Source organism: Chenopodium quinoa, unplaced genomic scaffold, assembly GCF_001683475.1.
Source record: "Chenopodium quinoa cultivar QQ74 unplaced genomic scaffold, ASM168347v1, whole genome shotgun sequence".
Lineage (NCBI taxonomy): Eukaryota > Viridiplantae > Streptophyta > Magnoliopsida > Caryophyllales > Amaranthaceae > Chenopodium > Chenopodium quinoa.
Genome location: NW_018745540.1, coordinates 2,442,016 through 2,514,104, shown reverse-complemented (window position 1 = coordinate 2,514,104; position 72,089 = coordinate 2,442,016). Strand labels below are relative to the sequence as shown.

The 72,089-nt window shown below is 40.9% G+C and overlaps 1 protein-coding gene across 1 annotated transcript; it reads left to right on the top strand.

Annotated features, from left to right (window-relative positions):
* Positions 1-39,147: 39,147 nt before the first annotated feature.
* On the top strand, positions 39,148-51,092 carry LOC110716002 (probable E3 ubiquitin-protein ligase LUL3). The gene is made up of 3 exons (XM_021894626.1): positions 39,148-40,109; positions 41,863-42,373; positions 50,560-51,092. Exons 1-3 carry the CDS (start codon positions 39,514-39,516, stop codon positions 50,674-50,676), a joined length of 1,224 nt encoding a protein of 407 aa, XP_021750318.1. The 5' UTR covers positions 39,148-39,513; the 3' UTR covers positions 50,677-51,092.
* Positions 51,093-72,089: the final 20,997 nt, after the last annotated feature.

The window sequence follows — 72,089 nt, the reverse complement described above, 5'->3', positions numbered from 1 at the left end:
GGAACACTTCCTCGAAAAAGCAGTCGGCCAAAAAGAAACAACAGGCCGACAGCTCCGATACAGATGATGCAGTCGTCTACACCATTGCAGGCGGCTTCTCAGGAGGCGGCCCCACTATTAGGGGCAACAAAGACAACATCACACGGTTAGATGTAAATTCCGTTCACCAAGAACGGCCCTCCAAATATTCATTTCCTGAGATTGTCATCACTGAAGAAGATCTAGGAGGGGTAAGAGGGCCGCATGACGACCCTATTGTCATTGAATGTAAAGTGGCCAACCAGAGAGTTGGCCGAATTCTCATAGATACCGGAAGCTCCTCAGATCTCATCAGTAGCAAATGTCTGTCGAACCTAAAATATCAGACTAATTGCATACATCCGGCATCCCACCCTTTAGTAGGGTTTGGAGGAGGAGTCGTCCACCCACTGGGCGAGTGGATTTACCCATCCGCCTGGGCGAAAAAGGGGAAGGACGACACATGGTAGTCCGGTTCCTGGTAGTAGAAGAACTCTCGGCCTACAACATGATTCTGGGACGACCAACCCTGAATAATTCCAAGGCTGTTATAATCCCATCTCTTATGTTGCTCAAGTTTGAGAGGGATAATGGAACAGTCGGCTCCCTAAGGGGAGATCAGAGGATGGCCCGAGAGTGCTATCTCTCGGATGTCAAGCCCACTGTTATGGCCATTGGGTCAAGTGGTGAAAAAACAGACCTTGACAATGTCAAGGAGAGTGCGCCTGTTCAAGAAGCAGGCGACAAGAAGAGAAAGGCATCCCAGACAGGGGCCGCAAGAAAAGACAAAAAATAGCAATCATTGGAAGAGGAGCGGTCGGATGAATTCCGCCCTCAGCCGGCTGGTGAGCATGCGGACTTGATCTTAGACGACTCACGTCCTGAGCGAACAGTCAAAGTTGGGACGACTGCTCTGAGAGACCTTGGTGACGACTTTCACAAACTAATGAAAGAATACAAGGACATCTTTGCATTCAAAGTCCATGAAATGCCAGGCATTAGTCCTGATCTGGCGGTACATAAACTGGCCGTGGATCCGAAAAAGAAGCCGGTACGGCAGAAGAAGCGGAACCATGGCGAAGAAAGAAGTCAGGCGGCAGCCGCCGAAGTTAAAAAATTACTTGATGCAGGGTTCATTCGGCAATGTTACTTCCCAGACTGGGTTGCAAATGTGGTGCTTGTTAAAAAGCCGAATGGCACCTGGCGAATGTGTGTAGACTACACAGACTTAAACAAGGCGTGCCCCAAAGACAGTTACCCTCTGCCTAAAAATTGATAACCTGGCCGACTCAACAGCCGGCCATGCTTTGATGAGCTTTATGGACGCCTACTCTGGTTTCCATCAAATTCCTTTATGGAAGAAAGATCAGGAGAAGACGGCCTTCGTCACTGATCAGGGGTTATACTGTTACACGGTCATGCCGTTTGGTCTTAAGAATGCCCCGGCTACCTTCCAGCGAATGATAAACACAGTGTTCTTTGATCAAATTGGGAGAAACGTCGAGGCATACATTGATGATATGATTGTCAAGACTAAACTTCAGAAAGATCATCTGTCGGACCTCCGAGAAACTTTCGCCACACTCAGGCGGCACCATGTCATGCTCAATCCCAAGAAATGTGTCTTTGGAGTTGAGTCTGGGAAATTTCTCGGATTCCTTATCAATCAGAGAGGAATAGAGGCGAACCCTGAGAAGGTGCAGGCGGTCATTGACATGCAGTCGCCTCGTACCATCCGAGAGGTTCAGAAGTTAACAGGTTGTCTGGCGGCCTTGGGAAGATTTCTAAGCCGATCAGGCGACAAATGCCTATACTTTTTCCAGGCAATTAAGAAAAAGGCAAGGTTTGAATGGGGGCCAGATGCTGAGGCCGCCTTCTAGAAATTGAAAGTTCACTTGCATTCCTTGCCGAGGCTGGTCAGCCCTTTGCCCAAAGAAGTACTCTACATGTACCTGGCCGTCTCTGATCATGCGTTAAGCGCTGTTCTCCTTGCTGAAAGAGACAACTGTCAGCTCCCGGTCTACTTTGTCAGTCATGTACTGAAAAGTGCCGAGTTGAGGTATCCCCTAGTGGAGAAATTTGGTCTGGCACTCTTCATGGCTGTTAAAAAATTAAAGCCCTACTTTTTGGCACATGTAGTCGTCGTGTATACAGACCAACCTATCAAGCGGCCACTGACCATCATGGAGTCGTCAGGCCGAATGATCAAATGGGCCATAGAAATTCAGAGCCTCGAAGTTACTTTCCAGCCTAGAAAAGCAGTGAAGGGGCAAGCCTTTGCTGACTTTATTGTTGAGATGACTCGTCCCCCCTGACTCTCAAGTTCCAGACCAAGTCTGGAAGGTATATGTGGACGGAAGCTCTACTTCAAATGGCTGTGGAGCAGGCGTCATATGTCAGTCGCTGGAGGGCGATAGGTACGAGTATGCTCTACGCTTCAGTTTTCAGGCCTCAAACAATGAGGCAGAATATGAAGCTTTACTAGCCGGAATCCGCATGTGCAAGGCGGCAGGGGCAAGAAAAATAGACGCCTGTTCCGATTCACAATTGATAGTGAGTCAGTACACTGGCGAATATGAAGCAACCCATCCGGCCATGATCAAGTATTTACAGGTGGTCCGACAAGCAGTCGGCTCCCATGAGGATTTCCATCTGATCCAAGTGCCGAGATCAGAAAACAACCAGGCGGATGCACTGTCAAATCTAGCATCATCCGCCTCCTCTGATACTCCTCGAACTGTTTTTTGGGAAGTAATGGAGAAGAGAAGCATCGAGGAAGACCCTATTGGAATCCTAGACAGAAGCTCAACCTGGATGGATCCAATCAGGGCATATCTGGCAAATGGTACCCTGCCGGATGATCATCAACAGGCGGCACCACTGAAAAAACGAGCAACCAGTTTTGAAATAATAAAGGGAGAACTTCACAAAAGGGGGTACCTTCAACCCTTCTTAAAGTGTGTTACTCCAGAAAAGGGACGAGAGATACTAGACGATCTTCACTCTGGTTACTGTGCTTCCCATATAGGCGGTAGGACGCTTGCTCAACGGGCAAGGCGGCAGGGCTACTTTTTGCCTACCTTAGAAGCAGATGCGATGGTGATGGTGAAAAAGTGTGACAAGTGCCAAAGGTTTGGCAAACTAATTCACCGTCCGGCTACTGACCTCACTACCATTCATAGCCCACTACCGTTTGCTAAGTGGGGCATGGACATTCTGGGTCCATATACGCCTGCTACAGGCGGAAGGAGGTACATACTTGTTGCCGTCGACTACTTCACTAAATGGGTAGAGGCGGAGGCTGTAAAGGGAATCAAGACGAAGAATGTAATTTCATTCATTTGGAAAAATGTCATCACTCGGTTCGGGGTTCCCATGTCTATGGTTTTTGATAATGGTCCCCAATTTGAGACGCCTATTCTCAAAAGCTGGTTGGGTGACCAAGGAATTGCACACTACTTTGCATCTGTCGGCCGTCCACAAGCAAACGACCAGGTAGAAGCCTTTAATAAAATCATCTCAGACGGTCTCAAGAAAAAGATTGAACGAGCAGGCGGCCTATGGGCGGATGAATTACCACATGTTCTCTGGGCCATTAGGACGACTGAAAAAGGGGCGACTGGAGAAACTCCATTCCTCCTAAATTATGGTGCGGAAGCTGTTCTTCCAATAGAACACTACGAGCCGACTCTTCGAGTTATGCTATATGACGAAGAGGCAAACTGGGAAGCCATGCGCCTGACATTAGACTCACTTCCTGAAAGGAGGGGCAATGCTGTCTTGCGCCATGAACTTTACCGCCTGAGAATGACTAGATCATACAACAAAAAAGTACACAGGCGCCCACTCAAAGTGGGGGACTTTGTACTTAGAAAAATGGAAGCAGTTGGTAGGGCTAATGAGTCTGGCAAACTAACTCCCAACTGGGAAGGACCCTACCGAATCTGTGAAGAAGTCAGGGACGGTACCTACCGTCTGGAAACACCAGACGGACAACCGTTGCCTCGAACTTAGAATGTAGATAATCTTAAGAAATATTTCTTTTGAATGATGTAAATAATTAAGGGCTACTTAATAAAAGTTTGCACTTAATATTCAATTTTGTACTAAGAGGGGCACGCCTACTAACAAATAGTCGGCTACTCTCCATGTTTAATTTTTATTCTACTTAAGAGGGGCATGCCGTCTGTACCTTTACAGTCGGCTACTCTCCATTGAGTATTTTACTCTATCTTCAGAGGGGCATGCCGTCTGTACCTTTACAGTCGGATACTCTCCATTGAGTATTTCACTCTATCTTCAGAGGGGCATGCCGTCTGTACCTTTACAGACGGCTACTCTCCATTTTCTCACCATAAGGGCACGCTGTCTGGACATATAGTCGGCTACTCTCCATAGAAGAGGGTCGACTGGTACCAAACACACAGCTACCCCCCTTATACTTAGCTAAAAAAGATTAGGGCCTGGCCGACCCTGTGCCTAACAGGCGGTTACCCTCCTCTTACTTAGCACCTACGTTCACCAAGAACTAACCAAGGCCACAGGCCAAATGATCAGACCAGGCGCCAAGCCAACTGATCCAATCTTCAAAACTAATACGACCTGTCCCAACATCATAGCAGGCGTCCGGCGGCATCCCTCCGGATGAAATTCGTCGCAGAGAGCAGCTCCCTTTTGGGTGGAACATTGCTCTATAAACTAATTACACGGCACCTTTACGACTACCCCCAAGGGCAACCACGTAGCCGTTTTTGAGACAAGGATAACTCTATCACTAACCAAACCAGTGGTAGCAGTTGACACCTGTATTACTTGGGATAAATGCAGGGGGTACCTCTTGAGTTAATAGCCAACAAACATTGGCGAATCAAGGGGTCTAGCCGGCCTCCGCCGCCTGGTACCTCTACTTCTCAAGCAAGAGTGACGGCGACTGAGTAACACCAACGTTAACTCATAGTCACTCCCTCAAACTTGGTATGGAACCTAAAAGGTTTGAGTAGACCGCCTGTTTTTTGGCAAACAGAGGCACTCAAACCACTATTCCTACTAGGTAACCTCTTGAGTTAATAGCCAACAAACATTGGCGAATCAAAAGGATCAGCCGGCCTCCGCCGCCTGGTATTTTTACTACTCAAGCAGGAGTGACGGCGACTGAGTAACGCCAAAGTTAACTCATAGTCACTCTCTCAAACTTAGTATGGAGCCTAAAAGGTATGAGTCGTCCGCCTGTTTTTAGCAAACAGGGGCTCTCAACCACTACTCCTGCTAGGTTTACAACTTGTGAGTTAAAAGCCAACAAACATTGGAGAATAAAGGGGAACAACCGGTACCCTCCGCTTGATACCTCTACTACTCAGTTACTTGGCAACTAGGTAACAATCATGTTTACTTGGTCAGACCACTTTCTTACTTGGTTAAATTTACAAATGACAAGACCGCCTGCCTAAAGGGGATCCAGTCTTTAAAATGGTTCGAATACCGATTGGATAAATGGCCGACTGATCGTCTATCCTGGAAACAGACAACCAGTCGTCCAGGGGCATAGGCGGCGTGACTAACTATCCGTACCTGTCTGCAACTATCGGCCATGTAAAATAGTCGGTATAGTGTACAATTGGATATCAGAATATTCAATACTTGAACAAATTTGAAGCAAGCAAAACAAAAAGATTCATTAAAAAGAAGCCGGTCATTAAAGACCGGCAAAATATTCAGAGCCCCGGCCCCCTGGCCGGGTAAATACAAACAAACGACACGTAGGCCGTGGAAAGAAGACATTAAGCTTAAGAAGGGGGTAGGTCTTCAATATTAGCAGCTGCCGCCTGGTCAGCACTCTTCTTGCTGGACTCGGCTTCAGCTGCATCCTTCTTTGATGCATTACCCCCAAGCGGCACAAGCGCCACTACCGGCTCCTCCTCCTCCAACGCTTCCTCCAACGCCTCTTCCTCAGCAGCCGCCAGGATCTCTTGATTATATGTATCAGAACACTGGCGGTACGTTTTTTCCCATGAGGCAAAGTCGGCATTGGGGAAGAGGCGGCCCCAAGTCATGCGCTGGATTTGAGCAGAGTCTTCCATCATCTCCCGGACCAGCTCTTTCTTTTCTTGCTCGGCCTTTTCCGAGAGCTCCTGAGTAAGACTCTTCTCCTGGGTTACCAGGCGTTCCTTTACGTTGGCCAAGGATTTCTCCAAGGCTTCGTATTAGTACATCTTTAGGCGAAGAGGTCTCAGCTCGGCCTTGAGATTGTTGGTGGTCGCCTCCAGCTCGCCATTCCTCTTCTAGGCCGCCTCTAACTGAGCCCGGATAGCGGCGGTAGCCTGCGCCTGATAATAAAGAATATCAATGGTCAGAACTTCATTTTGGGCAATTTGAAACATTGCCTTATCACAGTCAGAGGCGGCCATAGCTTTTGCAGCCTTTACCTCTTTGTTCTTCCGGTCAAGCGGCTTGCGAAGGCCGTTCACTCGGAGCAGGGCCTAAGTAAAAAAAGGAACAGGCGTCAGTTTCCAAACAAAAAAGAAAACAGGCGTCCTGGAATTCAAATACTAAAAAATATGCCAAGTATACCTCAGCAAGGATCCCTGCAATCCCGTCTAGGTCAAGGGTGCCGACACCCCTAACCGCCTCCCTTTCAGCTGGAGGAACGGCCTTGATCATAGACTTGGCCACCTCGACCAAGTCAGGCTCCTGAGGGCCGGCTGCATCAAGCATAAACAAACGGATTAGACCTAGTAAAAAAGGGAGCAAGTCTAAAATTTACAAGGACAACTTCATACTTCTAGGCGGCCCAGCTGGAGTTTTAGAAGAAGTGGCCGGCTGTTTCTCAGCCGCCGCATGTTTCCTGGCAGAACCAGGAGAGCTCGCAACAGTCGTCCTCCGGGCCTTGGGGTCAGGCTGTTGGGAAGAAGAAGCTCTTGGAGCGCCCGTCTAAAAAAGAAGAAAAGAGTCAGTATATGCATAAACACAACTCCAAAAAGAGGGTGAAAGGTTCGAAGCCCACCAAGGGTGCCCCCTTGTTGGGGGAGTCGGTTGAAGCTTGTTGCATGATGGAGGCCCGCAACATGGCCGCCGCAGTCTTGGAGGCGGTAATTTTGCTCATGGCGTCCGCTGCAAAAACAATTAGCAAAGTTAATACCAGTCATAACAAGAAATGCATGAAACAACAGAGTATTCGACAGGCCGGCTACCTCTTGAGCACCGACTGCTGAGGCCACAGGCGGCCAAAAAGTACTCGTCGTAGACCCATTTGAAGCTCGGGACGCAGTGCAGGGGTACTTGCTCTCGTACCCCTGAAGTAGAGTTCACCTTCGACTCTACTTTGAAGAGTCCTTTATCTAGGATCTCTTTCTTAGCCTTGGGGGGAACAGGCGGCATGCTGCGGCCGCCTGCAAGAAGGGGCGGATTCCTGTTCCACCTGTTGAAGCGCTTGTTTAGCTCTGTGTCTGAACTCTCAATGATGAGGAAGGTGCTCCGCCAGTCCTTCCATTTGTTTGCTTTACCTCTCGTCATGATGTAGCCCCTGTGGCTCGTCAATTGATACCAGCCGGTACCACCTGCCTTAGGGGTCCGGCTGAGATAGTTCATGTGGGCGAAAGCCTCGAAGCTCGGCTCCACCCCGTGCAGTTCGCACCCGGCCACATAGCCGAGTACGTTGACCCAGGAGTTCGGGGCTAACTGCCATAACCCCAACTCATACCCATCCAAGATCCGCTGAAAAGCCGGATGTAATGGGAAGCGCAGCCCAGCCTTGATGGCCGCCTCGTAGCAACCAAAGCATGCGCTATCATAACTGGTACCAGCCGTCCAGACGACTGTGTCTTCTGGATCCGGCACGAACACTAAAAAGCCGGGGCCCATTGTGTGGTTTGCGATAAAGCTCTCCACTTTCTCTTGCATGGCTGTGATCCGGCCCCGAGGTACCGTGCAGTAGTAGGGGGTATTTTGCTCTTGGTAAGAGGCGGATGGCTCCGCCCAATCGTCCCCTTTCTCAACTGCGTGAGAAAGCCTCGCCTCTTGCAGGCGACTGTTTTTCTCTTCTGTGTACAGAGAAGCATGGCCAGAAGAGCTAGACTCGGAATCGTCCTCTGACGAGTCCGAAGAGGACGACTCCTCCCCTCTCCCGGAGGGGCCCGCCTCCTCTCCTTTAAAAGGAGCAGGAGAGAAAGAAGAATTGTCAACTGAAAAATGGGAAGGGGTCACTTTGACTCCTCCCTCAGAACTGCCGGCTTCCAAGCCGCTTTGTTTCACCTCCACATCTGGCGCCTGGTCAGATGTTTCACTAATCGGCATCCTGTGGGAGGAGGCGTCTGAGTTTGAGATCCTGGCAGTCTTTTTTGTTCTGGCCATCATGCTCTGCATAGACACAGATACAGTCGGACTTTGTATAAAGGGCAAAGATGGGTCCAGAAAAGGGCAGGCGACACTCCTAGTCCTAGATTCAGCCGTCCCCGTTGACCGGCTGATCACTAACCTAGGTCGTGTCGTGTGCTTCCATGGTGCCATTTCAAAAAAGAATAAAGTAAAGAGAAAATTAAGAGTAAGAGAACCGACGGTTACCTGAACGAGTGACGATTGATGAAGTTCTGAAAATCCTTTGCAGTCGGCTTGTCAGAGCAGGAGGTAGGAAGAAAGGGTCTAAAATGTCAGAGCAAGTTCACGGGTCCGAATGTTCTCTCACAAAGTTTTCAAGTGTGAAAATGACCGAAGTCAACACTCCTTTATATAGGCGAAGTGAGAAGGCAAAGGGTCACTTCCAGAATTCAAAATTTTAGCGGGAGAATCTCTCGGCCTCTCGCCGAGTGACACCTGTAGCAGGCCGTCGCCTGTTACAGGGCGACACCTGTCACAGGCAACACGTGACCAGTCACGTGCCACCTGTGAGGGGCAAATGATTAGGGGATTTTGCTCCCACCAATCGGAATGCGCCACGTGGGCCAATCAGGTCCTGCCAAGTGTCCCCAGTTGGAACTGTCAGGGCTTGCCATGTGGCACACGCTTATTCGTCCACCTTGGACCTATTATGTCATGACACGTGGCATACTCCATGCCTAACGGAGAAACCGGCCACCCAAGCCCAACTTCCGAGGGAAGCCCAATCAGCCCTAGGTTAACCTAAACCTAGGATTGGCACGTTTCCCAAGGTTATAAATACCTCCCTTAATCCTCATTAAGGGACATTACATGATTTGCATGCTAAAAAGCAGATTACATACATTAAACACTCTCACCTAGAGAGACCAAATCACTTTAATTTCCGCATTAATTACTCCTTAATAAAGTACTAACTTGACCGTTGGAGGCGGAGCTCCCACCACCAGGAGTCTCCGTTGTTTTGCAGGTACAGGCGTCCGGTTCCAGTCTCGGAATTGTAACTCTCCCGCAGGACATCAGGAAACCCCGAAACAGTATGTATAATATTAAAATAAGCAACAACCAACTACTGTTTGTCATCTCTAAAAGAAACCAATAAACCCAACACAAACTAATTTCAAATGCCATATGCTGGATAGGTAATACCTTTGTGGTATATATGATTAGTAGCTCATCACAAATGGTACATGTGCTTGAATCCAAAGGGCATGCCTTTATGTTAATCAATATTCCTATGATTACCCTACTCAAAATCTTCATTAATTGATCGTGGTCTTATTTTGACATGTAACACTTTTTCATATATTTTTCTTTTCCAATATAGTTAAAGACTATGTGATGAATGACAATAAATGGTAGTATGTCACTGAATTTTTATATAAATTGTAACGAAAATCATCGTTCATTCATTTGATTATGCTGTTTCAGATCACCCAAAATTATCTCTTTTACTACTTTGCAAATTTTTAGTGTCGTGCATTGGTAGAGGATAAATCAGTCGTTGGAAAATCACCCTAAACCAAACACTAATTCTACCTAAACCAACCTAAGACAAGTCCAGGGTAAGTAAAGGATCGTATCCACAGGGAATGGGTAAAGAACACCAAGAGCATGAAACGGTTGTAAGCTAGTCCGGTCATAAATTGGGGTTTTGATTAGTTAACTTCTATAGAGACGAACGCTAGGGGAAACAGGATTCAACACCAAACAAATCAAATAATCAATAACAAGGATAAATCATGAATATACATGGGTGATAGAATAGGAACTTAACATTGTCTTCTTTCAAAGTCACAACATAAGTATTCCCTAGTTTAAACACTAACGTGATAAAGAGTAAGTCTCAATGGTAGGAAGTGGGTTTCTAGCTCGAGTTTGTCACTCGATCGTTCCGAGCTAGCATGAAGCACAAATAATTGGAATTTCTCACCTAATTACCACACTAAAGCATCTTATTCATTGAAACCAAACATCCATAGTCATGAAAATAACATTTTTTTATTGCATGAGAAAAGACTCACTACCAAACCCCATTTTTCAATGTGAGTAAGGAAATGAACACATGAGGATTAAATGGCCACCAAAATACACATGAAATAATCAATTCAAGCACAAAGAGGCATCAACCCAAAGTAGAACATGAAGAAATCCAAGTCAATCAACCATGGTTTCCCTAACTAAGGAACTACTCACTAAACATGATGGAAATTATTCTAAAAATTAAATCTAGGGTTATCATGAATTCAATTAAACTAGGAGAGAGATAAAACAAGGATGGATTAAACATGCAAGAACAATTGACAAAGATTAAACAAGAACTAGAATTAAACAAGGATAAAAATCAGAAAATTAATTAACAAAGGAGAGAGAAAAGATTACTAATTGATGTTTCAATATTGAGAATAATTGTTGAAATCGATAGAACAAAATTCAATTGATTCTTACAAATGATTGAGTTTTGGAATTCTAAACTAAGGGAGAGGAAAACTATGCACTAACTATGAGAATAAGACTAAAGGAGTTAGGAGAGAAGATGTTATACCCTGGAAATTTCCTTCTTTTAAAACACTCATTTAATCTAAATAAAACCCTTTTTAGGAAATAACCAAAATATTACCGCCACCATGATAACGGCTAAGGCTAATTTTCAAAGTCACACAGTGGAAGTCTAAAACATAAATCAACTTTGTAAATAAAACTTGAGTTCACAACCTCAAAACAAAAGTAGAATTAAATCGTTCACAAGTTGGAACCAATTCAAACATGGCCCTTCTTAAAAACCAATTAAAAATAAACACAATAATGTTAGTCCATAAACAATAACCAATAATTCAAAAATATCAAAACTAAGAAAACATAACAAGTAACTCTCTGCACTTATTCCCTTCATGCTCTTCATACTTTAAGTACCTGTTACTTTCTCTTTATTTCAACCCCTCTACTCACCATATAAATGGGTCATAGTAGGTCAATCCAAAGGAAAGCCAAACAAAAACACAAAAGTACGAATCAGCAAAAGCTGAGTACATATGCACCACACTATCTTGAATATCCTAGCAATAGATAATTAAAACATGCTTGCCATATCACAAGTCAATTTACCTTTGACTCACAACTAACAATATTAATTATTAAATTAATAGCTTTGGATTACGCATCGAACGGGTTTCCTTCCTTAACTATCCCTTAATAATAAGGGACCCCTCACTTGGGAGCTAACCAAGCGAGTACCAACTAGTATCACCTTGTGACGAAATTCCAGCGCATAATATTAATAAAGAAAGTACAGCGTCCTGTACCCCTGTACGCTATGGTTAAATATAAAACCCCATAACTCCCCTCATATGTGCATACTCAAGGTATATACGTTACAAGAGTTTTGGTGCGTATCCTCTTACACTTTACGTGATTTACCAATTTAACTTGTGATGACTCCAACCTATCAATCAAGAATATCATCACAACATTCCACACATACTTCCATTTCATTATTGAATTAATTAGTGAGGACATACTATTTATTTTAATTAAGGTTCATTGCCTAGTTTTGTGCACAAAATTGCACGATTACTACCTTGGTGCATAATATGCACTAAGACACTTCCTTGACTCAAACTCAACTTACATGAGCGAGTAAATAAATAAACTAACTTCTTGACTCAACACCAATAATAAATGGGTGAGAAATAAATTCATGAATCAAGTTCAATAATTCTAATTTTAGCTCTTTTAAACATATATAAGCCTTGCTTATTAAATTCATGCCTTCTTGATACTTGAAAATAAAACATACTTCCATGATTCATACATATTCAACTTGTATCATGCCTCAAATAACATATTCACATGCTTGCATAATAATTCATGCTCAACCAACATCAATTCCAAGCATATAATCAACTGAACATGCTACTAATTCATCACTTAAATCATACTTTACAATCCTAGCATGATACTACGTGTTTCGGGGTTTTCTGATGTCCTGCGGGAGAGTTACAATTCCGAGACTGGAACCGGACGCCTGTGCCTGCAAAACAAACGGATGCTCCGGATGATTGGAGATCCGCCTCCGACGGTCAAGTTAGTACTTGATTAAGGAGTAATTAATGCGGAAATTAAAGTGATTGGGTCTCTCTAGGTGAGAGTGTTTAATGTGTGTAATCTGCGTAATCTCCCTTAATGAGGTTTAAGTGAGGTATTTATAACCTCGGGAAACGTGCCAATCTAGGTTTAGGTTAACCTTGGGCTGATTGGGCTTCCCTTGAAAGTGGGGCCTAGGCGACCGGCTTCTCCATTAGGCATGGAGTATGCCACGTGTCATGACATAATAAGTCCAGGGTGGACGAATAAGCATGTGCCACGTGGCAAGCCCTGAGAGGTCCAACTAGGGGACACTTGGCAGGATCTAATTGGCCCACGTGGCGCATTCCGATTGGTGGGAGAAAAATCCCCTAATCATTTGCCTCTCACGGGTGGCACGTGACTGGTCACGTGTTACCTGTGACAGGTGTCGCCCTGTAACAGGCGACGGCCTGCTACAGGTGTCACTCGGCGAGAGGCCGAGAGATTCTCCCGCTAAAATTTTGAATTCTGGAAGTGACCCTTTGCCTTCTCACTTCGCCTATATAAAGGAGTGTTGACTTCGGTCATTTTCACACTTGAAAACTTTGTGAGAGAACATTCGGACCCGTGAACTTGCTCTGACATTTTAGACCCTTTCTTCCTACCTCCTGCTCTGACAAGCCGACTGCAAAGGATTTTCAGAACTTCATCAATCGTCACTCGTTCAGGTAACCGTCGGTTCTCTTACTCTTAATTTTCTCTTTATTTTATTCTTTTTTGAAATGGCACCATGGAAGCACACGACACGACCTAGGTTAGTGATCAGCCGGTCAACGGGGACGGCTGAATCTAGGACTAGGAGTGTCGCCTGCCCTTTTCTGGACCCATCTTTGCCCTTTATACAAAGTCCGACTGTATCTGTGTCTATGCAGAGCATGATGGCCAGAACAAAAAAGACTGCCAGGATCTCAAACTCAGACGGCTCCTCCCACAGGGTGGCGATTAGTGAAACATCTGACCAGGCGCCAGATGTGGAAGTGAAACAAAGCGGCTTGAAAGCCGGCAGTTCTGAGGGAGGAGTCAAAGTGACCCCTTCCCATTTTACAGTTGACAATTCTACATTCTCTCCTGCTCCTTTTAAAGGAGAGGAGGCGGGCCCCTCCGGGAGAGGGGAGGAGTCGTCCTCTTCGGACTCGTCAGAGGACGAATCCGAGTCTAGCTCTTCTGGCCATGCTTCTCTGGACACAGAAGAGAAAAACAGTCGCCTACAAGAGGCGAGGCTTTCTCACGCAGTTGAGAAGGGGGACGATTGGGCGGAGCCATCCGCCTCTCACCGAGAGCAAAATACCCCCTGCTACTACACGGTACCTTGGGGCCGGATCACGACCATGCAAGAGAAAGTGGAGAGCTTTATCGCAAACCACACAATGGGCCCCGGCTTTTTAGTGTTCGTGCCGGATCCAGAAGACACAGTCGTCTGGCCGGCTGGTACCAGTTATGATGGCGCCTGCTTTGGCTGCTACGAGGCGGCCATCAAGGCTGGGCTGCGCTTCCCACTACATCCGGCTGTTCAGCGGATCTTGGATGGGTATGAGTTGGGTTTATGGCAGTTAGCCCCGAACTCCTGGGTCAACGTACTCGGCTATGTGGCCGGGTGCGAACTGCACGGGGTGGAGCCGAACTTCGAGGCTTTCGCCCACATGAACTACCTCAGCCGGACCCCTAAGGCAGGCGGTACCGGCTGGTATCAATTGACGAGCCATAGGGGCTACCTCATGACGAGAGGTAAAGCAAACAAATGGAAGGACTGGCGGAGCACCTTCCTTATCATTAAGATTCAGACACAGAGCTGAACAAGCGCTTCAACAGGTGGAACAGGAATCCGCCCCTTCTTGCAGGCGGCCGCAGCATGCCGCCTGTTCCCCCCAAGGCTAAGAAAGAGATCCTAGATAAAGGACTCTTCAAAGTAGAGTCGAAGGTGAACTCTACTTTAGGGGTACGAGAGCAAGTACCCCTGCACTGCGTCCCGAGCTTCAAATGGCTCTACGACGAGTACTTTTTGGCCGCCTGTGGCCTCAGCAGTCGGTGCTCAAGAGGTAGCCGGCCTGTCGAATACTCTGTTGTTCCGTGCATTTCTTGTTATGACTTTTATTAACTTTGCTATTTGTTTTTGCAGCGGACGCCATGAGCAAAATTACCGCCTCCAAGACTGCGGCGACCATGTTGCGGGCCTCCATCATGCAACAAGCTTCAACCGACTCCCCCAACAAGGGGGCACCCTTGGTGGGCTTCGAACCTTTCACCCTCTTTTTGGAGTTGTGTTTATGCATATACTGACTCTTTTCTTCTTTTTAGACGGGCGCTCCAAGAGCTTCTTCTTCCCAACAGCCTGACCCCAAGGCCCGGAGGACGACTGTTGCGAGCTCTCCTGGTTCTGCCAGGAAACATGCGGCGGCTGAGAAACAGCCGGCCACTTCTTCTAAAACTCCAGCTGGGCCACCTAGAAGTATGAAATTGTCCTTGTAAATTTTAGACTTGCTCCCTCCTTTACTAGGTCTAATCCGTTTGTTTATGCTTGATGCAGCCGGCCCTCAGGAGCCTGACTTGGTCGAAGTGGCCAAGTCTATGATCAAGGCCGTACCTCCAGCTGAAAGGGAGGCGGTCAGGGGTGTCGACACCCTTGACCTAGACGGGATTGCAGGGGTCCTTGCTGAGGTATACTTAGCATATTTTTGAGTATTTGAATTCCAGGACGCCTGTTTTCTTTTTTGTTTGGAAACTGACGCATGTTCCCTTTCTTACTTAGGCCCTGCTCCGAATGAACGGCCTTCGCAAGCCGCTTGACCGGAAGAACAAAGAGGTAAAGGCTGCAAAAGCTATGGCCGCCTCTGACTGTGATAAGGCAATGTTTCAAATTGCCCAAAATGAAGTTCTGAAAATTGATATTCTTTATTATCAGGCGCAGGCTACCGCCGCTATCCGGGCTCAATTAGAGGCGGCCTAGAAGAGGAATAGCGAGCTGGAGGCGACCATTAACAACCTTAAGACCAAGCTGAGACCTCTTCGCCAAAAGATGTCCTCATACGAAACCTTGGAGAAATCCTTGGCGAGCGTAAAGGAACGCCTGGTGACCCAGGAGAAGAGTCTTACTCAGGAGCTCTCGGAAAAGGTCGAGCAAGAAAAGAAAGAGCTGGTCCGGGAGATGATGGAAGACTCTGCTCAAATCCAGCGCATGACTTGGGGCCGCCTCTTCCCCAATGCCGACTTTGCCTCCTGGGAAAAAACGTACCGCCAGTGTTCTGATAGATATAATCAAGAGATCCTGGCGGCTGCTTAGGAAGAGGCGTTGGAGGAGGAGGAGCAGCCGGTAGTGGCGCTTGTGCCGCTTGGGGGTAATGCATCGAAGGATGCAGCTGAAGCTGAGTCCAGCAAAAAGAGTGCTGACTAGGCGGCAGCTGCTAATATTGAAGATCTGCCCCCTTCATAAGCATTATGTCTTCTTTCCCCGGCCTGCGTGCCGTTTGTTTGTATTTACCCGGCCAGGGGGCCAGGGCTCTGAATATTTTGCCGGTCTTTAATGACCGGCTTCCTTTTAATGAATATTTTTGTTTTGCTTCAAATTTGTTTAAGTATTGAATATTCTGATATCCAATTGTACACTATACCGACTGTTTTACATGGCCGATAGTTGCAGACAGGTACGGATAGTTAGTCACGCCGCCTATGCCCCTGGACGACTGGTTGTATGTTTCCAGGCTAGACGATCAGTCGGCCATTTATCCAATCGGTATTCGAACCATTTTAAAGACTGGATCCCCTTTAGGCAGGCGATCCTGTCATTTGTAAAATTAACCAAGTAGGAAAGTGGTTTCCTACTTGTCATGTTTTTAGGCTAGAGACTTTAGGTCGTCTAGGCCGACTGTTCCCCGACATATTTAATCTAGTGTGAACAGGTGCTGTATGAACACCTTTTTAGTTTCATACTAAATTTTTAAGGAGTGACCAAGTAAACATGATTGTTACCTAGTCGCCAAGTAACTGAGTAGTAGAGGTATCAAGCGGTGAGTAACGGTTGTTCCCCTTTATTCGCCAATGTTTGTTGGCTATTAACTCATAAAATACCAACTGTTCTTATCCCAAGTAGTTCAGTCGGTCGGTTGACCCGGATGGTTACCTCGAACACTTGCTTGACGTGATTAGTCAGTTAAGTGAGAGATATCATTGTCTGGGAAACGGCCACGTGGTTGTCTTGGTTAGACAGTCGTATAGGTGCCGTGTAATGATTTTATAAAACAATGTTCCACCCAAAAAGGGAGCTGCTCTCTGCGACGAATTTCATCCGGATGGATGCCGTCGGACGCCTGCTATAACGTTGGGACAGGTCGAATTGAATTTTTATATTTTGATCAGTTGGCTTGGCGCCTAATCTGATCATTTTAGCTATGAGCCTTTGATAGTTCTTGGTGAACTGTATTATGGGAGTGTAGCCGGTTGAGTGAAAATGAAAACTGAGTATGGAGAGTAGCCGACTGTTTGTTAGTAGGCGTGCCCCTCTTAGTACAAAATTGAATATTAAGTATGCAAACTTTTATTAAGTAGCCCTTGACTATTTACATCATTCAAAAGAAATATTTCTTAAGATTATCTACATTCCAAGTTCGAGGCAACGGTTGGCCGTCTGGTGTTTACAGACGGTAAGTACCGTCCCTGACCTCTTCACAGATTCGGTAGGGTCCTTCCCAGTTGGGAGTTAGTTTGCCAGACTCATTAGCCCTTCCAACTTCTTCCATTTTTCTAAGTACAAAGTCCCCCACTTTGAGTGGACGCCTGTGTACTTTTTTGTTGTATGATCTAGTCATTCTCAGGCGGTAAATTTCATGGCGCAAGACAGCATTGCCCCTCCTTTCAGGAAGTGAGTCTAATGTCAGGCGCATGGCTTCCCAGTTTGCCTCTTCGTCATATAGCATTACTCGAAGAGTCGGTACGTAGTGTTCTATTGGAAGAACAGCTTCCGCACCATAAGTTAGGAGGAATGGAGTTTCTCCGGTCGCCCCTTTTTCAGTCGTCCTAATGGCCCAGAGAACATGTGGTAATTCATCCGCCCATAGGCCGCCTGCTCGTTCAATCTTTTTCTTGAGACCGTCTGAGATGATTTTATTAAAGGCTTCTACCTGGCCGTTTGCTTGTGGGCGGCCGACATATGCAAAGTAGTGTGCAATTCCTTGGTCACCCAACCAGCTTTTGAGAACAGGCGTCTCAAATTGGGGACCATTATCAAAAACCATAGACATGGGAACCCCGAACCGAGTGATGACATTTTTCCAAATGAATGAAATTACATCCTTCGTCTTGATTCCCTTTACAGCCCCCGCCTCTACCCATTTAGTGAAGTAGTCGACGACAACAAGTATGTACCTCCTTCTGCCTGTAGCAGGCGTATATGGACCCAGAATATCCATGCCCCACTTAGCAAACGGTAGTGGGCTATGAATGGTAGTGAGGTCAGTAGCCGGACGGTGAATTAGTTTGCCAAACCTTTGGCACTTGTCACATTTTTTCACCATCTCCATCGCATCTGCTTCTAAAGTAGGCCAAAAGTAGCCCTGCCGCCTTGCCCGTTGAGCAAGCGTCCTACCGCCTATATGGGAAGCACAGTAACCAGAGTGAAGATCATCTAGTATCTCTCGCCCCTTTTCTGGAGTAACACACTTTAAGAAGGGTTGAAGGTACCCCCTTTTGTGAAGTTCTCCCTTTATTATTTCAAAACTGGTTGCTCGTTTTTTCAGTGCTGCCGCCTGTTGATGATCATCCGGCAGGGTACCATTTGTCAGATATGCCCTGATTGGATCCATCCAGGTTGAGCTTCTGTCTAAGATTCCAATAGGGTCTTCCTCAATGCTTCTCCTCTCCATTACTTCCCAAAAAACAGTTCGAGGAGTATCACAGGAGGCGGATGATGCTAATTTTGACAGTGCATCCGCCTGGTTGTTTTCTGATCTCGGCACTTGGGTCAGATGGAAATCCTCAAGGGAGCCGACTGCTTGTCGGACCGCCTGTAAATATTTGATCATGGCCGGATGGGTTGCTTCATATTCGCCATTGTACTGACTCACTATCAATTGTGAATCGGAACAAGCGTCTATTTTTCTTGCCCCTGCCGCCTTGCACATGCGGATTCCGGCTAGTAAAGCTTCATATTCTGCCTCATTGTTTGAGGCCTGAAAACTGAAGCGTAGAGCATACTCGTACCTGTCGCCCTCTGGCGACTGACATATGACGCCTGCTCCACAACCATTTGAAGTAGAGCTTCCATCCACATATACCTTCCAGACTTGGTCTGGAACTTGAGAGTCAGGAGGACGAGTCATCTCAACAATAAAGTCAGCAAAGGCTTGCCCCTTCACTGCTTTTCTAGGCTCGAAGGTAACTTCGAGGCTCTGTATTTCTATGGCCCATTTGATCATTCGGCCTGACGACTCCATGATGGTCAGTGGCCGCTTGATAGGTTGGTCTGTATACACGACGACTACATGTGCCAAAAAGTAGGGCTTCAATTTTTTAACAGCCATGAAGAGTGCAAGACCAAATTTCTCCACTAAGGGATACCTCAACTCGGCATTTTTCAGTACGTGACTGACAAAGTAGACCGGGAGCTGACAGCCGTCTCTTTCAGCAAGGAGAACAGCGCTTAACGCATGATCAGAGACGGCCAGGTACATGTAGAGTACTTCTTTGGGCAAAGGGCTGACCAGCCTCGGCAAGGAATGCAAGTGAACTTTCAATTTCTAGAAGGCCGCCTCAGCATCCGGCCTCCATTCAAACCTTGCCTTTTTCTTAATTGCCTGGAAAAAGTATAGGTATTTGTCGCCTGATCGGCTTAGAAATCTTCCCAAGGCCGCCAGACAACCTGTTAACTTCTGAACCTCTCGGATGGTACGAGGCGACTTCATGTCGATGACCGCCTGCACCTTCTCAGGGTTCGCCTTTATTCCTCTCTGATTGATAAGGAATCCGAGAAATTTCCCAGACTCAACTCCAAAGACACATTTCTTGGGATTGAGCATGACATGGTGCTGCCTGAGTGTGGCGAAAGTTTCTCGGAGGTCCGACAGATGATCTTTCTGAAGTTTAGACTTGACAATCATATCATCAATATATGCCTCGACGTTTCTCCCAATCTGATCAAAGAACACAGTGTTTATCATTCGCTGGAAAGTGGCCGGGGCATTCTTAAGACCAAACGGCATGACCGTGTAACAGTATAACCCCTGATCAGTGACGAAGGCCGTCTTCTCCTGATCTTTCTTCCATAAAGGAATTTGATGGAAACCAGAGTAGGCGTCCATAAAGCTCATCAAAGCATGGCCGGCTGTTGAGTCGACCAGGTTATCAATTTTTGGCAGAGGGTAACTGTCTTTGGGGCACGCCTTGTTTAAGTCTATGTAGTCTACACACATTCGCCAGGTGTCATTCGGCTTTTTAACAAGCACCACATTTGCAACCCAGTCTGGGAAGTAACATTGCCGAATGAACCCTGCATCAAGTAATTTTTTAACTTCGGCGGCTGCCGCCTGACTTCTTTCTTCGCCATGGTTCCGCTTCTTCTGCCGTACCGGCTTCTTTTTCGGATCCACGGCCAGTTTATGTACCGCCAGATCAGGACTAATGCCTGGCATTTCATGGACTTCGAATGCAAAGATGTCCTTGTATTCTTTCAATAGTTTGTGAAAGTCGTCACCCAGGTCCCTTAGAGCAGTCGTCCCAACCTTGTTTGTTCTGTCAGGACGCGAGTCATCTAAGATCAGGTCCGTATGCTCACCAGCTGGCTGAGTCCGGAATTCATCCGACCGCTCCTCTGCCAATGATTGCTATTTTCTGTCTTTTCTTGCGGCCCCTGTCTGGGATGCCTTTCTCTTCTTGCCGCCTGCTTCTTGAACAGGCGCACTCTCCTTGACACTGTCAAGGTCTATTTTTCCACCTCTCGACCCAGTGGCCATAACAGTGGGCTTGACATCCGAGAGATAGCACTCTCGGGCCATCCTCTGATCTCCCCTTAGGGACCCGACTGTTCCATTATCCCTCTCAAACTTGAGCAACATAAGAGATGGGATTATAACAGCCTTGGAATTATTCAGGGTTGGTTGTCCCAGAATCATGTTGTAGGCCGAGAGTTCTTCTACTACCAGGAACCGGACTACCATGTGTCATCCTTCCCCTTTTTCGCCCAGGCGGGTGGGTAAATCCACTCGTCCCACTGGGTGGACTCCTCCTCCTCCAAACCCTACTAAAGGGTGGGATGCCAGATGTATGCAATCAGTCTGATATTTTAGTTTCGACATACATTTGCTACTGATGAGATCTGAGGAGCTTCCGGTATCTATGAGGATTTGGCCAACTCTCTGGTTGGCCACTTTACATTCAATAACGATAGGGTCGTCATGCGGCCCTCTTACCCCTCCTAGATCTTCTTCAGTGATGACAATCTCAGGAAATGAATATTTGGAGGGATGTTCTTGGTGAACAGAATTTACATCTAACCGTCTGATATTGTCTTTGTTGCCCCTAATAGTGGGGCCGCCTCCTGAGAAGCCACCTGCAATGGTGTAGACGACTGCATCATCTGTATCGGAGCTGTCGGCCTGTTGATTCTTTTTGGTCGACTGCTTTTTCGAGGAAGTGTTCCCCGTAGATTTCTTGACATAAGTGTCAAGGTCACCTTGCTCACCCAGGCGGTCCAGATACCGCATGAGACTGATGCATTCATTGGTGTGATGACCAACATCTTCATGATAATCACAGAATTTTTCTTGGTTCCGATTGTTTGCAGAACCCTTCATGGGGACCGGCTTCTCAATTGAGATCTGTCCCTTGATTTCCTTTACGATAAATTGGCTATCCTTGTTAAACACATACTTTGGGGAGTATGGTTTGAATTCTTTTTTCTTCTTCTGGGACGGATGTTTAGAGGAATCAGTTGCCCGGACCTCTTTTCTCTTCTCGTCTTTGTTTGACGACTGCTTCTGTCGTCCTTCTCTTTTGTCGGACCTTTTCCCGTCTGACTGTTTTACCGTACTACAAAGATCAGTCGCCTGTATATAGGCTTCCGCTTCAATCAAGGCCTCTTGAAGAGTCGCCACCCTCTTTCGGACCAAATCAAATTTGAAGGTCGACCCGTCTTTGAGACCTCTGAAAAAGTCAGTATAGGCTACTTCATCCGGTAACCCTTGAATCTGTATTCTCATCAGGTTAAATCGCCTGATGTAAGAACGAAGCCCCTCCTTCTTGCCCTGCTGAATTGTTCCTAAATCAAGGGTCGTCTTCTTCGCAGGGATGTTCGTGGCGAAGTTGGAGGTGAATAAGTAAGCAAGCGTCTTGAAGTTATTTACACAACCAGTCGTCAGGTTGCCGAACCATTGTTGTGCGATTCCTTTGAGAGTCGCTGGGAAACACTTGCACCAAGTGGGATCATCCAACCCTTGAAGGTACATCAGGTTGGTGAATGCCATCAGATGGTCTTCTGGGTTAGTAGTGCCGTCATAGGCGCCTACTAATACATTTTTCACTTTGGCCGGCTGAGCGGCTTCAGTAATTTCCTTGGAGAAGGCCGGCGACTGTTCACCAAGTCTAAGCAACCGTAGCTGCTAGTCCATAGGTTGGACATTTTTTGCTGCATGTCCACCAAACGGAGGTGGCTGTAAAAAATACTGTTGTTGCGGTACAAACGGTAAGTTTGGTACCGCCTGGTCGCTATGAAAGCCGAACTGACGGGAGGTGCCGCCTGACTGACTCTCATGATACGACTGAGCATGCCTCATCGAGGTATTTCGCAGACTGTCTAGGAAGTTTGAAGTAGAGGCCGACTCTGACAATCGGTCACTCTTCTTCTGCTCTAGCAGTAGCCGAGCGTCTGTGTATGTTTTCCTCGACCCGTCCGCCTGAATATGACGAACAGGTTTCCTATTTCCTGGAGTAGGAAAACGGTATTTTGTGAAATCAAGGGAAGGTGGCTCCCATTTCCTAGATTTTGGATGAGGGGTCGCCTCTCGCCCTTGAACTGGCTTCCTCTTCTGTGAAGTGGAGGGTTTCTTAGCCGACTGCTCCTTGTCCAGAGCAGGCGGCTTCTTGTTGATCAACTCTTGAATTTCTCCCTTGAAGTCCCTCATGAAGGTCATGAGTTCGTTCCTTGTGATGGGAGCAGACCCATCAGTCGATTGCTGACACGCGTACTTTAGGGCGCGCTTTAGAGCATATTTTAGGATGATTTTGGATGTATTTGGGGCCGCTTTGGCCGATTATTACCTTGTTATGCTTACGTTCCCCATATTACGTGCTTCACGGGTTTTCGGTTTGTTTTTGATGTGTTTTCAGGTAATATCAACCGAGTTTAATCGGATCCCGAGCCCTTGATGCGTAACCGAGCTAGCCTTGACCGGAGTCCGCGGAGTTAAGGAAGTTCAAGTGTCGTGAATTGATTACATAGCACAGGCAGCACGACCGTGTTACCATAGGCACACCCGTGCTGGCCTATAAGCAAGCAACCCCAGGCAAGGCAGCACGGCCGTGCAAGCCAATAGCACGGCCGTGTCAGTATCCACGCACCCGCACGGCCGTGCAGGCCATTAGCACGGTCGTGCCAGATGTTGCACGTGCCCGTGTCAGCTTCAGTATGAGCCCCGTGCTAGAGCATATTCAGCACGGCCGTGCCATTTTTAGCACGGCCGTGCCAGGAAGCTGCACGGCCGTGCCATATATAGCACGGCCGTGCCAATTTGAAGAAGAAATCCGGTTTACTTACTGACAAGCTAGCACGGCCGTGCCAAATACAGCACGGCCGTGCTGATCCAGGGTTAACTGCGCGCTTGACTTCTCCGCATTAGAAGACGTATATAAGGCCCAACTTTAAGAGGATTCCTCAGACAGTTTTAGAGATAGTTTTGAGAGTCTTTGTAGAGAGTTATTGGAGAACGTTCTTAGTATTAGAGATTCATTAGTTTTCTTAGAGATATTTCTAGAGATTTTAGTTTTCTTGGATTGATTTGAAGCAAGATTTGCGAAGATTCTTTGTATTATTCATTGACGACGGATATCAAAGTTCTGAACTTTTCCATTGATTCGCATCAATACAATTGGTATTATTCATTCTTGTTTATTAATCAAGCTTTATTATTCCTTAATCAGAATTCATGTTTATATCTATTATGCTTTTGGAATTCATTATTGCTTTGATTATGAATATGTGTGAGTAGTCTCCTAGCTAGGGTTTCGGGATGAAACCCGGCCTAGGTAATCTATGTAATTGAGGATTGATTTTGATAAACGGATTGTGATTAAATTGATTATATGCGATTGCATGTTAATTCATTATAATAGGAGTAGCTAACCTAGAATCTTGAATTTGATTGCATGATATTCTTGATTTGAACAAGAGATTGTGAATTGAGTATTTCATTATTGAATGTGGTTTGATTATGTATCGAGTAATGTTAAGTGCATGAGAAATCCAAGCTTAGTATTGCCCGTTGTCTTCCTATCACATGATATTGATCAGACTTATAGTCTTTTCATATCCCGTTTGTCTCTGTGATTCCTTGTTGCTTAGTTACCAATGGTTAGGCGGATTCCCGTTCTCCCTAGTGTCTTAGTTTATTGATTTATTCCATCTTATTAGTATTATTTTAGAACACCATTTTCCATTGATTTCGAACTAGCTTAGGTTTAAGATTGATTTGCAATTACTCTCGTTCCTCGTGGACCGAACCTTTATTTGCCATTGTACTTGGTTATAGGGTGTTCGTATAAGTATTGTTTGATTGAGAGTTAGATTGTAGCGACCGATTTAACCCTTGTCAAAATGGCGCCGTTGCCGGGGAACGGTGTTTGTTAATTGCTTTTTGATTTCTTGAGTCTAGTTCATCATAAAAAAGCACAAAAAGATTTTTCCCTTTTGGCTACACTTGTAGCCCTGCTATTTAATTGGTTTGGTTAGTGTGTATGCGCAGGTCTAAACAGAGAGAATTAATACCCTTCGATCCAGAAATCGAAAGAACTTTGAAGAGCAATCGTAAATCTCGATTGACGTCATCAAACTCTCAAGGAAAGGAACACAACACACAATAGGTTCCAATGGCAGACATACCGCGCCAACCCAATCGGCCAGCACCACGACCCCTTAAGGAGTTGGGAACTCCTGGGGCGTATAGAGCTTCAAGTGGGATTGCTCCACCCACTACTGAGGCCAATGATTTCGAGATCCGGCCGGCTATGATCACCCTCATCGAGAGAAGGCAGTTTAGTGGTGCCAAGCATGAGAGCCCTTTGGCTCATTTGAACGAATTTGAGAAGTACTGCAATACCATCAAGGTTAATGGGGTGAATCAAGAGTTCGTGAGATTGAAGCTTTTCCCCTTTTCACTTATTGGGAGAGCTCTCGAATGGTTAGAGAAGGAGGTGAAGCCGAACTCTCTACACACTTGGGATGATGTCACGACAGCATTCTTGGGAAGATTTTATTCCCAAAAGAAGACGGCCGATGCTAGAGCTTTGATCCAGGGATTTCGGCAAAGGAGTGGGGAGTCAATCTACGAAGCATGGGAAAGGTACAAGGAGTATCAAAGAGAGTGCCCACACCACGGAATCCCAACATATCAAGTTTTACAGATTTTCTATGGAGGATTGAGTCCTCAAGGGAAGACCAGTTTGGATGCGGGAGCAGGTGGCCCCATTATGAACAAAACCGAAGAAGAAGTCATTGATATCATAGAAGATGTGGTACGACACCACATGGATTGGCAAGATGGAGAGCGAGAGGCCATGAGCAAGAGTGGAGGAGCGGTCTATTCGGTAGACCATCTTAATGCAATCGGGAATTTGACATCGCAAATTGTAAATCTAGGTAAGGAAATGTCAATTATCAAAGAGAAGCTCAACGCTCCACCGCATCAAAATCTTCCATCCTATTCTAAGGGAGCAGGTATGCACTCTAACTCTAATAATATGCCTGCTGGATGTATATTCTGTGAAAATTGTGGGTCTTATGACCATGATACCTCTGCCTGTAACGTAGATTCCCAATTTCAATCCAACTATAATGATGGTAATGAGTGTGATAATGAACAAGTCAATGCCTTGTCTTATGATAATAGACCTAGGAATGACAATAACAGATATTTACCACCTAATCAAAGGGACCAAAATCCCCAAGGGTCTTATAATCAACATGGTAATTTTGGTAATCAGAATAATTACCAACAAAATGCAGGTAATCAAGGGCAATACAATCAGAACATGAATGCCAATAACAGGGGAAATTGGAATAACAATGGTAACATGAACAACTTCTGAAATCAAAATCCCCAACAGTCTAATGCGCGTGGCTCCCGAGCCTCTAATGACAACTACAATGCTCAAGGACCATCGCAAAGGACTAGTTTGGAGGAGATGATGGAAGCACAGACCAAAATGTTCAACACTTTCATGGCCACCAGTGAAAAAAAGTTTAATGAAGTGATGACACATAATAAAATGCTTGAAACCCAGATTTCTCAGTTGGCTAGTGCTATAAAGGATGGGGTTGGAGTGTCAAAACTCCCACCTCAAGGTATTGACCCTAAAAACTCTGTAAATGCTATCACCACTAGGAGTGGAAAGACATTGAGGGGGAGCGATGAAGTAGTACCCCCTAGGAGTCAATCTGTGACTACACCTACCACTGATACTGTTATAGAGAGTGAGGAGGAGAGGACCGGAGAGAATGATAAAACTGTAGAGCTCTTAAATGAAAAGGAAGTAACACAAGTCAAAGAACCCAATCTATTGCAAAAACTTCCTTACCCCCATAAGTTTGTGAGACATAAGTTGGATGTTCAATTCGGTAAGTTTTTAGATACTTTGAAGCAAATTCACCTTTCCATACCATTCACCGACGCTATAAAACAAATGCCTAACTATGCTAGGTTTTTGAAAGATATTTTGAGTGGCAGGAGGAATTGTGATGGGGTGAAAACTGTTAACCTCACCGCGAATTGTAGTGCAATCATCATGAACAAGATGCCTCCCAAATTGGGAGACCCAGGTAATTTCTCAATCCCTTGTGCTATTAATAAAATGAAAATTGATAATGCATTATGTGATCTTGGGGCTAGTGTTAGTCTTATGCCATATTCTGTATATCAAAGATTAGGGGTAGGAGAACTTCTTCCTACCAACATTACCCTACAGTTAGCTGATCGTTCGATCAAATTTCCTAAGGGTAAGGTAGAAGATGTTCCCCTACGAGTTGGGAAATTTGTGATACCTGTGGATTTTGTAGTTTTGGAAATGGATGAAGATAATCATATACCTATTATTCTTGGGCGACCTTTCCTAGCTACCTCTGGTGCTCTCATTGATGTGAAGAGTGCCAAGATTTCTTTAAAGGTAGGAGAGGAGGTCCTTGAATTTGATCTGAACAAAAGCATGCAATATCCTTTGTCTACTTCCGAAAACTGCATGATGATTGACACTATTGATTTGATTGTCTCTAGTATGCATACACTATTGCTTTCTACTAACCATGATCTTGAGCCAAGTGATACCGATGAGAGCAGATACATAGAGGAGCAAATGCTAGAGGAAGATGATGGTGATAACGGTTTCAAGGAAATTACACCCATGTATGCACTTGCTAAGGCCACCACAAAAGAGGTAAACGAGGCCCCTAAGGTAGAATTGAAACCTCTACCATCACATCTAAGGTACAAATTTCTTGGCCCTGATTCAACTTATCCTGTCATTGTGAATTCTTCTTTAGATGCGGATCAAACTCGGAAGTTGTGTGATGTATTGAGAGAGCATCAAAGTGCCATAGGCTATACCATTGATAACCTCAAGGGTATTAGCCCCGCTATATGTATGCATCACATAACTCTCGAGGATGGTGCGAGGCCTTCTATTGAGAGGCAGAGGAAACTCAATCCTCAAATGGGGGAGGTGGTGAAGAAAGAGATCACCAAACTTCTTGATGCAGGTATCATCTTCCCCATTTCAAGCTCTAGATGGGTTTCCCCTGTGCATGTTGTCCTTAAGAAGGGGGAAATGACTGTAGTTGAGAATGAGAATGGTGAGCTCATCTCAACTAGAACGGTGACCGGCTGGCGGATGTGCATAGACTATAGACGTCTAAACTCATCTACCAAAAAGGACCATTTTCCCCTCCCTTTTATTGATCAAATGCTCGAAAGACTAACTAGGCACAAGTATTATTGCTTTCTTGACGGTTATTCGGGGTTTTTCCAAATACCTATAAACCCGGATGACCAAGAGAAGACGACTTTTACTTGTCCATATGGTACTTTTGCCTACAGGAGAATGCCTTTTGGACTTTGCAATGCACCGGGCACCTTTCAACGGTGTATGATGAGCATTTTTGGGGACATGTTGGAGGCCGAGATGGAGGTTTTCATGGACGATTTTTCTGTTGGGGGAGCCTCCTTTGATGATTGCCTAGTGAACTTGGGGAAGTGCCTACAACGGTGTGAGAGAGTGAATTTAGTCCTGAACTGGGAGAAGTGTCACTTCATGGTTGAAGAAGGTATTGTCCTCGGTCACAAGATCTCAAATGCAGGCATAGAGGTGGACAAAGCAAAGGTTGAAGTTATAGCAAAGCTACCACCACCGGTCAATGCAAAAGGGGTAAGACAATTCCTAGGGCATGCGGGGTTCTACCGGCGATTCATAAAAGATTTCTCTCTTATAGCCAAGCCTTTGACTGCCTTATTGCAAAAGGAAGTCGACTTCAAGTTCGACAAAGAGTGCCTACAAGCTTTTAACACACTTAAGAAAGTTTTGATTTCGGCACCGATTGTGCAAGGACCACGGTGGGATCTACCTTTTGAGTTGATGTGCGATGCTAGTGATACGGCTATTGGAGGTGTTCTTGGGTAACAAGTTGAGAAGAGGGTTCACGTGATCTATTACATGTCCAAGACCTTAAATGAAGCACAAAGGAACTACACCACTACAGAGAAAGAGTTCCTAGCCATTGTTCATGCATTTGAGAAATTTTGGGACTACCTCATTGGTTCCAAAACGATTGTTTATACCGACCATGCTGCCATCAAGTACCTAATTTCGAATAAGGAATCCAAACCACGCCTCCTCCGATGGGTCCTCTCTTTACAACAATTTCATGTGGAGATCCGGGACAAGAAGGGAGCCGAGAATGTGGTTGCGGATCACCTTTCGCGCATGGAGAGGGAGCAACAAGAAGATGATGGGCTGCCCATTTGTGATGAGTTGAAGGATGATGTTTTATACCTCCTCAAGGAGAAGATTCTACCATGGTTTGCAGATTTGGTAAACTACTTGGCTTGTGAGGAGTTTCCCCCCGATTACTCCAAGAACCAACGGAAGAAGATTAGGAGAGATGCAAGGCATTACATATGGGATGATCCAATTTTGTTCAAGAGAGGTGTAGATGGTCTCCTAAGAAGGTGCGTTCCGGAGGAAGAAGTTCAAAGTGTGCTGAAAATGTGCCACTCCGACCCTTGCGGAGGTCACATGGGGGCTAATAAGAAACACAAAAGGTTTTGCAATGTGGGCTATGGTGGCCCCATATCTTTAGGGACGCGTGGGCATTTGTGAAGACTTGCGATGCTTGCCAACGGAGTGGAAACATTTCCAAGAAGAATGAAATGCCTCAAAAACCCATACTTGAACTTGAGATCTTTGATGTGTGGGGCATTGACTTTATGGGACCCTTCCCTTCCTCCCGTGGGAACCAATACATACTTGTGGCTGTGGATTACGTGTCTAAGTGGGTGGAAGCAATTGCCTCCCCTACAAATGATCACAAGGTTGTGGTGAAACTCTTCAAGAAGATTATATTTCCAAGGTTCGGGGTTCCTAGGGCGGTTATAAGTGACAACGGGTCACACTTTGTGCATGGGGCCTTTCAAAGGATGCTTCGAAAGAATGGAGTACATCAAAGGTTCGGGACAACCTATCACCCTCAATCTAGTGGGCAAGCGGAAGTCTCCAATCGACAGATAAAGTCCATCCTTGAGAAGACAGTGGCGAAGAATAGGAAAGATTGGTCCGATAAGCTTGATGATGCACTTTGGGCATACCGGACTGCTTTCAAGACCCCAATAGGCACCACCCCATACCGCTTGATCTACGGGAAAGCATGTCACCTCCCGGTCGAACTAGAGCACCGCGCTCAATGGGCTATCAAGAAGATAAATTTTGATCTAGCAAGCGCGGGAGAGCAACGGATGTTAGACCTTCATGAATTGGAGGAGCTTCGGATGGACGCATATGACAGTGCGAACCTATACAAGTCCCGATCTAAGGAGTTCCATGACCGGAAGATAGAGCGGAAGGTGTTCAATGTTGGTGACAAAGTCCTCTTATATAACTCTAGGATGAAGCTCTTCCCCGGTAAGTTGATGTCAAGATGGAGGGGTCCATTCAATGTCAAAGATGTTTTCCCTTCCGGTGCGGTTGAGCTTTATGATTCTAGTGGGTTGCAATCCTTCGTGGTTAATGGGCAAAGGTTGAAGACATACTATGAGGGAGCCCATGTTGGTGTGATAGATGTGTTCGAATGCGGTCACAAGAGTTGAATGTGACCACGTCAAGCTATCGACGTTAAACTTAGCGCTTCCGGGAGGCAACCCGATTTTCTTGCTTTTACTAGAGTAGTTTCTTTTGTTTTGTAGTTGGTTTAGCTCCTAATTTGTGTGAGTTTTGTGTGCTCTTGTATGTTTTTGTGCAGGTAGAAGATTGGTTAGAAGTCGGAATGAAGAGAGTGATGCGTGCCTTGAAGGAAAATAAAACCTGCAGACTGCAGCAGACAGCACGGCCGTGCCAGAATCCAGCACGGCCGTGCCAAAATCTGCACGGCCGTGCCAAACCTCAAAGGCCCACTGACATTCTAGCACGGCCGTGCCATTTTCAGCACGGCCGTGCCATTTTCAGCACGGCCGTGTCAAGTACTAGCACGGGCGTGCTAATTTTAGCACGGCCGTGCCATCTGAAATTCAATTTCGCAAAAAGCCTGCCAAGACAACACGGCCGTGCCAAACCTCAGCACGGCCGTGCCAGTTATAGCACGGCCGTGCAGCGCGGGTTCTGGATAGTTTTTCGTGTTTTTTAAACACGATTTCACTCAAACTCTCTCATTATTCCCCAACTCTCTAACACTCTTTCCTACCCTTTTTCTCTCTAAACTAACCCAAACCCCCAACCTCCTCCCTCAATTCCTCAAATCAAACCCTAATTCCCCATATTCTTCTTTCAAGATCTCGACACCCTCCTTGCATTGGAGCATTTTTCAAGTGATTGGACGCAAAATTCGGCCCTCTTTGAGCTCGCCACAACTCCACTTCGTGGAGTCCTCGGTGAATTCGTTCTTAAACTCATTGATTTTCGCAATTTTTGTCCAATTTCATTCGTTTTATTGAATATTTGTTGTTTAATTGTGCTTTATTGTTGCAAGTTTGGGTGAACTAGTAGTGTTAGGGTAGTACATTGCATGCTAGGATAGTTTCTTGCTTGTTAATTGGTATATTGTGCTTAATTTCTTGAATCAAACATGCCTAGAACAAAGACATCTACTAGGAGACCGGGTCGGGACGATGCATCCTCATCCATGGTTCCACCCACGGTGGACACCATGGGTATTGTTTTTAATAACCCGTCCTTTTTGGACAAATTTGTAGGATTATCCCACCGACCGATCCGGCCTACCAAGTTCTACGACCCTTTAGCCGCTAGGGCTCTAGGGATCGAAAGCGACAGGGTTCAACTATTTTCATTTACCAACTTTGATTCTTTCCTTACCATGCATGCTCTCACTTACAAGAGGCTTACCCTCGAATTTTTTTCTTCTTTGTACGTGCATCGGGATGAGAATAACTCACCCCGGTACTTGTCCTTTCAACTAATGAACTCGGGCACCATTCAAATGTCGGTGGCCCAAGTTAATGCCGCCTTTGGGTGGACATCCGACCTGAAATATGGTCCTAAGGATGGCCACTAAAAACACTACAACTCCGGGTTGTTTTGGCGGCAAATCACGGGGAAAATGGATAGAGATCCCCGTAGGGATAAGGCGACTTCCATCGTCAATCCCGCCTTTCGGTTGTCCCACAGGACCTTCTCCTCTACTATCTTTGCTAGAGGAGATAGTTCGGGTGTAGTCTCCATTAGGGAGTTACAGTTTATTTGGCACCTCACCCGTGGGGACGGGCGTCTAGACATGGGAGCGTGGTTACTAGACCACCTCGACGGTGTAGCCCGGGGTAGGGGTGATATTACTATCGGTGGAATGATCACCATTCTTGCGCAATATAATGGGATTGATTTTTCTGAATTGCAGGCTATCCCAGGCACTACGAGGCTTGATATGCGCACCTTGAGAGTCATGCAGTGGCTTGAAGGGACATCCCAGCCGGATTGCTATTTGTGGCTCGTAGCAGGCAAGCCATACGCCTACTTGCCCGATCCAGAGAGGACGGTGGTTTACAACAAAGACAACTGGATCTTCGACCCCGACTTCGCCTGGCACGAGGACGGAGGCACGGAGTATGTAGACCGCAATCCCCAGCCTCACCAGGGGGATGAGCAGGCCCACGGGGGCCAAGGAGGTGACGATGCTGATGATGATGATGATGACGAGGAGGGTGGCCCGGATGCGGCCCAGCAGATCCCGGCGCAAGACTTCGCCTGGCTCCGCCAAGGAATGGAAGATTTGAAGCTCGAGGTAGCGAATTTGCGCCGGTCGAACGAGGATATGACCTCCGCCTTCAGAGACCTGAAGAGGAGTGTTGATGATATGGCCTCCCGTTTCCCTTATGGCCCGGGCGGGCCTAGCTCGTGATCCCTTTCCCTTTCCCTTTAGTTACCTCCCTCTCCTTACTATTGTAAGTCCTTGATGTATAAACATTGAGGACAATGTTTGATTCTAGCTTGGGGGGGGGGGTCTTACTTGTATTCATTCTAAAACAAAAAAAAAAAAAAAAAAAAAAAAAGATTTACTGCTTTCCTAGACTAACCTTAACTTGTTTGCTAGTATGTCTTTCCTTTTTGCAGATTGGGAACATTCGAGACGCGGCATGAGTTTGAAGAACGATGCTATGGCCGTTAATTGGAGCTCCCGGGAAACAAATTTGGTGAGATCTTTTCTTTTTTTGTGTGCTTAGGATAGTTTAGTTTAGGAAGAAGTTGAATGGTTCGAGGATGTTTGATTGGTTCTAAGGAACCTGGGATCGTTGATGTCGATATCATTCGATCACTTGTTTGTCGATTGGGATTTTATGTGATTTTTATGCCTCGTTATGTGCCTTTCAACTTATTCAGTTGGCTTAGTTGTACATATGTTTGTGTTAGATAGGAAAAGCTTCTGCTATGAGGATGTGTGGTTTAGCTTATATGATATGCCTCGTAGTCTTTTCCTATGTTTTTGGATCATAATAAACTTGTCTAATTGCAAAATTTTGGAATATTGTTCATGTTGGATTCGAAATGTGAATGAATGTGTATGGAATGTCTATTTCCACTTAAGCCAGTGATGAATACACAGTTCGAGTCTATTGTTGATCAATGTGGACGAGTCTAGGCGAAGGGTAGAAATAGAACACTTTTGTCATGTGAAACTCTATGCCTTTGGGCTGTGGTAAAATGGAGTCGCTTCCCGGTTGTGGATTTGACCCCCTTGATTGGTAGTTGCTTTATTTGTTAGATCCCGTGAGGTTTATTTGTTCTAGCCTTCATCATTCTTGTTGAGTGGCATATTTGGATCCTTGATTACGCATTTTTCGATCTTTGTGTTGACTAGTAGCTCCCGAGACCGACTTGACACTTTTAAGGGAGGAAGAGGGCACCTTTTTCATTTTTCTTATTTTGTTCCTTTTGTTTTGTTACAAATTGATTTTCTTTTTACATCATCTTACTTGCTAACCATGTTGAGCTTTAATTCCATTCTTGGTTAACCGTGTTACAAACCCGATGGCCAATGTTTTACCAACCCTTAGTTGTGAAGCGTTTACCTAGATAGGTTTGTTGAGCTTATTGTTTACTAATCAAGAAATAAAGTTTGATAGTTGGTTTGAGCAGGTGTGAAAGTGAGCCTAATTGTAAATATGTAATGTGAAAGTCATTTTGCCATCAATAAAAAAAAAAAAAAAAAAAAAAGAAGAAGAGAAAAGTCGTCCGAATTGTGAAAAAGGCAAGGACACATAAATAAAGTTTTGAAGTTTGAAAGAGGTCATTTGAGTGTGTATTATATGGATAATTTGGGATGTGTAAGAATGTGAATCAATGAGATTGTGGAAAGTGAATTACATCTTTTGAACTATTGTTTTTGAGAATTGTGATTCTTGCGCTTCATTTAGGAATTAACCCCACTTTTTTAAATTGTTTTCACCTACCTTACCCATTGCCAATACATTACAACCCTTTTAAGACCCTTAGACTTTAGAGGTGTTCGGTTCTCAAACGGTGGAGGGAGATACCTTTCAACCCTATGGAAAGATTATGCATAATCGAGATGTCGGGATACCTTTGTTATTTCCTCAAAACATCACTTCTTCCGGTTCCTTCGAGGAATCACGAGGGGCCAATTAGGGTGGTGATTTGAAGAAAAAGGGGAGGACGTGGCCGGTTTGGTTGGGTTTAGAGGGAAGCATGATTTCTTTGTTCTCTATGCTTGGTTTAGGTCTTGTTCGCATTTGATCAACGATATCTTGGATTGTGTGTCTCGTTGCTTGTTTGAGTGAGTTTTCCTTCCGTGCATGGTTGTTCTAAGTAGGATCCATTGATTTCATTCCGTGCTTAATTTGATTTGTTCGCAATGGCATAGTTTATTTGATCTTGTGTGTGTTTCCCTTGGTTTTTGCTCGAGGACTAGCAAAAGTGTAGCTTGGGGGGTTTTGACAAGCGCACTTTAGGGCGCGCTTTAGAGCATATTTTAGGATGATTTTGGATGTATTTGGGGCCGCTTTGGCCGATTATTACCTTGTTATGCTTACGTTCCCCATATTACGTGCTTCACGGGTTTTCGGTTTGTTTTTGATGTGTTTTCAGGTAATATCAACCGAGTTTAATCGGATCCCGAGCCCTTGATGCGTAACCGAGCTAGCCTTGACCGGAGTCCGCGGAGTTAAGGAAGTCCAAGTGCCGTGCATTGATTACATAGCACAGGCAGCACGACCGTGTTACCATAGGCACACCCGTGCTGGCCTATAAGCAAGCAACCCCAGGCAAGGCAGCACGGCCGTGCAAGCCAATAGCACGGCCGTGTCAGTATCCACGCACCCGCACGGCCGTGCAGGCCATTAGCACGGCCGTGCCAGATGTTGCACGTGCCCGTGTCAGCTTCAGTATGAGCCCCGTGCTAGAGCATATTCAGCACGGCCGTGCCATTTTTAGCACGGCCGTGCCAGGAAGCTGCACGGCCGTGCCATATATAGCACGGTCGTGCCAATTTGAAGAAGAAATCCGGTTTACTTACTGACAAGCTAGCACGGCCGTGCCAAATACAGCACGGCCGTGCTGATCCAGGGTTAACTGCACGCTTGACTTCTCCGCATTAGAAGACGTATATAAGGCCCAACTTTAAGAGGATTCCTCAGACAGTTTTAGAGATAGTTTTGAGAGTCTTTGTAGAGAGTTATTGGAGAACGTTCTTAGTATTAGAGATTCATTAGTTTTCTTAGAGATATTTCTAGAGATTTTAGTTTTCTTGGATTGATTTGAAGCAAGATTTGCGAAGATTCTTTGTATTATTCATTGACGACGGATATCAAAGTTCTGAACTTTTCCATTGATTCGCATCAATACAATTGGTATTATTCATTCTTGTTTATTAATCAAGCTTTATTATTCCTTAATCAGAATTCATGTTTATATCTATTATGCTTTTGGAATTCATTATTGCTTTGATTATGAATATGTGTGAGTAGTCTCCTAGCTAGGGTTTCGGGATGAAACCCGGCCTAGGTAATCTATGTAATTGAGGATTGATTTTGATAAACGGATTGTGATTAAATTGATTATATGCGATTGCATGTTAATTCATTATAATAGGAGTAGCTAACCTAGAATCTTGAATTTGATTGCATGATATTCTTGATTTGAACAAGAGATTGTGAATTGAGTATTTCATTATTGAATGTGGTTTGATTATGTATCGAGTAATGTTAAGTGCATGAGAAATCCAAGCTTAGTATTGCCCGTTGTCTTCCTATCACATGATATTGATCAGACTTATAGTCTTTTCATATCCCGTTTGTCTCTGTGATTCCTTGTTGCTTAGTTACCAATGGTTAGGCGGATTCCCGTTCTCCCTAGTGTCTTAGTTTATTGATTTATTCCATCTTATTAGTATTATTTTAGAACACCATTTTCCATTGATTTCGAACTAGCTTAGGTTTAAGATTGATTTGCAATTACTCTCGTTCCTCGTGGACCGAACCTTTATTTGCCATTGTACTTGGTTATAGGGTGTTCGTATAAGTATTGTTTGATTGAGAGTTAGATTGTAGCGACCGATTTAACCCTTGTCAGCTGCTGTCGAACAGGCGGTGCGCCTGCTGGCTCGCTTCCAGTTTGAAGATGTTCCCGTTCCCTCCTTTCGGTATGACGGGTACGTCGGGCCCTTAGGGTCCCGTCTGAAGCTGTGTGAGCTTCAACTTCAAATTCATTCTCAGTATCGTGGTCCGACTGAACTAGAGGATCGTCCAGGGGACGTCTCTCTTCAGGAGCCGGTACAAACGTGGGTGCCATCTCAGAAGTACTCTCCCCACAGACGGCGCCAAAAATGTTTCGGGGTTTTCTGATGTCCTGCGGGAGAGTTACAATTCCGAGACTGGAACCGGACGCCTGTGCCTGCAAAACAAACGGATGCTCCGGATGATTGGAGATTCGCCTCCGACGGTCAAGTTAGTACTTGATTAAGGAGTAATTAATGCGGAAATTAAAGTGATTGGGTCTCTCTAGGTGAGAGTGTTTAATGTGTGTAATCTGCGTAATCTCCCTTAATGAGGTTTAAGGGAGGTATTTATAACCTCGGGAAACGTGCCAATCTAGGTTTAGGTTAACCTTGGGCTGATTGGGCTTCCCTCGGAAGTGGGGCCTAGGTGACCGGCTTCTCCATTAGGCATGGAGTACGCCACGTGTCATGACATAATAAGTCCAGGGTGGACGAATAAGCGTGTGCCACGTGGCAAGCCCTGAGAGGTCCAACTGGGGGACACTTGGCAGGACCTGATTGGCCCACGTGGCGCATTCCGATTGGTGGGAGCAAAATCCCCTAATCACTACGCATACAAATATTCTTGTGCACATACGTACCTTAAATAATGCCTAAACTCGGTCACACTCGCTATAATTCACCTAGTTCAAAGCTTCCTACAAATAAGAATACATAACTATAATTAATCCACTATTCTCACAAATTTTCAGCAACTATAATACACTTTAAACCTTACTAATAATCAACCCAATTTAATGACATAAAAGCCATAAAACCTTTATTTTAAGTGGGTACTCTAAATCCTTTCAAAAAGACTTAGTTTTTATGACTTAAATAAAATTCCACCACACTTATTTATTATAAAACATCACTAATAAACTAAGAAATCATATTTAAATCATTAAAACCTTTTCCCCATTTATGGGTAATCAAACCCTAACACAATAATTAAAAAGTAGTGTGTATAATTAAATTCCAGCATTAATTTGAGGGCTTTAAACTCATTAAAACATGTTTAAACCATTAATTAAACAACAACAACCTAGGATCAAACCCTAACCATAAACAATAAATTCCCAAATTCTAGGGTTTATAAATTAGGTTTTTTGATTAAATAAAAATCTGAAATTTATATGAATAATTTAACAACATCAAATACTGAAAATCAATATCAAAACATAATCAAAATCAAAATCATGCTTTAAAAATAATAAAACACTAGAATTAAATTAGGAGGAGAAAGAGTTTTTTTTCTTTGGTACCAAACCGTGAGGAGAGAGAGAGAGAGAGAGAGAATAAGGAGGGACGGTGGTCGCCGGCCACTGCTGCTGGCCGTCGGTGGTCGGTGGTGGCGCCGGTGGCTGCCGATCATGAGGGGAAGAGGAGAGAGAGAGAGAGAGGCGTAGGAGAAAGAGAGAGAAAAAGAGAGGAAAAAGGAGAGAGAAAATAAAGAGAAAACTTTTGGGGTTTTTTGTGAAATCAGACAAATATGATTTTTGAGTGAAAAACCTTGAGGTTTTAAAGTATTTATACTCTCCTTTTAAAGCAAAAACTCATAATTACAAGACTTGTTGGGCTCTTAAGTGTTCTCAATTTCCCAATAAGTTGATCCAACCATTTAAATAAAGATGATCCAATTCAAAATGCTTTTATTGCCTCAATTAATGACTCATATTATTTTGTACACACTTACATAATATTTAAATAATTAATTTCTTTTAAAATGAAATGAATCATTTTAATTTATAAAAATAAATAAAATAAATAATTTTATACATGAAAATATTATAAAAATACGGAGTATTACAGAAGAAGATACATAAAAATGAAGCCAAGGGTGGTATTTATACCCCCAAAAATTACATTGGAGAATCCGTCAAAATCGGGTTCCAGAACAGTAGGAGTGATCGTTCCTTAACATAGGAGCGCCCGCTCCTGGCTGCATGAGAGAAGGCAGGAAGTTGAAGAGGCGATAGGAGCGCACGTTCCTCTTAAGGTGCGCGCCCGCACCTTGATGTAGCAAGCTGGCAGAATGGGGAAGATCAGGGAGGAGTGCCCGCTCCTCCAAGGGTGCACGCCCGCTCCTTTAGTTGTAGCTTGAGGCAGTTTGTAGTCTAAGAATTTAGAGTGCCTGCTCCTGGAGAGGTGCACGCCCGCTCCTCTATGAGTGGCTTCTCCCTCTTGATTCATTGCTTCCTCTAGTTTTTTTCCACGAACTTTGTTTGCTTGTCAAAGCTAGTCTCATATACCTGCAATCATGGACAAACACACACAAAGGGGTGGCAAAGCCAAGATACAACATTTATATACAAAAAGGGGTTAGAAAGAGGGGAAAAGATTACAAAATCGGGTTAAAATCGCCACAATAAGTGGTCAAATAAACCACTTATCATGCATCCATTATATTTGGGGTGGTATTGGTTGGTAAAGGATATACTTGAAGTTTTTAACTTTTTATAGGTTTGGGATTAAGATTGATTAATATGGATGTTACGATATTATTTTACTTGCCAAAGTTAAACTTAAATTCACGAAATTTGACCGAAAAACCTCCATGCATCCTTTTTTTTTCTTTTGTTCTCAGCCGTAAATTCTCATCATCGCACGCCTTCTGTTACCAGTCTACTAAATACCAAACAAAACATTAATGTATTCAGTTTAGTAATGTAAAGCGTTTTTTCAAGCAACTCCCAAAGTCCAAGGATAATTAACGTTTGGACAAGAATCTTATCATGTCCAATATTCATCGCATAAATCTCAAAACGCTAGCATTCTAACGACCCTCCTTATTGGTTTAGTTTATTGGCTAATCTTTACTCTGTAAAAAGCACTCGCATTAGTCGCATAAGATGAGAAATCTTATCGAAATCTCATTTCATTCTAATATATCCATTTCTTCAATCTCGAAGCACTCAAGCACCAGCAATTAAACAACCCTATCTATCAGTGTAGTTTAACAACTATTTCGTACTCCATAGAAGGTACTCCCCTATGATCTAGGGCAATAAAGGTGCAACCTAGAATTTGGTTCTTACCCTTGAATCCACAGTGATCTCATGGTAACCGAACAAGTCAAAGCAACGACTAAGCACCTCTCTGGCGCGTAAATGCGTAATCAACGCGGTGATGACAAAACAACACAACAAAACTTCATCTAAAATCAATCAATTACAATAACAAACAAACAAAAAAAAACAACAAATTTTACTCTTTCCAATTTCTTCTTCACTTTTCTCACCAATCTCCTCAACTTTAGAACCCAGAAAATCCTTCCAAATTCCCAGATTTCAATCTCCCAAATCTTTCATCTTTTCAGTTTTACACTAAACATGGGGATTTCATTTTCTTCGGGAAGAAGAAACCAAAACCACCATCAACACCACCATCATCCACCTTACTACCACCCAAATCCACCGCCGCAACCGCCTCCACCACCGCCGTACTACTACCACCCATCTGCCACCACTACTACTTCGGCTTCGGCCGCCGCAATCGCTGATCCTTCAACTCTTTCTCTCCCCCATCCACCGCCGCCGCCGCCGCAACAATCATTGGAGAACAACTATGTTTATGTGTCTTCCACCCCATACCCAACAACCCATTACCAGTATCAACACCCACCTGCAATTCAGTCCAATTATTGCTATTCTGGGTGGTCTAATTCATATAATTACCCAAATCAGATGATGGGTCGTCCCAATTTTCCTTATATTCCTGCTAATTATGGAAATGGAAATGGGTGGCATCAGATGAGGTACCCGGTTCCGCCATCGCAGGTTCCGCCGCCTTATGTTGAGCATCAGAGTGCTAAGGTGGTTAAGAATGATGTTAATGTTCATAAAGATACTATTAAGCTTCAAGTTGATGAGAATTACCCTGATCATTTCTTGGTTTCTTTTGTTTTTGATGCGCATTATGATGGCAGGTTTGTTAACCTTACTTTGCTTGATTTTTATGGGTTTTTGATTGTTTTCTTGTTGATTAGGGTAGGGTATTTATTGTTTTCTTGTATATAATTGAATGTCTAAAGTAGGCGAATCAATGTTGCATTTAGCTTGTTTGATTGTTTAGAGTTGTGCAATGGGTTTAAATTTTAATAGGGAGGTGATTCATTTTCGAGTTTGGAGTATGATGTTAAGTAATGATCAACTGCAATGTGAGTGGGAATTGGCTTATGGTGATGCTAAGGTGAATAGTTGAGGTAGGTAGTTGATAGTGGAGTTACTTTTGTTGGCTGCATGAATGGATTATAGTCTAGAGTTTTTAGTAGACTAAAGTCGGTAATTTGATGTCCCTAGAGGTTTCTTTAGGGTATAAGGGTGATTTTTGTAAGATAATTACAATTTTGTGTGTGTGTGCTGTGTGAAGCAATGTGCCATATCATAATTTATCTAGGTAGAATCTTTTCGCCAATGATTTGATCAATATCATGTTCCATGATCGGATATTGACTTGTCTATCTGTTTTTGTATGGATTGAATTAGGCGTTCTGTAAGCTTAATTGAAGCGCTCTAAGCACTGTAAGAGGGCTGATACTTTGAGGGTTGTTCTGTTTGTGTTTTCTCCCTGAATGATAGAGGCTTAAAGACTTCCTGGTGGGGCATATATTATGAACCCATAAAAGTTGTTTCTGCTATGGTTTGTGCTAAATATATTATTATAACATATGTATTGTGCTAAATATATTATTATAACATATGTAAAATATGCTGGTGATTGACTATTGTGGTGATTATGCAAATATATTTTTATAACCTCAGTAAATTTTATATATAGAATGCAAAATAAGTCAATTTGCTGATGCTATATCCTATGGAGTACCTAAATATCTAGCAGAGTGGTGTAGGCCTCCTAGGCCCTAGCTAAAGCCCTGTGGGATAGGTACAATGTATAAAAAAGCTCAAGGCGCGCTGAAGCGATAAGGGTTATGCAGCGCCTAGGTGCGCCTCAGTGCGCCTCTTTGAAGTGAGGAGTACTATATTAACAGTTAAAAAAAATTGGCAGAAATTTGCCTCAGGTGCGCCTCATGTGCGCCTCGTGCGCTTTTGGTGCACCTCTGATGCGCCTAATTGAAAACGCCTCGCCCAAGCCAAAATAAGCGGTTACCCCCTTGCGCCTCAGCGCCTAGGCGCGCCTTAGGTGGGCTTTTTCAAGGTGCGCTTTTTCAAACACTGGATAGGTATATTTTAATGGTGCCTTTTTTAATAATGGGATCATTCGTATACACATACAGTAGTTATTTTGACTACCTGTTGTGCAGTTAAAAGTCTGCTGGATTCAATCTTCAGATTTTTACTCATTTATCTATTTTGCCGTATAAAGTCTGAGATTATATGTGCTAGATAGGGTGATAATGTTGGGTATTAAGGCGAGGAGCGAGGACTGAACTAATGAATTCACAAATGTTTTCTCTGTTTTGAAGTTGCGGGATTGACAAGAATATTTGTTAAATAATTACAGGGCTGTGCCTGTCAGACTAATTAAAGCCATGATCCCCGCCCCCCCCCCCCCCTCCTTTTTTTTCGCAATCCATGGTTTCTTGTTTGTAATAGCAATATGACCTGGTTCTTGATTTTATTTTATTTTATTTTATTTTATTTTTTTATCTCCTTGTGAACTTCTTATCTGTGAATAATTACTATGAACTGATACTTGGGGTTTGCTACATCTTTTGACAGCATTACTATCTATTACTTTGCAAAGGAGGACAAAGAGACCTGTACCTTTACTCCAGCATATCCTGAGGCAATCAGTTCAGTTAAAGTCCCTTTCCAGAAGGGGGTCGGGCAGAGATTTTGCCAGGCTACTGGCACGGGAGTGGACTTGGGATTCTTTGATCTGGAAAGTCTTGGGAAGCCATCAGAAGATGATGTCTTTCCACTTGTCATATATGCTGAAGTATACTCCTCATCTCACGATGCAGATAATGTGGCAGGAGAATCTCTAGTAGAGGATTCTCCCAGGGTACAGGTTACTCAAGCTATTATTGAGAAAAAGAATGAAGGTTCCTTTCAAGTGAAAGCAATCGGGCAAATTTTATGGATCGATGGTGTTCGTTATGAACTTCGTGATTTATATGGAATAGGAAATTCATCTTCAGAAACCTTTAATGATGATGAACCAGGGAAAGAGTGTGTAATATGCATGACAGAGCCCAAGACTACAGCTGTAATGCCTTGCCGGCATCTGGTAAGAGTTTACTCAAGCATGATTAAGTATGTATGTGACATCATATTGTGAAATGATTGTAGTTTATGCTTACCTGATAATCCATCCCCTTTATATCCTTTCTATATTTTGTAATGGAATTATCGCATACATTTCCCAAACATATATAAGGAGTGATTAATTAGGCTTACAATGACCAGTCAACCACCACCTCCTAGGCTCCTAGCAAGGGATCTCTTCTTTGAATTGTTAGTCATCAATGCAAGTTTCATAAATGGGTTTTGAAAGAGGCTAGTTTTGAGTCTTTTGACAAGATAGTGAGATCTCAAGACTTAGATTCCTCTGTGTTTTTGTTAGTCATAGATGCAGATTTTCATCAATAGTGTAAGTGTTTGACAGTTCTCTCATAGCGGGAATCATGAAGAGTTTTCTAGGCAACACAAATTATTTTGTGTAATGTTACTGTATTATGTCATTGATTAATTATACAACTAGTTTTTAGGCTCGGGCGATGCCCTGAGTTACTGCATTATATCCATGATAGAAATCCTTATTAATATATTTTGATAAAATGGCAAATAATATGGTAATAGCTTAGTGGCTTACATGTTAGAATTTAAGATTAAAGTTGTGGGTTAAAATCTTGTAAGATCCATATTTTTTAACATATGGAATGAAAAACTCGATTAAACGAGGAGAGCGCCATGTGACACCTAAACTTATTTAGGATCGCCTTTGATTATATAGTATAGATTTGCTGACAAGCATTATATTAATTCGGATTAGCACACCGTACAACCATAAGAAGGAAAACCTTTTGACTCTTCCTCCATGCTGAGAAAACCTGCTAAGAAGGAGTGCTTCACCTATACCTTCAGGGAATGCTATTCCCATGGTTATTCTCACAATTATTATCATTCCCACTGCTCGATGGCACCCCCATGAGTTGTTCTTGTAAATCTTTTCTTCTACACTCAAGCCACTCAGCCATTCCTTTTCTAATACATCATTCATGTATGTATTAATTTTGTTTTAACTTTGTACAAGGTTATGTCCAAAAAGAAAAAATACAAAAAAACCTAACGCATAATTGTCAAGGTCGAAAGTTCAATCACCTATATATATAGTGCACTATGATATTCCTTTTTACCCCTTCCTATCTTGGTCAATCTTTGTTACCATTGCCTTCTTTTAATGTCATTATTACTCAACTTCTTGTTTTCCAAATCAATACCTTCTGATGTTGTTGGACATGTCTAAATCACCGCAACGACACAGTCTATTCTCTTTCATCTTTTCATAATTACATCTCTTTTCATGTTACCGTGCATCCACCTTAACATCCACATCTTTTCCTTAATCATAATCTAAACATGATCTTTCTTGAAAGCTAAATTCGTTGACCTATATTTGGAACATCCTTAAAAAATTGATCTTCACCTTGAGAAACACATTTTAGTCACAATAGAGATCTTGGCGCTTCTCTCCATTTGAGTTATCCAGACTTAGTCTTTTGCAAAACATGTTGATCAAGATCTTTATTTTTGTGGACAGTAGACCTTAAGTACCTAAACCACTCAATGAAGGTACATTTCTCATCCAGTTTCACCTCTTGATTGGAATCCTCTTCCATTCCAAATTTGCACTCTAGCTTTATGTTTTGCCATGAATGAGTTTCTATCATGGAGTTTGCGACTCTTGACCCTTTGCTGTTCTAAATTATTTATAACAACTGCTCTAAAACCATCTAATCAAAAAGTATCTTCTGCGACATCATACACCGTGAAACCTTATCTTGTATGGACCTCACCAACTTATTAATAATCATTGCAAAGAGGAAATGACATGTACAAATCCTTGATGTAACTTAATTGTATTGGAAAAATCCTTTTGAAATCTTGTGCTTATGTAAAACTTTGATTCTCGTATTCTTGTACATGTTCTTTATTATGCTGGTAATGTATGCAATATGAACCTTTCATTGCCAGTGTCTATCAAAGCATGTCTCTTGTTACTATGTCTTATGCCTTCTTGATATCATTTATAATATTGTATTCTAGTTCATTTTCTATAAACAACTTGAACAAAACCAACAACAATACAACTTAACGGGTTGTCAAATTGGATTTTTAAAACCTTTCCAAGCACTCAATCATCGTTTTCCATACTTTATTGTATTAACCTTCAGTTTTATATCCCTTAATAGTGGTTTAGAGCATATTCGTTGTTCTTGTTCACCAAAGTTCTCTTCCTCTATTGCACTGGTAGATTGTTGGTTCCTCTCTCCATAATATTTGAAATAGTTTTGCTAACCGCTTAACACAAACCTTGCCTAATCATTTCCGTACTTAAATAGTTTCCCATTTGAGGTAGCTTATTTACGTATATATATTTATATTTTTCATCTTCCCTGCCTTATCCAATTATTTTTTCTTCGAATACTTCATATATGGTTTCTAACTAGTTACTTGAGCGCTTCAAATTTTCATGTCAGATTAGAATTCAATTTTGTCTCAGAATATGCTAGATTGAATGTCAGTGCTTTCATTTCTTAAACCAACCCTGGTAGTAGATTATTTTTTTGTTAAAAAAGCTAATATAAAAAATAGAATGTATAAATAATCTTAGAATCGCATACCCCTGCTGTTTTGGTTCTTTTCTTTCCCGAAAAAATCTCTAAAATATATAATCTGACATGTTGGTTGTTAACCAAGGTTATACTACTTTAATCAATCAATCAAAACCTTAATCCCATAAGTGAGGTCGGCTACATAAACCAAAAGTGATTATTTCGTGTAGTCATCGCAAAAATCTTCCTCCTCCATCCCGATCTAATGCCTCATCCTCATGCAAATCCATATACTTCATATCCTTTCTAACTCTTTCCAACCAAGTCATTTTCGGTTTCCCTCTCCCTCATTTAACCCCTCCACGGTCCCACTCTTTCACTCTTCGTACCGGTGCATCCTTTCCTTACATGCCCAAACCAACGCAGATGAATTTACATTGCTCCAATTTGGCATTAACCCCATCTTTAGTTTCATCCACCAAAACGATATCATCTGCAAACAGCATACACCGTGGGACTTGAATTGGTCTGATTACTTCATCTAGAACCGTTGTAAAAAGAAAAGGGGTTAAAGCAGATCCTTGATGTAATAAAATTGTAATAGAAAAATCTTTTGTCAACCCTCCACATGTCCTCACATTTGTTGACACATCCCAATACATATCCTTAACCATTCTTCAACATTGCCCACCAAAGTAGCTCTTTTGGCACCTTGTCATATGCCTTCTCCAAATCAATAAAGACCATATCAAGATCCTTCTTCTTTACCCTATAAAACTCCATCATTTGTCTTATCAAATGGCATAAAACCAAATTGGTTATCCAAAATGCTTGTACATGCCCTCAACTTATGTTCAATCACTCTTTCTCACATCCTCATAATGTGTCTCATTAGCTTGATCCCTCATTTAAGTGTCTTCTTTGTTTTTATAGACCGTGACCAAGGTGCTCTTCCTCCATGCGGGATCCTTGTAGCCCTCTGTATCTTGTTAAAAAGGTTTGTTAACCAATCATTACCAATCTTAGCCAAACACCTCCACACCTCTATCAGTATACCGCCTTCTTAGGCTTCATCTTCTCCCGTGCAATCTCCACATCTACTCTCCTAATCCTCCTCACATATTCCACGTTGATTTCTTCATCCCTCACACAGGTGTATCTCCTGTCACAACTCCATGACTTCCGTTAAACAATTCATCGAAGTACCCCCGTCCTCATCTTGTACTAGAACACTTTGGTTCTTATCTTTGACACAATTTACCATGCTAATATCCTTCCTTGCCTCTTGTCTTCTCTTCGCCATCTTATAAATAATCTTTCTCGCTCCTTGGAGGCAAGCTTTTCATAAACCTTCTGATAATTTCGCTAGGTAAACAACTGCCTTTGCCTTACTCTTAGCCTCCTTATATGCTGCAAAGGTTTCGTCATTCCTACATTTTCCAAAGGCTAGATAGCATTCCCTTTTTTTGCTTAATTACTGCTTTCACCTCTTCATTCCACCACGAAGTATCTCTCTGCATTGAAGTTCTCCCTCTTGATTCCCCTAAGACCTATTTGGCCACTCTAAAGAAACAGTTCTTCATTCGTACCCAAGTCATGTCTGGATCCACCTCTCCATTCCAATCCGCCTCCTTAATTACTTTTTCTGTAAAAACTTTAGCATTTGCATCCCTTAGAGCCACCGTCTTATCCTTGGCTCCTCTTGTCTTCCTTTTTTTTCGCCTTCTCTTTCAAACAAATAGTCATAACCAAAAGCCGGTGTTGGGTGATCACACTCTCTCCTAAGATGACTTTGCAGTTTAAGCAACTTTATCTATCCGTGCTCCTTATGAGTAGGGAATCTATTTGTGTTGCATTTGCTCCACTCGGAAAGTTATCAAGTTGGAATCCCGCTTATTAAACCAAGTATTAGCCAAAATTAAATCATATGATTGGGCAAAATCCATAATAGTCTCACCACCTGAGTCCCTCTGCCCATACCCAAAGTCTCCATGAACACTCTCGAAGCCATCTCGGCTTACTACAACATGCCCATTTAAACTCCTAAAATTGTCGTTTCTCTTCTGCATCTAAACTAACTTGGGGAGCATAAGCACTAATAACATTCACAATCTCCTTACCACATAGCCAACTTCACCCTTATCAACATATCATTCTTCCGATAGACCTCGATTACCTCTTTCGACAACCTCTCATCAAGAATCACACCAACTCCATTCCTAGCTCCACCATACCTAGTCATGTGGCTCGTTTCCTATCCAACGTACCGCACCTTATACCCCAAAACCAAGAGCTCTTTCTCCTGTCCACCTTGTCTCTTAGAGGCACATGATGTTTACACGTCTTCTTTTCATCACTTCTACCACTTATGCCGATTTCCCCGTAAGAGACCCCACATTCCAAGAACCAATCCACAGACTAGTGTCCTTCCTCACACGATCCCTCAACCACGCTAACTCGTACCACGCTCTCTCGTGCCCCCAACTGTTAGCCCTTGATCATTTGACACCACACTTGGGCAATGTGGCGTGTCGCTTTCGGGCGACGACCTAGCAACCCTTGCATACTTATCACTGTACCCGGTTGTGGGAAGTGCAGCGCGTCGCTCAGTAGGGAAAGCCCCAATGGCATGCCCATGCTCATTTGACACCACACTCGAGCAATATATGTGGCGCGTCGCTTCTGGGGACGACCTAACAACCCTTGCATACTTATCACTACACTCGAGTTTAGGAAGTGCAGCGCGTCACTGAGTAGGGAATGCCCCCACAAAAATATTAGTTTGGCTCATGTCATGGGATGTGACAAAGTTTTACACTGGGTGTCACTGGCTTATCGAAACCCTCCTCCTTTATCCAGGCTGGGACTAGCAGCGGGAAACCCACTGGCGGAGGTAAGGTTATACTACATTAGCAAGGGAAAATTTATCATTTTCTAACCTGTAGAGAATGAAATTCTCTCTCTTGCATGCTGCTACATGGATATGGACATCAATTTCATATTGAACCAAAACATGTATTTTTCAGAAAGGGAAACCCACTGGCGGAGTTAAGGTTATACTACTTTAGCAGAAAATTTATCATTTTCTAACCTGTAGGGAATGAAATTATCTCTCTTGCATGCTGCTACATGGATATGGACATCAATTTCATATTGAACCAAAACATGTATTTTTCAAAAATTAGTCTTATGAGTCTGCAGTTAGTATAATTGTCCAAGTAACAAATTTCCAATCAATTTTATGATTTGGAGATCCATCTCTTTTAACGCACCAACCTGATCCAATCTTTACCTCGTCTAATTTTTCCTACATTCATAGTGTACTTGGAAGATTGTGTTTATAGGTCTGAGACGCTCACCTAATTCCCTTGCCCCTTCCCTCCCCGAGGGATGCTTCCATTCACATTTTCATTGATGCTGACTCCTCCTTTCTGCCCTGGTAACTTGCTGCTGTGTCTGCTGACCATGCAGCTGCTTAGTTGTCGCATTATCTGAGCAAATCCGATTTCTACGGCTCTGGTCTAGCTACTGACTGACTGTTATCTGCTGCCTCTGCTTGGGATTCTTATCTGCTTTGTTCAGTACTATTGAATGTATGCAGTCTTCTTCTTTCTTTTTCTTTTCTTTTCTTTTCTTTTTTGTTTTCTTTTTTTTTTTTTTTAAGTACTTGTGCTATCTTTTAGTGCTTTTAGTCTTCTTTTGAATGTTTGTGTCATTGGTTCTTGAGGACTTGTTCAACTTGTAGATTTAGGTTCTTTTCTTAACTCATTTTTAACATGATTTGCGATCTTAAGTAAAGAACTACTGCTAGGGTTTTCTTTTTTCTTTTCTCGTTTTTTTTTTTTTTATTTATATATATATATATATATATATATATATATATATATATATATATATATATTTATGTGGGGGGGTGGGGTGGGGGAGAATGGGGTTGTCACTGGCTTGTTATTGTAGGAATAAATTTGGGTTCCTTGGTGCTTTCTATCTTTATTAAAAGACCATGCATTTTTCACTAGATCAATGGAGTGAGTGAGATGCTTGAAGAGGCTCAATTGGAAGATGATATAGAATGCACAAGTTTTTTTATTTTAGATTAGGATTCTGCACATGCTTTTTAACCACTAGAATGATTGGGAGTCTACTTACAAACTCAACTTCAAACGATTTCATGTGATTTGTATGGATTAAAACATATTACATTCAGGCCCTATCTGCAAGCTTAAATTATAATATAATAAAGTAGAAAGTTCCTAATATATGTTCCATGTTACAAAAGAAATATGAATTAGCTAACTAAATTTTGTATATTCTACAATTTAATAAATTTTCTCATAACTAAACAGAGTGCTTTCTCGTCTACTGGAATTTTTGTCTAACTTCTTCATGGATGTATTTACTACTACTACGTACGTAATTTATATAAATTGACCTTAGCTACATTGAGCTGTGACACAATTGCCTTGTATTGTATAAATCTTTTGGCAATATTGCCTTTCAATTACATTTAGATACTGTTATTTTTGGAACCTCTTGTCCTCTTCTATTAAGCTTCCTTATGAGGAGACAACAATGTATCTATTAGAGGTCATGGGACAGTCAATTCATAGGTAACCCTTTAGGCCTTTGAACCTTCTAAAATGTTGAAATTGTGTCTCCCTGTAAATTTTGCTTAGAGTTAGGTTCAGTAGAGGCTGTTGTTTTAAGTTGTAGAAGTTGAACGAAATTTCGCATTGCAGGGTTTTACTCATTAGCAAACTAAAATATGTTTTGGCAGCTTAGTCCTGCTTTTTCCTGATGTCTGGCCACTTCCTTTGGATTTCTTGGTTGGAAGATATCATATTAGGTTGCATTCTAAATCAAGATATGATCAAATTAATAAAAAAATGCATATAAGGGTGGGCAATTGGGCAAGTAAGCCAGAGATAGCAGTCCAATCTTTGGGGAGATAAGTGCTATCCACCATTTTCATCTCACTCCGAAGTTAAAGCCCATCATCTCTTAAGCCCAATCATGTGAGAAAAATTGAAAAAGGAGTGATCAGCTTCCCTGTTCCCGATTTTTTTTCCCTTTGCTTGAATCATTACTGCATAGATATGCTTCACTAAACGAGCTCCATCCATGACATTGGTGAATGAGTTTTCGTTAGTTCACTGTTTAGCTTGTGAATAACCTGACATCTCCTGCTATCGTTTTCTATCTAGGGTCCTTTTCTTCTTTCATTATCTTCTAGGAGAAGAGTGCGGGGTGTTCGGAATATAGTTGGAGTTAAAAATTTGTTTCCCTTTTTTCTGTGCAGTAAAAGTTACCAATCTGTTTGTATTCTTTTGTAGAGACAAAGTTAAGTTGCTAAGCTTGAAATTTTGCGCTCGTATAGTCGAATGCACTTACTTTTCTTTACAGTAATTATAAATCATAATAGACTGTTAAGAACAAGGAAAGCTCACCAGTCACCCCAATTATAGGAGATTAGAACTTGACTGATGTAGGGTAGGCCTGAGGGAGCCACAATTTCAAAATTATATGCCATTTGAGAGGGCAGAACATGCATCTTACAGCTTGTTAAAGTTTGTCACTAGTCTTTTTCTTGCTGTATATTTTGTTTTCTTCTCTGGCTAATTTTTGCTTCTGTTTGCAGTGTATGTGCAGTGAGTGTGCCAAAGAGCTGGGGTTACAGTCAAATAAATGCCCAATTTGTCGTCAACCAATTACCGAGCTTATTGAGATCAAGATTAACAATACTAGTTGCCAATGATCTCCTAAAGTCCCTTTTTTCATCTTGGGATTTGCCTATATGGTGCTGAAATTGTTCACAGTTCTCCCCACTTACCTTTTGTAAATGTATCTATCCTTGTAATATATCTATAGTTGTATGCGACGTAGTGTGTCTATCAAATTTATGTTCATTCTTTACGTGTCAATGTGTGTTCTTTGATGCTGTAATTCAATTGATATAACTTTTGCCTTTGCAATTTTCTGTGTCTATCGTCTCATTTTCTTACTCTAGTATAGCTTTTGAGGAGAATTAGAGCTCTCTTTTATCAGCTCGCCAAGCTAATGATAGGTTGTTTCAAGTAGATTGATGAAGGTTTTCTACCATAGAGATCTCTGTTTGCTTTCAGGAAAATATTATTAACCTGGTTTGTTTAGAAAGAGAAATTATTATGTGGATCTTTGCCTTATTAAATCTTCTTTATCTTTAGGATTTCATTCTAGCTTTATTTGCTAGTAGATTAGTGTATATTATGATAATATTATATGTCGACTGGTATATTCAACGATTATATACATACTGTCGATTATCGTATGGAAATTCTAAAATTCTTTTTTGTTTTTTTTTTAACCTTCTTATATGCAACGCTTTCTTTAAGGATGAGACTATCATTTTATTATAAACAAAAGTTTGCTACTATGCTATGTTAACATCTAAAAAATATACTTCGTATATACATCATAGTGAGAAATTGAATACTAAAAAAGTGAAGTTTAAATGGCTAAAGATCAATCGTCAATCACTATTATTGTCACTTCCTCGTGACCTAATTTTAACTAGTACTTTACTTATTACAAGGACAATTTTGTCAACGCAATACGTACTATATATGTTTCTATCATATTAGTCATTATAAGTTTTTTTTTTTTCGTACAAATAATGGTGCATTGTCCACCCCTTCCTCTAAAGATGGTTGTGGGATATATGATGGGTCATGTATGCACTTTGGGTCTGATGAAGATAGAATTAATTGTATCATGTTATGTCATACTTTCATATTTAATCAAAATTTCACTTATTTGAACGTAGTTTATGATGTAAGATCATGTCGTGTTTTCCATTATAATGTGTTCCATGTTTGATCTCTATTTCATGACAATGACAATAATACTATCATGTCATTCTTACCTCATATTCATCTTTTACCACACCAATAAACGGACTCGGCCCAATATATCTTTACCTCCCCTTTCATACTTCAGTATTCTATAATGCAACACCTATACACCGACCTACAAAAAGAATCTTGTTGTTAACCCCTTTGTCAAATAAAATCGGGATCTACCCATCAAAATTAAAAAATTAAATTGGGATCTAGGCAACTAAAATCTTCAGTCACAAGCCATAAAATCCTTTGTTGAATATTCATATTCATAACCCTTTCTTTGATGCCTTGTCTTCTCAGTATTCCATTCCATAATCTTTATGATATACTTTGGATATCTGCTGTAAATACCTAAAAAATAGTTTTATCAAAACTACTTTTTATAACCATAACCAAGTGAGTGGCACGAAGATCCATGCATATTGCTGGAGCAATAGTAGTGAACATACTCACTGTGTAAGTGACAGAGAATCATTACCTTTTTTGCCCTTGTTCTAATTTTCATTCTTTTGGGTTGTGCTAGAAGCCAAAAAGTGAGAAATTTGGCAAAGTATATTTGCTACAGAAGTTAACATAAAGTTATTAAAGTCCAAGAATGTTTGAAAATTTTTACTACTTGTATTTAAAAGCTTTATAAAAGTTGAAAATAAAGAAAGGATTTTTGGCCAATCTAGCTCTTCTTTTGCAGAGGATGAAGAATGTAATGTAATATCTTGTGATGTGAATGTGTATGTGAGTGTGATGTGTTGCACTTTTTCAATTTTTTTATTTTTTTTTTTTTTTTTTTGATAGGACAAACAAATACAAGTAGAAGCTTTTTTGTGTTCTTGAATTTTTCTTTAATAAGGATTAATACTCTTTTCATTCTTATTTATATACCCTTTTCATTTTTATACGTTTTGATGTAAAAATACTCGTAAGGACAATGATGTAGACGAGATTTAATCTCATACTTAAGATACTATCTCACAATGTTTTAATTAACTAAACTAGTTGACATCCACGAATAGTGGCAATGGATAGTTACGGAGTACAATTTTGGCTTTTTTTTTTTTTTTATTGTTGAGTTGAATAGGTTTGTAAAAGCTAAGTTAAAAACAAAATCATTAGAAAATCGTCTTAACACGAGAATTTCTCATATGTCAGAAAAAAGATTAGAAACTCACCTAATACCATTAGCTACATACATATGAGCATATCTAATCAACAGTCATTTGCCTCCTAATGATGAATACCTCAATTGTCAAAATTGGATGGATGTTTATGATGTACTCGCATCTTCCCATAAGCATTTATACGTTTTTAACTTGTTATATGACACGACTTGAAATAACATGATGAAAACAATGTCAATCGAACTTGATTATACCTCTCCAAATTATAGCTCTAGGATGTCACTCATTATTCAACCGGTTAACTCATAATGTGATTAACTCATACTGTAACCTATACATTTAATATCCAAAACCAAAACATTTTACCGGTAGATTTCCAAATTTGATAAATTTTTTACGAGGTCTATTTGCACATATTATAATGATGCTTTTGACATTTAGAGTCACCTTTTTTTTTTCTTTTATGATAAATAGTGTAAATTTTGGGTAAGGCATAATGCCGACACTATATATGTTAGAAGGTGCACTGACCTAAAGATTGGGTAATCATGCAAAATTCGATAGTAAAATCTCAAAATAACCCAATTAAGTTTGTTTTATTTTTCCTTTTTTTTTTTTTTGTTTCAATCGAACTGTCATTATATGGACCACCTTGCTCAGTTTATAAAACCACTTTCAATGTATTGTCACCAATCACCGTTGAACAAATAGTCGTTAAAATTGTAGAATCAATGGCAAACTTGTAAATAATTAATTTTGTTTGTTGCTAACTTTTTAAGTTTTGATGTACCACAATTGTGATTTTATATCCATTATTTATACTTAGATATATAACATTTGTTTTAGAATATTAATTAACATCTTCCCTTATATAGTTAATTATTTGTCCTCCTTATTAGATTATCCATCAAAGAATTACTAGAAGTGATCAAATGACGGGTCAAGCTGGGTCGATGGTAAAAAAAAAATAAAAATAAATAAAAAAAACCGCTTGGTTGGGTCGGATTGAGCTAAGGTTCGGGACGAAAATGCTTGCCCAAAACCCACAATATTGGCGCAAGCCTTGCGGGATGCGAGCTAAAAATTTCCGCCCAAAATTAGGTCGGGTCTAAGAATTACCAATGTAACATTGAACATTTATCAAAATATCGCATGAACATTTATCAAAATATCGCATGATACATGATAAGGAATGTTTAAGTGTTAGGTAAAAAGGGAGGGTAAAGGAACCTCTACTCCTACACCTATGAAAATGATAAAACTCGTATTTATAACCTCAAAATAAAAAGGTGAATTGCAAAGTTTTTCACTATCTCCATCAACAAGCTTGATTTTGTATACTCCTAATAATAGATACATACTCAAATAGCAACTATTATTAGTAGACAAATAGAAAATGGTAGATACAATCATATAGAAAGGTTATTATTAGGGGGTATGGCGTACCTTAGCACATACTCCATTGATTAGATTATATAATTAACTAATTAATTTTCTAATACACGTGCAGTCGTGCACATGTCTCATAGTCTCATTACTCTCTTAATAATATACACACTTAAAGACTTTTATTTTATTTATACACTCCGTATCTTGTGGTGGATATTTTTACACTTTGTCAAGCGTTCGTATTTCTTATGCTTGTAGCTAAATTCACCTAGGCAACAATATCATTAGTCGTTCATCAACTCGTTCTTATCCTCTGGGCATGACTTTTTATTTCATTACCCTTAGATATTATACTAGGCTAAACCCCATGCATGAATGTTAAATTATTATAATGGCAATATAATTATATAAAATATTATAAATTGATTGACCAAGTATTAAAACATATCAAATACATTAAAACAATAAAGCATGTTAGAAAAATATTTAAATATGTACTCCGTACTCCGTAATAATTATAATGTGCAAGTTGATATTTTAGAAAACCTACTTTAGATTTTATATGAAGTATACAGTAAAAGTCATATTCTTTTAGATACAAACCTTATTTTTATATAACAATGATTTTTTTTTTTCTAAGTAATTTTGGAGAGAAATTTTTTAATAATACGTTGTCAAGTGTTCTCTTAGTTTTGATTTTAGTGGTATGTAATAGATGTTTAGCTATTGAATAAAAAAACAATATAATATTAATGAATGCGATAATTTAATTATCAATCATTAATGTCTAATAAGGTCAAGTTCAAAACCTACGGGGGTGGATTCTAATAGGTGATTCCTAGAGGCGCCTCCACGATACGCATGGTACATCCACATCATATTATAGAAATGAAAAATAAACCCCGGAAAGAACATATTATAGAAATGTAATGAGCATATAGCTATAGTGAAAAAAACATAATATACTGTTAAAATGTAATGAACAAATACCTATAGTGAAAAAACACACTGTTAAATAATGTTCTTTATCAAAAAACATGATGTACTTTATATTTGTTTGTATGGTATAATTAACTTTTAACCCTATATATGTTCTTTTCATATGTCCATTATTATATATGATAATGATCTTTATAAGATCTTTTGATAAACTATTGTAAATATCCATGTTCTCTGATTGTAAGTGTAATGTACTTTTATTTGTGACATAATGCTCATTGCTTATTGTGAAATGTTATTTGAATTTTGGCTTTAGATCATGGTGGATAAATATAAATAATGTTCTTTATATAATATTGCCATGTTCTTTTTGATAAAAAAAATATATATTATCATGTTCTTTATTTATTTATTGAAGAGACATGTTCTATATTGTCATCAACCTTCATGATCCTCATCTCAAACAAAAAATATACGAAGTACATATAGTTATTAAATGATGATTAATAAATAATATTCAAATTTAATATTTTAATAATTAAAAATGGTGTTAAAAACTAATTTAAGAATAACATATGTTAAAATATAAATTATGTATCGCTCAATACCTCAAAGAACATAATAGTTAAATTCAAATAACATAAGGGCTAAATTCAAAGAACATTTGCTAAAATACATACAAGATTAACAAAAAGAACAAAAGGTCAGAAGAACTATGGCACATAAGGGATAAAACAAAAGAACATTAGGGGTATAACAAAAGAACATAAAAGATATGCAAAAAGAACATAAATCTATGTTAATCTTTAAAGGGAACTCCCTTTTTTGGTTGGGAATTTTCCCTTTCCAAAAATACCCTTTATAATAGGAGACCATTATGTCCATCCATTTGGAGCTTCTGTCAATGATTTGCACAGGCTCGACATCGATACTCCTCTTTTCCTTGACTTCCCAGAACACAAATCTCGGAGTATCACATGATGCCGAGGAGGCTAGCTTGGACAAGGCGTCCGCTTGATGATTCTCGAACCTGAGGGACTTGTTGCAGCGTGAAATTCATTTTGACGGGCGTTAGAACGGTCGCACATTCCACACTCAATCAAATAAATTTATAAATCCTAAAACTAACCCCTAAACAAGTCTAGTGGTAAGTTCGGAGTCGAACCACAAGGAACGGTAATGCTAGATTGTTCTTAATCTAATGCCTAAGCTATGCCGAAGTCGGTTTATGGATAGTGGACACTACAACTACACTAACACACATATAAAGATCAAGATATGATAAAGTCTACTAGGGGAAAAGATCCACTTTGAACAATTAATAAGTTAATGGGAATCGATTTGATAATCAATCATGCAAAGAAAGAATTAAAATGGGAATTAATTACCATCAAGAGCAATCTCTCAAATTCCTAGCCTAGATCCCTCATTGACTAGGTGCATAGAAGAAATTTACCCAAAATGCAATCAAATATATAAATTCTAATTCACAATCCCTTGTCAAACTAGAACTAACATGCAATTAAGTTTGCTATCTTGGGAGATCAATCCAATCTAAAACAAACAACATGCCATCATCAATTCAATCAATTTAATCACACAATTATCATCAAATTTATCTCAAATAACTCAATTAACCATAACAAAGCTTCACTCAACACCTAGTAGAAGGAAATCTACTCAAACATGATTAACAAAGCAATTAATAAAGCATAAAGAGAGAAGAGAGTAAGAAATGCTCATTGATATAAAATGGAGATCTTCAAATCATCAAATTCCTCCTTTGATTATCCAAAATCCATGAAAACCATTGTGCTCCTCACTTTCTCTCTCCAAAATTTGAGAGTTTCTCTCTCTAAAAACCTAAAACTAACCTAAAAACTATTCTAAACTGAAAAATCTCTTTTTTTAATGAGCAAAAAAAAAACTATTTATACCCCTTACAAAATTGCTTAGGAAGCTCAGCAAAAAGTCAGCTGAAACGGGAAAAGGTCCGACCGAACTCTGGGTAGGTTCGGTCGGACTCAGGGTAGGTTCGGCCGAACTCAAGGTAGGTTCGGTCGAACCTCCCTGATCCATGTTTGGTCGAACTTTCCTGGTTCGACCCCTCCTGTAAACATGTTGAAAACTTGGTTGAAACTGCCTTGGAGGTTCGGTCGAACTTTTCAAAAGTTTGACCACACCTAGGTTCGACCGAACCTCTTAGAGGTTCGGCCACACCTCCTCTTGAACATCCTCTTCTTGCTTCCTCTTCTTCCCTTTTGCTCCTCTTGTCTTTGTCCATGCCTCCATACTTGGCCAAGGGGCCTCCTACCGTGCTTAAGACCGTCATGGAACCTGCAAAAGATAGCAAAGATCACGAGAGCATGGGGATGATAAAATTATGCATAAAGATTATCAAAACAAGCGCAAATAAGCATACTTTTCATCCATAAAAGAAAAGGAAGCCATAAGAGGAGAAAAGAGGTAGAAAACCTAAGAAAAACAGGAGAAAAGAGACCAATACACTACCCCTAAGGGTAACATAAATGTCTCTCATCAAACACCCCCAAGCTTAACTTTTGCTCATCCTCGAGCAAAACAAAACAAACACAACGGAAAACGATGTATATTTTTTTTTTTTTAAAAAAAAAACAATAAAATAAAATAAAACTAGAAGAGAAAGAATATACACTAACTCACTTTCGTAGGAATCACGAATGCATTTAGCGCATGCATCAAGCACTTTAAACCCCATAGATCGCTCTAGAGGACGAGTAAGCTCTCGTAAGGGTGTCCTAAGAGTTTAACCCATAACTCTTGACAAAAATCAAGGCAAGGCAATAAATAAATAAAATAAAATAAATCGAAGTAAGAGAAAAGTTACAAGCGTTCTAGAGTGGACTTTTATGATGGAACAAACACTAATGAATGTCAATATTTCTAAAATAATAAAGGAATGCACGTTCTAAGATGTCCAAGGTTGATTGAAACATAACATATGCTAAGCATAGAGAACTAAAGGAAACACATTCCACCTTTTGTTTCAACCAATCAAACCACGTTCTCTCTACTAGTTTCAAATCCACTTTCAAGTTAGCTTCTCATGATTCCACGAAGAAACCGGAAAATAAATAAGAAATTAAAAACATTGAGAAGGTTACCCGACATCTTGGCTATGCAAACTCGCTCTATAGGCTTGATTCCTATTTCCCGCCATCATTGAATGACTTAACCCTCTAGGATCAAAAGGACTTTCAAGGTATTAACATATAAGCTAGGAGAGTAAAGGTGCGGAGAACTCTTGAAATTGGTGGTAAACCTATGTGAAGCACGGGTGGAACTTCTTCCACAAGATCCAAACGATTCCAAAACAAAAGTGCCAAGTATGCTTATTAAATAACTTTCCCCCAAGCTTATTTAACACAAAATAACAAAAACAGGGAGAACAACAATAACAAAACCCCTTTTTTTTTTTTTTTTTTTTTTTGTGCTTTACATTCTTCTTTACCTTTTTTTTCAATAATTCCTTTTTCCAAGCTTTTTTTTTTTTTTTTTTTTTTTTTTTTTTTTTTTTAAATGTCCTTGCCTCTTTTAACTTTGGACGGCTTTTTTCTCAAAATGTATTTGGTTTTATGCAAAAAAATTATATACAACACATACTTGCTTTGCAAATGAACTTATAATTCTAAACTTGCACCATAAACAATAAAACAAGCTCCAAAACAAAATTGCTTCACAAACTAAAGGTAGGATTTAAAGGTGAAACTAAGGCTGGAAGGCTTGTATTAAGGTTAGAGAAAAGAATGTATATGGCTCAAATGGGCTAGTAATAGGGGCAATTGCAAACCAAATCCAAAATTGAAAATTAATCCTATAAAAAGAGAAATGTCTTTGTCATCCCCTAAAGTGGCTCAGTCGCGATCATGGGAGCTAAAAGTCAAGTTCTAGATACGAGAATGCAATAGCCAAGGATCCAAATATGCCGCTCAACAAAGTACGATGAAGGCTTGAACAATTTACCTCACTAGGGATAGCAATAACTAACTCTTGATTTCATATCCACCATAGAGAGTAACTCCATCTTACCACAAGCAAGTGAACTAGAGCTTCATGGTCCCAAAGTTCTTAGCCAACTACCTTAGCATACCATATCCTAGAGTCAACCTAACACATTCTCAAACCGTGCACACCTTTATAATTTAGGAATAAAGACATTCAAGAATACAAGTCCAAGCGTATTATGTCAAAAGTAAGAACAAAACAAAACACATTGCAAATTTGCCTTGATAGAAACAAAATCTTTTTGGAATTTTCAAAATAAAGAAAATGGAAATGCATATACAAATGTGCATGGCATATATGAATCAAAATTCCACCAAACATGATAGAATACCCTCCCCCAAGCTTGAATGAGGCAACATGCTCAAACTTTAAACCAAAGAATCCATGGGAGGAGAAAAGAAAGAAAGTCATCCAACCAACCAACATATGTCTAACAAGTCACAAATCATTATAGGAAGAGCAAGGAAGGATATTACCGGATATTAGGTGGGTATAGTACCCGCAAATGACCCAATTAAACCTTCTTGAAGCCGACTACCTCTAAAATTGAATCTTGTTTTCCATGTGCTAGCAAAAGTGGAGTCAAACTTCCTTGATTCTTGATCCAAATCAATGCACCAAAGTATATCAAGTTATGTACCTAGAAAAAGGCACACAAACATTTCCATGAGAGAAAATCTATTCTAAAAAGAAAAGAAAATGAAAGCAATAAAACACGGGTTACTTCCCGAGAAAGGCTTGCTTAAGGTCCTAGCTTGACCGCTCTAGTAAATAATATTGCAACGATCGCAAGAGCTTGTCAAATGCACTACTACACATCTCATAAGATAACAAGTAAGCAAATGATATAAGAAGGGCATGCACCAAGATTAGTGCACACAAAAGAAGGTGAAGAGGGAGTTTCCAAGAAGAACAAGAATCAAAAGAAAATTCAAGAAAATAAGAAGAAGAATAGAAAGGCAAACTCTCTTCACAAAAATCTTTTTGGGTGGAAAAATCACCCTTTTCCTCAATTGAAGACGAATGAGGGACATAAAAATCTTCATAGGCAAGGGGGTCCCCAATAGGCTCATTAACAAAGGAAGGAAGGGATATAGGAGTGTAGGGGATATGGTTGAAATTTCTTGAAAAAGGGACACGAGAGCATGGGGATGATAAAATTATGCATAAAGATTATCAAAACAAGCGCAAATAAGCATACTTTTCATCCATAAAAGAAAATCAGCCTCATCTTTCACCATTTTTAAATACTTCATCATTGTCGGCTTCCTAGCCTCGTAGTCACCATTCACTTGGCTAACTATTAGCTGAGAGTCCGAATAGGCTTTAATCTTCGTTGCCCTTGCCGCCTTACACTTTCTAAGGCCGGCCATAAGGGCTTCATACTCGGCCTTGTTGTTAGAGGCTTGAAACTGAAATCTCAAAGCATATTCAAACTTATCTCCTTTGCGAGATAGATATATGATACCAGCGCCACACCCCGGTCGCTGTTGCACTTCCATCCACAAAAACCTTCCAAATCTGATCCCTTGCCGGCTGTAAATCCGGCCGTGTCATTTCAGCCAAGAAATCTGCAAAGGCTTGGCCCTTGCTTTTTTTTTTTAGGTTCGAATGTGATCTCAAATCCTCTCAATTCTAAGGCCCATATGAGCATTCGGCCACTGGCCTCTAATGTCGTGAACGACTTCTTCAATTGTTGGTTCGTGTAGACCACAGTTAAATGAGCAAGAAAGTATGGTCCTAGCTTTTTTGATGCCATGAACAATGCCAAGCTGAATTTTTCAATGGGTGGATACCTAATGAAATGCACAGGGATCTGATGGTCGTCCCTTTCAACAAGCAGGACGGCGCTTAAGGAATGATCTGAAATAGCCAAATACATGTATAGCTTCTCATCTTTGAGGGGACTGACGAGCTGAGGAAAGGTATGCAAATGATTCTTCAACTGTACGAAGGCTTCCTTGGCCTCCTCTGTCCACTCGAACATTGCTTTTTTCTTGATAGCGTGAAAAAATAGCGGCACTTATCCCCTGATCTTGAAAGAAATCGTCCGAGTGCAGCTAAGCAGTCGCTCAATCTTTGAACTTCTGTTATGGTTTTGGGTGATTTCATGTCTAAGACCGCTTGGATCTTTTCAGGGTTGGCCTCAATGGCGCGCTGATCAATTAAAAATCCGAGAAATTTGCCGGACTCAACACCAAAGACACATTTCTTTGGATTTAACATCATCTTATGCCGCTTGAGTTTGGTAAATGTTTCTCGGAGGTCATTCTGATGATCGACCGGCTTCTTTGATTTAACAATCATATCATCAATGTATTCCTCCATGTTCTAGTCGATCTGATCATTGAAAACCGTATTCACTAGTCTCTGAAATGTAGCAGGGGTGTTCTTTAGGCCGAATGACATAACTTTGTAGCAATATAGCCCCTGCTCGGTCACAAATGTTGTTTTTTCTTAGTCTTCTTCCCACAAAGGGATTTAATGGAATTTAGAGTATGTGTCCATAAAGCTCATCAGGGCATGCCCGACCGTTGAATCAACCAGGCAGTCAATTTTAGGCAAGGGAAAGCTATCCTTAGGGCATGTCTTGTTAAGGTCGGTGTAATCTACGCACATCCTCCAAGTTCCATTCGGCTTCTTGACAAGAACTACATTGGCCACCCAGTTTGGGTAGTAACATTGCCGAATGAAACCGGCGTCCAGCAGCTTTTTAACCTCGGCTTTGGCCGCCTGATTCCTTTCTTCACCATGATTCCTCTTTTTCTAACGAACAGGTCTCACAACCGGGTTCACAGCCAGCTTATGAACAGCTAAGTCTAGGCTGATACCCAGCATCTCATGAACCTAAAACGCAAACACATCTCTGAACTCTCTTAACAGATTCACCAAGTCGTCTCTAAGCAAGCCCATGGCCCATAGTGCCCAATTTGACCATCCGATTAAGCTGGTCTGGGTCAAGCATTATGTCCGTATGATCGCTGGCCGACTGTGGCCTCAACTCTTTTGGCCGACCGACGGTCATTAGCTGCTATGCTTGCTCTTTCTTGAGCGACTTGCGCTTTTAGCCGACCTGGTATGCTTGGAGTGACCCTTCGTAGGAGTTTTGCTCAGACGCTTTTCCATGTCCGCGTGCTGTTGGCTTCACGACCAGCTAATTACATTCCTTAGCCATCTTTTGGTTTCCCTGAATGGAACCTATCTTCCCATCCGACTGCTCAAACTTCATCAGCATTAAGTGAAGGACGATTACTGCCTTTGCTGATGTCAAAGTCGGGTGGCCAATGATAACATTATAGCCAGTGAGTTCCTTAACAACTAGGAAGCGAACGACCATATCCCTTCCTTCAATTCTCCCTTCTGCCCACATCGGACGAGTAAGTCTACCCGTCTGACCGGGTGGATAAAACTCCCACCGCACCCAACCAACAGGTGAGAGATATCCTTTAGGGCATCCTCTGGGGACTTCAAATTCTTCAAACATTCTAGAATGATTATGTCGAACGAGCTGCCTGTGTCTATCAACACTCGTTCAACCTTCAAATTGGCAACTTTCATGATGAACACCATGGGATCATTATGGGGGGCTTTGATCTTGCCTCGGTCAGCTTCACAGACCGTCACTTCTAGAAAGGGCTCGATCTTTACCCCTTCGGTGTGCATCACATTTTTAAAATTCCAAGCATCTAGCTTGATTCCCTTCATGGTCAGGCTGCCTGCAACAAAGCCGCTTGATATGACGGCCACAAACCTTGAGTTTATGCTATTTCCATCATCATATTTTTCTTTTTCTTTCTTCTTCTCGAATTTGTTGTCTGTCCGAGAGTAGGTGAACTTGGACTTCAGAACATATGAGTTGAGCATGCCCTTCTCGGCCAGCTTGTCTAACAACCTCTTCAAATTGTTGTTGTAATCGTTCGTGTCATGCCCCCACATTCTTGTGGTAATGACAGTACTTGTTCTTGTTTCTATACTAGGCCGGCCCTCTCAAAGGCTGGGGCTTCTCAAACTCGAACTTATCTTTGATTTCCATCAAAATTGAATAACAATCTTTATTATACTCATATTGCGGCTCGTACATCTTGGCTTTCTTTGACTTTGTATGTTGGCAGTCGGCCACCCAGACCTCTTTTCTTTTATTGTTTCCTTCCTTCTTTTTACCGGCCGAGTCTTGCTAAGAAGATGGTTTCTTCTTGGCGCCCTTGGCCGGTTCCTCTGACTTTGTCAGCGAACAAAAATCAGCTGCCTCAATATATGATTCGACCTCCTGCAGAACACCTGCGTATGTCCGAATCTTTTCCTGATTAAATCAACCTTGAAACCATTGTGCCTTAATCCTTGGAGAAACTCCGAGTAGGCCATTTCATCCGGCAGATTCTGAATTTGTGCCTTCTCCATATTGAACCTTTGTACGTACGAATGCAGCCCTCTTTCTTCCCTTAGACGATGGTTGCCAAGTTAAGACTAGTCTTGCGGGGTGGTATATTGTAGGAGAAGTTTCCAACAAACAATAAGCTGAGAGTTGTGAAGCAGTTGATGCATTCGGCCGGCAGACTATTGAACCAGTCTTAAGCCACACCCTAGTGGGTGGCCGGGAAGCATTTACACCAGGTGGCATCATCCACACTTTGCAAGTACATCAAATTTCTTTATGAGGTAACATGCTCTTCCGGGTTGCCCGTACCATCATAGGCACCCACGAGTACGCTCTTCACTTTAGCTAGATGAGGAGAGTTAAGAATTCTTGAGAAAACGGAGGCGGCTTGTCACCAAGATTCAACAAGCGCATTTTCCATTTAATAGGCTAAGGCTGTGCAGCCGATCCGCCCAGGGATGCTGCATGGTCGTACGGCTGGCCATACCGCCCATACTGCCCATAAACAAGGGGAGTAGGCGACAGAATTGCACCATAATTCTAGGGAATTTGAAATTGAGGTGGTTGAGTTAATGGAACTAGAGTTTGAATACGGTGAGCTTGACTCCTGCTGGTCCTGGTCGAGCTGGTATGCTTGGAAAGAGTATGGTTGGAGAATTCATCCGGAATGGTAGGAAGTGGAGGCAATGTCCGAGTAGTGTACCTGCTCCTATCGCTTGTGCCGGAGATAGTCTCTTGCATCTTTCCAGTGCTGGGACGACTCATTTGGCTGCCTATGAGGCTGCTTGGTCTGCCCTCGAGCTGACTGTGTTTTCTCAAGTAACCTGGACCAGTTCATCCGGGGCACCCTTGGTGACCTTGCATGTCGTCTAAATGGGGTATTCCCAGCATCCTCAATGTTGACCGTCTTGCCCTTGGGTTTACTTCGGACACCCTCTCCTTCTCTTCTGGACGGCTGTCTAGAAGAAGAGGGGATCTTACCCTCAAGCTCCTTTTTGAGCTTTTCCAAGGCGGCCTTTAAGGAAGCAGCCGTGACAGGTGGATCCTCTGCCTCATGAAATGAAGCGGTCAAAGGATCGCTAGAGTTGATTGTTGCAATGAGATTCTCTACATGCCCGTCCTCACCAGGACCAGGTGTCTGACCATCTTTAGCCATTTCAGACGTGTATCCCCACAGACAGCGCCAAATATTTCGGGGTTTTCTGGAATCCCTCGGGATACAGGTCTTGAATACAGCCGGACGGTCTTCGACATCTGCAAAATAACGAATATTCCGTTTGGCGGAATATTTGCCTCCGACAATCAAGTTAGTGATCGAAAAACGAAGTAATGTAGAGAGAGAAAGTAGAGAGAAGTTGGAGCTATTTAGTGCTCTTGAATGATATGTCTTAATCCACTATTCCCATCATAAATGATTGGGGTATTTATAGGGATGAGAATGTGTGCCACTTTAGGGTTAGTGCCCTAAAAAGGTGAATTCTGATTGGCGGCGCAATCAGGTAACGACATGTATCCTTTGGGGGCGCCGTTTTGCTGCGTTCTTGGGATTTAGGCCTCCTGATGTAAGGAGACCTTTTCTCTCATTCAGGTACTCTTAGGGTTGTCACGTGTCATTTTCCTATAGGGACACATGTTGCCCTTTTATTGGGCCACGTGTCACTATGGGATTGGACCACGTGTTGGGTATTTTTTACTCTAAACAGTTTTCACGATTTTTTTTTTTTTTTTTGTAAATTAAACGGTTTTCTCCGTACCTCCTATATTTTCTCTTTATCATCTTAAACAGATTTTTGTAAAAAAAAATTAGGGGAATCTTGGTAGAACTTATTTTAAGATAAGCATTAAAACCCCTCTAAACAGGGAAAATCACCCTTATAATTTATTTCTACTGTTATCAAATTGTAAAGGAGTAGGCAATTTCATTTATACGAAGAATTAGTTATTCTATATACAATTTCGATAAGTTTCTCTCTCTCTCTCTCTTTTTTTTTTTTCAACAATTCAATGTAGAAGAACAATTACTAATTATAGACTATGGCTACATGCATGTAATTTTATCAAATTCCAAATATCAAGTAAATTTTCTTGCATTTACTTTTTAATGTTGAAAAAATTGGCAATTAAATTTCCAACTTATTGTAAGCGTAAAGGCGATTCATTCTATTCAAACTTCTTAATTTATTTTGTTGTTTCTTTACAGAATTACTCCCAAAATGAAGATTTGTTGAAATTTCAAGGTGTTTACTTTAATAAGATAAAGGTAATTTTAATCCATTTGTCATTACTATTGAGAATGCTGCCACTCATAAATAATGTTATACCCTGTATTGTATTTTTTTTTCTTTGTCTTTTTTATTGCCCTAATTTTATAATATTTTTAAAAGTATTTTATTGTTTTTAACTGGTTATAAATAATGTGATATTGCAAGGTGAATATTTTGGTTCAATAATATTGCAATATGATTTTGGTGAGTATTGACTTTCACATACAACATTTTTTGTCAATCATCAATAGAAGTTTTTGCTTTTTTCCTTTCTTTTTAAAAATTGAGTAGTATGGTCAATTGGTTAGTACGAGAAGTAAGGAAAAAGGGTTTCGGACATTGTACATTGGTAATCTTTGCATTTTTTTTAATTAATTAAGGCTTATTAATTTATCATCATATTAAATTTCTTCACTCATTTGGTATTTTTCGACAGAACAAAAAATTTGTTCTTACTTAAAAAAAAGAACAAAAACAAAAACAAAAAAAAAACATAAGATGATCCATTTTGATAATCTCTCATCTAGGCTCAAATGATCCTTTAAACTAAAATTTACAAAGCCGTAGATAACACACACCACAAGAAAAGGGAGATAAAGAGATTCACCCATGTTATATCTTTAAAAAAAATAAAAAAAAAAAATAATAATAATTCCCTTTCTCTGCTTTTATTTTTTATAAACAGTATTTTAATTTGTCTTTAATTTGTTATGGATATGGGATTGTTGACATTAGTCTACACTTTAATTAGAAAATTACATTTGAGGAAATTTGGGTTATTTTTACGAAAGAGAATATAAAAATGAGTTGTTTCCACCTTTTTATCAACTTATATATAATTCGATCACCTAGATTAGATATAATAAATTTTTGTTTTTAATTTTCCGTATGTGTATAGATGTATTAGACTAAGCCCTCTTGGAGACTTATGGACTTTGTAGTAACATTTTGATATAAAAATGAAACTGAAGGCTTTAAGAATGATGCTATAAATGTTGTTTGCTGCAAAGGTTACAGGGTGAAAATTGGCAAAAAGACATTGAGAAGAAGCAAATAATTTCTATGGAATTCTATTATTGTGGAAGGAAGAAATCGTGATGGAGAAAGATCACACTATTGTCCCTTTTACCTTTGGTTTTTTAATTTTTTTTTTTTTTTTTAATATTTTGGTAGTAATTTAAAGTTGTAAGATAGATATTCCGTAACAAAGCACGTTCATAAAATATGTATGCTACAATAATTGTAAAATTGAGTTATTATAGATGGATTTTAGGATAAAGTTTAATGATGTAGGTAATGTTTTTTTTTTTTTTTTTTTTTGAAAAATTAATGTAGTTTTTGTTAAAATTGTAATTTGTAATGCATAACACTCAAAATTATTAATTAATTATTTTAGTTTTAGACAATTCAATTAATACTGTAATTATTGTATGAAAGGAGAAGGTGAGTATCTTTGTTTATTATAGTGAACTGGTAAAAAGGAAATTTTTTTCCATATATATAGTGTGGCCATGTCGGTAGTGACATAATTTTTTTTTCCTTGCTATATATAATGATAGGTCGAAGAGAGAAAATTAATGTATGAGTAAAAAAGAGTAATGGAACAATGTCATTTATGCATGTCAAGTAATAAATAACTTCATCTAAAACAAAAAAAAAAATACATACAATTTTATAAGAAAATGTGTCAATTGTCAAGTAAATAGAAGGCAAAAGAAATCGTGCACGCATTGCGTGCGCCTCTAAGCTTGTAATATTTAAACAGAATATTGTAAATTAAATTAAAATTTAACATTGATTTCAGAGTTATTAAAAACAATATATTTTATAAAGAGCATCATCTCCAACCTTTAATTTGTCACATTGATCTCAAATTCAACACACAAGTTCATCAATCACACCATTAACAAAACGACGATTAAAATCATGACAAAATTCTAAATGCGAGCATCCATCGTCTTCAATCTCTGGTATTTCTCTATCTCTCTCTCTCTCGAAAGTTTTTATTTCTCTCTCTAAGTTTCAATCTCTCTCTCGAAAGAATTCAAAAAATTGAAAATATGGAGAAATATACAAATTTCTAAATTGAAATCCTATTAATATGGAAAGTAATTACCTAACTCCTTTATTTACGGAACAAATAATTCAGTTTAAAGACTCAAAAGCTGGTTTAAAAAATAATAGTATGTTCTTTCAATTTTTTTTTAAACAAAAACTAAAACTATGGCGTTAAATGACTTTTAGCCTACTTTCAAAAACTACAGCGTAAATTTCTCACCATTTCCTTTTAAGACTTGTGAAGTCAATCAGTTAGAGGTGATCAACATTGGTCGGCCTGCTAGTCCGACTCGAAAATAGGGCGGGTTTGGGCAAGTCTAAAAACGCATTTTTAGTTAAAATCTGAACCCGGCCCGAAAATGGCTGAAAAGCTCGTTTTGACCCGACAAGCCCGCTACTTCTTTGCGGATTTGGGCACGAGAAATTATGTGAAAGCCCTACCCGACCCGGCCCGATTTTTTGATCACCTCTACAATAAGACAACAAATTATGTTACTGTACTATTTTGGATATCACATTCACATACATATTCATAAGGAGATATATCGATCTGATAGTAAATAAATTTCCGTATAACTATAGCTAAGGTGGTTCATCTTGAAGAGGATTCATTAATTTGTGAAATTATATGATTTTTGGAAGAGAAAATTAATGTTGTGAAATTTTCTTTTTTTTTTTTTTTAAATTAAAAAAAAAAAAAAAAAAAAAGGCGTAGTCACCTAGTCAAAAAGTAGGTACAGCATGGGTTAGATTGCTTAAAGAGTGAAAGTTGCTCTGAAAAATTTTCAACATTAAGGCATCATCAATCATTATGTCACTACTAATTAAATCACTCTTACTTAGCTTTCTTTTGCTGCTTCTATAATTGCTACTGCAGTTATTTAATTAATTTTCTCTCATACTCACTCCCTCCGTTTTTAAATACTTGTTCCATTACTCTTGGACACGTATGCCGATGTAAATCTTTGGTCAATTATATCTTTAATTATTAATAAATATAAATTCTAACAATTGAAAATTAATAATTTATTCATTGAAACGATTCCAACAAGTATCCACAAGACTATATATTTTCTTATGTATAAATTACAAACATTAGTCAAAATAGGATATATAAATAGAGCAAAAAATTGAAATAGAAGAAGTATTTAAAAACAGATGAAGTATATTAATTATAGTATTCGTACAAATGTACCAGTTATTGCATTGGAAGATGCAGTTCAGCTACTAGGGGTAATTAACTGAAGGGTAAAACAAGATAACAAAAACAAATTAATTAATGTAAATAAATACTCCAGTATGCAGTAATATCTTTTGTTTTGTTTTCTTGAAAATATTAGTTGTTGCAGTCTTTACCATGAGTTCTATTTCACATAAAAGCTGCTTTAATATGATGAAATCTGAATTGGTCTCAGAATGTTAGAAACGATGTTGAATACCATACGTTAATGTAATAGTTTCTGTTACTCCGTATATGTTAAGTTGTACAAATTTAGATATTATTCATATAATTTACTCCATACTTTAATTTTGTTGCGACTTTTACTTAAGAAAACCTCATAATCAGTTCATGTGGTATTTTTAGAATTCTCTTAAAAAATACTTTTCAAATTTAAACTTTTAAATTCTTTATTATTAATTAATGATTGCATAAGTTTAAAATCATACAGTGACAAACATAATTAAAGAAACGTGTCAACTATATTAAAATTGAGGAAACACATCAAATTAGTTGACTATTTGCCTACATGTTAGACTATAAGGTTAGATTTAGCTACTCACTAATCATAGTAATCATCTCATCTAACATCCTAACATAATTAAATTTTATGGAGAAAAATTGGTAAAATTAATCTCAACTTTAGGTCATTCGCTTTAAATAATCCTAACTTTGAATTATATATAAATTATCTGAACTTTGGGGGTCATATGTTTTCGTTGGTCCAAGTCTCTCATATGAACGTTTACTAGTTGAAAAGAAAAAAAAAATTCAAAATTTTCTTGGTTTGATCCCCATTGAGGTTTTGACCACCCTTTTTGGCAACCACAACCATGTTCGACAGCCATCCCTTTCCCCTTTCCCTTCTCATTTTTCGACAGATCCCCTTCCCGTCGTCCCCCTTCCAGCACCAGTCGTCGATAACCCTCCTCATCCATCTCTCTCTCCATCTCGAATCTCATTCTCTCCCCTCTTCGATTCAATTTGGTGGAACGAGATGAGGAGGAAGGAGGTTTCGGTGGTGGGGGAAGAGAGGGGGAGGATTTCGGTGGTGGGGGGAAGGGCAAAAGGGTGGTTTCGGTGGTGAGGGAAGTGGGTGGTGAAGGAAGTGGAATAGGGTAGTTTCATTGGTAGGGGAGGGAAGAGGGAGGTTGTTCAACAGTGGGAAAATGCAGGGGGGGTGATCGGCGGTGGTGGTTGTGGGGAGAAGGTGGTCAACGGTGGTGGCTAAGGAAGAGGGACGATAGGTTGCTGGGGAAAAGGGGATTTTTTTTTTGGACCAATTACATGATGACACATATTAAGTTAACATGTTATAACAGATTAATGTCCGATCAGGACCAACGAAAGCAGACGACCCCTAAAGTTTGGATTATTTAAAAATTATTCAAAGCTAATATTATTTAAAGCGAATGACCTAGAGTTAGGATTTAATTTCCAAATTTTCCTATTTTATAAATGATTTTAAGGCAATCAAGAAACACATGTAAACTAGATAATCAAGCTAGATTAAGATTTATTCAAGCAAAAACACTAGTTAATATGATAGCACAATATGTTAAATCAATTAAAAATCAACAATAAAAAGAATACAATATAAAAATGGATTACTAAGGCCATGCCATATTCTTTTAGACTTTTCAGCTGAAATTTTCAGTTCAGTTCAGGTCATTTAAGTTTAACTCAATTCAATTATTATTATTATTATTATTGTTGTTGTTGTTGTTGTTGTTGTTGTTGTTGTTGTTGTTGTTGTTGTTATTATTATTGTTATTATTATTATTGTTATTATTATTGTTATTATTATTGTTATTATTATTATTATTATTACTATCTCAAAAACAGATAAAGTCATACAACCTACAAAAAATTAGTGGGAAGCAAAGATACAATCTGGGCCCCCACTCCTCTAGCTATAGAAAAGCCTATCCTAGTAAAAATATGAGCAGCAGCACGAGCCCCGATGTCCTGAGTCGTCGAGAACTTCTGAACCCGCTTCAGCAACGCAACAACTTCCTTGCCTAAATCTCCAAGTGAAGAAAAGGAGAAGGGAAGGAATCCATATCCAATTGCTCGACAAATAGATTTATACTTGACCCACTTCCGATGAGCCACATCAACCACAACCCGTCCAGGATCAAAGTCAGATAGCCCAGACTGTATCAAAGGAGAAGATCCTATCAAATCATCACAGACATCACGACCACGATCCTAGGAATAAAGTAACACATCTACAAGTCTAAGGGCCCCGTTGTTCCTCCAGACAACCCAATGTCAACCTCCTTTCTAGCTGAAATCCCAGATCGATAACAAACATCAACGAGAGTATCCCGAACAACATTACGCCGATGTTTAATACCCACCATACCAGCACACGACACCGCGTGATCACCGAAAATATCCCCACTGAAAACCCTTGAATAAGCAATGCACGACGTTGAAACAGTGAATAAAAGAACACCCAAACGGTAGCACAACACACATCGGTAAGTCTTTGCGTTCATTGTCTGATCCAACCCTGAAATAGGAACTGCCCGAAGCCAAGCAGAGGTATGATCTCCTTGCTACGATTTCCACAATGCTGATTGACGAGGAGATAAAGAGAAGGTGGATTCTGCAGATGCGATAACCTTTGTGAAATATATATCTGCCAATTTCTTCATGAGTTTAGGGGCAGCAACCTCACTAGGATTACTCAAAATGTCAGACTCAACCATTCCATTAAACAGATGCAACGCATCCGCAAAGGCTCGACCAAGGCCAATAACGCCAGCATGTCGTAGAAGCTTTGTCTGCAACCCAGTAGATTGTAACCAAGAGGCAAGAAAAGCTTAATGACGAACATCACTTGCGGAATAAACACCAAGTCCGCCAAACGCAAATGGTA

Excerpts from the sequence above, each read along its gene's own strand:
- LOC110716002 (XM_021894626.1), top strand. The coding sequence starts at position 39,514 with ATGGGGATTTCATTTTCTTCGGGAAGAAGAAACCAAAACCACCATCAA. Across the intron at positions 40,110-41,862 it reads GATGCGCATTATGATGGCAG|CATTACTATCTATTACTTTG; the intron begins GTTTGTTAACCT and ends ATCTTTTGACAG. Across the intron at positions 42,374-50,559 it reads TAATGCCTTGCCGGCATCTG|TGTATGTGCAGTGAGTGTGC; the intron begins GTAAGAGTTTAC and ends TTCTGTTTGCAG.